This window comes from Bufo bufo, chromosome 5 (genome assembly GCF_905171765.1).
Source record: "Bufo bufo chromosome 5, aBufBuf1.1, whole genome shotgun sequence".
NCBI classification, from domain to species: Eukaryota; Metazoa; Chordata; class Amphibia; order Anura; family Bufonidae; genus Bufo; species Bufo bufo.
Genome location: NC_053393.1, coordinates 391160141 through 391232229, shown reverse-complemented (window position 1 = coordinate 391232229; position 72089 = coordinate 391160141). Strand labels below are relative to the sequence as shown.

Below are 72089 nucleotides of genomic sequence, written 5' to 3'. Positions count from 1 at the left end.
GTAGACACGGAAATGCATCAGCCCATCCACGATCTCAGATCCACCTTGGTCATCCGATCAGCAAAGACAAATGATGGCAGCATCTCCAGAAGTGAATTTTATTCTCCCGGATTATTACTTATTACTCCCACATACGTCAAGCTACAAGGACACTGTATCATGTAGATCACATCTTGGATGACGTCTTGTAAGGATGATATTTTGACATACGGAATTGGATCTCCCACATGAGTGTTTGAGATCCTCCTCGGTAAGTTACGGATGGTCACCATAGTAAGGGTGACGCTCTGTGTGGTCAGGTGATCGGAAGTTGAATAGTTGTTCCGGTCACATGTCTGGTCAGATGATCGAGACCGGATGACGTGCACGATCATGTGATCAAGATTAGGTCACGTGACAGTGAGAAGATTTCGCGCGAATGTACTTGGGCATGCGCAGTAAAGTTTGGCGGACGCTGACCAACATGTGCATGATCTGGTGTCCCGCATGCTGCCATCCTCCGTCAGGTAATTGATTGCGGTTTTGGATTGGATAACTATGCTGACACTCACAAGAGATTGACGCCTTATTGGTGAGTTTTATTGACCACTGTTATGATTGGTGCATTCAGATTAGAGGAGGCACTATGTATGATTTATAAGGTGTTTTTAGCTCACTTCTGATTATGCTTGATAAAGGCTACTTGTTAGTCGAAACGTTGCACTTTTTGGTGTTATTTGCACATTTTTTCATGGACCCGCTGTGAATAAAATTCACTTCTGGAGATGCTGCCGTCATTTGTCTTTGTTTGCTATGCTCAGGGTAGGTCATTAATATTAAAAAGCCTGGAGAACCTCTTTAACTATACGCTGCAGATATACATACACCCCCACACACACACACTGCCAAATGCAGTATAAGCTGTCACACATTCACGCCTATAGTGTCTATATGGACATATATAATAAATCTTAGCAAACCCAAGTGTGAAATAGCCATTATATTAAGGAAATAAATGAAAGAGCTAACAGAGGGTAAACATTCCCGGCCATGGAGCGACAAACAATAAAATACTCGTTTGGCAATGTTCACATCTTTTGTGCGAGCTTAAAAATGATCATGTGTTGGCGGCACATAACCTCGTGTAAACAGGGAACCTGCTGCCTACAATATGTACAAACCCCTCATGATAACTGCAACATGATACAAGGAAACAAGAGCGAATAAGCTTACTATTTCATCATTCGGGGATCACAAGGGGCCATGTCTGCCCATGTAAAAGGAGCCTTAGGCTCTGTTCACATTACATTTACTTCCAACTAAAGGCTGCAATGTCTTGGGGCAGTGGCAGGCGCGGGCCTCTGACAGACAGTAACAATACTAAAATCTATCTGCATGTGTATTGTTCACATATTTTAAAAGATAAAAATACCAGAAGCATTTAAAGAGGACCTTTCATCTGTTTAACCCTAGTCTAATTAGGGTCTTACCTTATAGGGTGGCCCCCACTTTTTTCAAAGACCCCCCGTTCGTCCGCTGTTGTCCCCCGTTGATTTCGGCGCCTTATATTCTAATTAGCTGACTTGATTATACTAGGCGGAGACGGGAGCGGTTCTCTTCTCCCTGGCTGTGAGTGCATCCAATCAGAGCGTGATGACATCAGTGAGGGGCCGCCCTATAAGGTAAGAACCTAATTAGACTAGGGCTAAACAGATGAAAGGTCCTCTTTAATATGTGCAAACTCTCTGTGGCTTACTGTTGTGTCAAAATACAGCAGTAACCGCAACTCCTGCCGTCATACCACAGGGTTGATTTGGCATTTATGGGGCTCACTAATCTCCACCCCATTGCACTGTTAAGTCTGGCCCGGTAAACCCCACTCTCAGTTTAGCAGTGCCCTCCTTCCCCACATGTAGCTGAACCAGATGCACAGGTGTTATGTCCGCCCTTGGTCTTGTTGTTTATTCAGCCAACGGCTTGTGGCCAAGAGGGGGCTCCCTGATCTCTGGGGCCCAAAGCATTTCTGTCCTTTGCATGGTGGTAAAGTCCACCACTGGTCTAGGCAATAACACTAAGTCCTTATTCACTTGTTTTCAAGTATATTGTCCCTAATCACTTGTTTTCAAGACAAGTATAACAGACTACATATATTATCAAAGTATGTATCATTCAATTCAAATATATGTTCGCGTGTGCAGATCTAAAAGAAATAGAGAAACATAAGCATAGGTTCTGCTTTGCCATCTTAAAGCTTATTGCTACACTGAAAAAAATGAATTCATGCACAGTCTTGCTGTGTGTATGTCTCTACCTTTCTTACTGTGGAAATGTGCTTACTGTATTTTCCAACTAAATATTTCTCTCTTTATAAGACACACCTGATGATAAGATGCACCTAGGTTTAAGAGGAGTAAAATAAGAAAAAAATATTTTTTATCAGACCTCAGAACACCCCCCCCCCCCCAAATTAGACCCCAAATCTTCAGATCAGACCCCCATGTCAAACCTTAGATCAGTCCCCCATCCAGGGCCAGTGCAAGGATTTTTGCCATTTCTCCCCCTCCATGTCACATTTCACCCCCTCAATGTCACATTTCTCACCCCTCCATGTCACATTTCTCCCCCTCCATGTCAAATCACCTATGTCACATCAGCCCTCACATTTGTCCCCCTCCATCCATGTTGTCACATTTCTCCCCCTCAATCCATGTTGTCACATTTCTCTCCCTCCATCCATGTTGCCACATTTCTCCCCCTCCATCCATGCTGTCACATTTCTCTCCCTCCATCCATGTTGTCACATTTCTTTCCCTCCATCCATGTTGCCATATTTCTCCCCCTCCATCCATGTTGTCACATTTCTCCCCCTCCATCCATGTTGACACATTTCTCCCCCTCCATCCATGTTGTCATATTTCTCCCCCTCCATCCATGTTGTCATATTTCTCCCCCTCCATCTATGTTGTCACATTTCTCCCCCTCCATCCATGTTGTCATATTTCTCCCCCTCCATCCATGTTGTCATATTTCTCCCCCTCCATCTATGTTGTCACATTTCTCTCCCCTCCATCCATGTTGTCACATTTCTCTCCCCTCCATCCATGTTGTCACATTTCTCCCCCTCCATCCATATTGTCACATTTCTCCCTCTCAATCAATATTGTCACATTTCTCCCCCTCCATCCACGTTGTCACATTTCTCCCCCTCCATCATGTCCATTTCACCGTATGCAGTCAGGACAGTGCAACGCAGCATCCGAAATAAGACCAGGGAGCGGTGAGTTCAGCCAGCAGCAGGAGCACTGTTTTCACCATTCCCAGTCCTACTGTGTACAAGTGAGTATTTCAATAATGGAAGTGCTCACTAATATTCGCTTTATAAGACGCACTGCCATTTTTCCCTATACACACTTTTTGAGGTAAAAAGTGAATAAAAAGTGAAAAATACAGTATGTGATGCTTTCCTTGCATTTTACACATATTCAATTGAATCATAATAAAGGACTATAGAATTAGAGTAGTATTAGAAAACAAAATACAAAACATATAATCATATAATGCCAGATGCCTAACAAATGGCTACTTTCACACTAGCGTTTTAGTTTACCGGTATTGAGATCCATCATAGGGGCTCAATACCAGAAAAAAAAAGCTTCAGTTTTGTCCCCATTCATTATCAATGGGGACAAAACTGAACTGAACAGAACGGAGTTCTCTAAAATGCATTCTGTTCCATTTAGTTGCGTTCCCATACCGGAGAGCAAACCGCAACATGTTGTAGTTTGCTTTCCGTCCTGGGATGCGGAGCAAGACGGATCCGGCATGACCCCCAATGCAAGTCAATGGGGACGGATCAGTTTTCTCTGACACAATCCGCCACAATAGAAAACGGATCTGTCCCCCATTGACTTTCAGTGGAGTTCATGACGGATCCGTCTTGGCAATGTTAAAGATAATATAACCGGATCCGTTCATAACGGATGCAGATGGTTGTATTATCAGTAACGGAAGCGTTTTTGCTGAACCCTGCCGGATCCAGCAAAAATGCAAGTGTGAAAGTAGCCTTATTATGTCCAAGACACTGTTTTATGACTTGACATAAAGCACTACTGTTCCAGTTTTCCTTGCTGATAATACCGTATCCAGTGCATTTCAAATTGGGTGTGTCCAGAATAAAATAAGCTGACAACCAAGCTGTTGGTGAACAGTTTTCTGCACCCTGTGTGAGTTTTATATAGGTGTCTGTACGATTCAGCCCTCAGGACCAACCAGGAAACTTATAGCCTCTGGGGTCTTCTGGGACATTGGGCACCACCTAGTGTTAAGAGTCCATACTACCAGAGAATACTAATAACTGGACTGAGGCCCAGGATTTGGTGAAAGAACATCTGATTGATAAGGCAGGAGCTAAATGCTTTTTCAGGGCACAGAAATATTTTATGGAAGGTGAGAGTGCTGGCCACCTCTTGGCTACCATTGTAAAAGCACAGTTAGGTCCCTCCTATGTGACAGCTGTTAGAGATAGGAATGGTATCCTGGTTACCAAGGATGAGGATATAGTTGGGACATTTCATGCCCACTTTAAGGAAGTCTATAGGTCTAGGTTGACAGTTACCTCAAAAGACAGGGATTGTTATCTGAGTGAAATTGTAAGGCCTACCCTCTCTGTGGATCAAAGGGAACTTCTGGATGGAGATATTCAAATAGAAGAACTAGAGTTGGCACTGAGCTCTTTCCCAAATGAAAAGGCGCCGGGTGGGGATGGCTTTCCTGGGGAATTTTACAAGAAACATCAAGATTTATTACTCCCACACCTCTTGAATGTATATAAGGATTCCTATAGCACAGGTACTTTACCGAGCTCGATGAGAGAAGCAGTGGTTGTTGTAATCCCAAAGCCGTGTAAAGATCCTACCTTAGTTGACTCTTAAAGACCCATTTCACTACTGACCGCGGATATTAAAATACTCGCCAAAGTCTTAGCTAAAAGTCTTAGCTAACAGATTGCTAGGGGTTATCTCCGCTATTGCACATGAGGATCAATGTGGTTTTATGCCAGACAGATCCACCTCCCTTAATCGTAGGCTTCTTTTCCTTAATCTCCAGTTGGGAACGGAGGGGGGAGATTGTAGTGCTGTGGTCTCTCTTGATGCTGCCAAAGCTTTTGATAGCGTCGAGTGGGACTACCTGTGGGCTGTATTGTCAAAGTTGGGGTTTGGTCCTTGTTTCATTAAACTATTGTATGATCAGCCGAGAGCTAGGCTCAGAATAAATGGTGGAGTGTCCCAGGTGCTGGAACTGGAGAGAGGTACGAGGCAAGACTGTCCTCTATCCCCTCTGCTCTTTTCGCTGGCCATTGAACCGCTAGCATGTCTGTTTCAATCTACTCCATTGATACAAGGTATTAGGAGAGGGAGGATGGAAGAACGAGTATCGCTATATGCGGATGACATGTTGTTATATGTGGGAAAACTAACCTCCTCCATTAAACCCATAATATCGCTTATTTCGGATTTTGGTAACCAGTCTGGTCTACTTATTAACTGGGATAAATCTGTGGTTCTCCCATTATCCCCTCTTCCGCAATCTCTCTCTCTTGCCCATACTAACCTTAAAGTAGTGTCATCTTTCAGATATTTACCAATTGTTCATTATTTTATTCTCTTTGTGTAATAATTAGAATTGTTTATGTAATTGGACGACTAATTCCATATAGAGCAAATAGAATTAGCCTTATGTACAGATGGACATTTTTTTTTCCCTTTTCTGAATTATAGCAATGTGATATAGCTTACCTTTTTATTGGGCAACAAATACTAGCTGTGATACATATTATATGTGAAAAACGCACAAAATAAATCAGACCTCAGTAGCCAAAAAACGCAACAAAACCACATGCAAATCGCATACTATGAAAAAGAAGCCGAATCCTAAAATGATCAATCCCAACCAGTTCTTAGGTAAATCCAGGCGGTCTATAAATACATAGCTTAAAGAATGGGAGGAGAGCTGCCACTGAGGAAGGGGAAAGAGGTCCCCGAAACGCATCTGGCGTGAAAGCTCCTTACTCCCATTGAATCAACAGTAAGAAGAGGCCTCTTCACAGATGACTGCATAGTCCAACTAAATATTTGAACAACTAGAGCGCTCCAAATACCACAAATATTCTTAACAGACTTACGGCTTGAACTCCCGCGATACCCTGCTACGAGACACACGTTGAGATCCTCCTGCAAACCACGTGACACGCCGGCGTGCGTACCAGCGAGTGTGCTAGGATAACGAACACAGTAGCGGAATAGGGAATCAGCGTCGGGTATGTAATCAAGAAGAGAAGGTAAGAATTATCTACCTACCTACATCGTGTGATATCGCTTTTATATACCAAACATACAACTATCTGTTGAAACTGAGTCCGGACTTTATTAATTATATAATCTGGATTATATACAAACTGGGGACCCATCTCAAAAGGCATAACCACACAAGAAGATCGTTTGCTTACAATTGTGTGATAATAAGTGGATTCTTATTCACGGGAGACGTCCCCCCCGTCCCCCCCTTTTTCTAATACTGTGCAACACACAAGTCTAATATAGATCTTTGAACAGGCATGCTCAACCTGCGGCCCTCCAGCTGTTGCAAAACTACAACTCCCAGCATGCCCGAACAGCCTACAGCTATGAGCCTACAGCAGAGCATTGTGGGAGTTGTAGTTTTACAACAGCTGGAGGGCCGCAGGTTGAGCATCCCTGCCCTAGAGTATCTTCTCAAAGAACACTGAATGAACTTACTCTGGAGAGGATATATCTCTGGCTGGCTCTATCAGCTATCCTAGATGTCCATCCCTTTTCTGAGGAATAGGCTACTATATGTATGGTTTTATTTTTGATTGTGTTTTTAACTATTTTATAAATAAATGTTTATGACCATTTAATGCAATACACAGTGGTGATCTGCCTACCATTAATACAATCAAAACACACATTTAGAGTGCCAGTCCATATTCCAAACATTTTTATAAAACTTCTTTCCTGTAAGGGTGAAACAGTGTATGGGACTAGAGCACCTATCCCTTGATCACATAGGAGTGAGCTATTCCTATCAATTTCAACCATATTCCTGACAATATAATACCTATACTTGCCAAATTTAAACTTAAAGCGATATCATGGCATAAACTTCCCTTATCTCTAATTGGTAGGGGTAATCTGCTGAAAATGGTTTTGATTCCACAACTTTTATATTTACTCCACAACGCACCTGTTTGGGTTCCCACGTGCTACTTTTACAAGATTCAAAAAAAATTCCGGTTTGTGTTATGGAAAAAAGATAGAAGTAGGATCAAATATGAAAGTCTGCAGAGATGTAAGGAAATGGGTGGCCTAGCTTTACCTAATCCTTTTCTATACTTTGTAGCCGCCCAAGCGCAGAATTTTAAGAGCTGAGTGTAGTTGGAGGAGGTGGAAGGAGTGGGGCATATGGGTGTTCTCCTCCTGTTACATTCTTGGAGAGAGAGGCAGCTGTAAAATTGAAAATGATCCCGATTATTAGGCTCATGAGGAAGATATGGGATAAGATCAAAGAAGTGTTGAAAATCACAGGATTAATGGACATTTCACCTATATGGCGTCATATAGCCTTTGGGATGGCACTGTTAATGGGGGATCTGGGGATGGGACTGTTATGGGGTGGAGGATCTGTGGATGGCACTGTTATGGGGGATCTGTGGATGGCATCCACAGATCCCCCATCCTATAACAGTGCCATCCACAGACCCCCCCCCATCCTATAACAGTTCCATCCACAAACCCCCCCACCCCATAACAGTGCCATCCACAGACCCCCCCCCTTAACAGTGCCATCCACAGACCCCCCCACCCCATAACAGTGCCATCCACAGACCCCCCCACCCCATAACAGTGCCATCCACAGACCCCCCCACCCCATAACAGTGCCATCCACAGACCCCCCCCACCCCATAACAGTGCCATCCACAGACCCCCCCCACCCCATAACAGTGCCATCCACAGACCCCCCCCCCTTAACAGTGCCACCCACAGACCCCCTCACCCCATAACAGTGACATCCACAGACCCCCCCACCCCATAACAGTGCCATCCACAGACCCCCCCCCACCCCATAACAGTGCCATCCACAGACCCCCCCCCCCACCCCATAACAGTGCCATCCACAGACCCCCCCACCCCATAACAGTGCCATCCACAGACCCCCCACCCCATAACAGTGCCATCCACAGACCCCCCACCCCATAACAGTTCCATCCACAAACCCCCCCACCCCATAACAGTGCCATCCACAGACCCCCCCCCCTTAACAGTGCCATCCACAGACCCCCCCACCCCATAACAGTGCCATCCACAGACCCCCCCACCCCATAACAGTGCCATCCACAGACCCCCCCACCCCATAACAGTGCCATCCACAGACCCCCCCCACCCCATAACAGTGCCATCCACAGACCCCCCCCACCCCATAACAGTGCCATCCACAGACCCCCCCCCTTAACAGTGCCATCCACAGACCCCCTCACCCCATAACAGTGACATCCACAGACCCCCCCACCCCATAACAGTGCCATCCACAGACCCCCCCCACCCCATAACAGTGCCATCCACAGACCCCCCCCCACCCCATAACAGTGCCATCCACAGACCCCCCCCACCCCATAACAGTGCCATCCACAGACCCCCCACCCCATAACAGTGCCATCCACAGACCCCCCCACCCCATAACAGTGCCATCCACAGACCCCCCCACCCCTTAACAGTGTCATCCACAGACCCCCCATTGCCGCTCCAGTACAGTTATAAAATGTGTAATTCAATTAATAATGATTCATGCTGCCCCCTCTGTAGTATAACATTCAATATATCCTACTCACAGGGCTACTGTTATATCGTAATGCAGGCCGGCCGGGCAGACGAGCGGCAGCGTCACTGACTGACGTCACGTGCCTGCGCCGCCTACTTCATTCATAAAGTAGGCCGGGCAGACGAGCGGCAGAGTGACTGACTGAAGTCACGTGCCTGCCCGGCCTACTTTATGAATGAAGCAGGCGGCGCAGGCACGTGATGTCAGTCAGTCACTCTGCCCTTGTCTGCCCGGCCGGCCTGCATTACGATATAACCGTAGCCCTGTGAGTAGGATATATTGAATGTTATACTACAGAGGGGGCAGCATGAATCATTATTAATTGAATTACACATTTTATAACTGTACTGGAGCGGCGGGGCCGGAGCACAGTGAACGCACCGGCCCCCAGCTCCTCCTCCCAGTCCCTCCCCGCTGATACATCGCAGCCTGCGATGCTGGAGCATGGCAGGCTGCGATGTCAAAAGGTGGCGGAACGCCGTTCCGGTGCGTTCCGCCAGAAAAAAAGCCCTGCACTCAGGGTACTTTGAAATTGTTCCAGCAATTATGCTCAGAGTTTAATCTACCTACCGTGCATTTTTACAAATATTTGCAATTAAGACATGCCCTTGATACAGAGGCCAAAAGGATGTCACTGCAGTTTACCTCTAATCGAACACTTGGTAAGATAATTGAAGTGGGTTCGGTGAAAGGAGCTATTTCGACTATATATCTTGAGCTCCTAGGAGAGTATCTGAAAAAGTTTTCTCTGAAGGTAAAACTGCAATGGGAAAAGGATGTGGGAAATACTAGCCTTGACCCCAAAGTTGTCCCTCAGTGAAGCAGCTAGATTTATCACAACTATACATGGTCCACAGGACGTACAAATCCCCAGCTTTCCTATTTAAATTTGTTTATAGAGGCGATTCCACATGTCCGAAATGTCAGAGGGAAGAGGCTGGGTTATTCTATATGTTATGGCGCTGCAGTGCCCTGAAACGGCACTGGAGTGATGCAATAATGACTCTAGTTAAAATATATAGTGCAAAATATGTGCTGAATCCTAGAATGTGTCTGCTTGGTATCTTTGAAACTGATAACTTACAAGAATATATTGTCACTGGAATTAATAGAATATTATATCAAGCATGCAAAACACTGGCTGCCAAATGGATACAGCCTCTTCCTCCTACTATCGCTGAATTTATTGCAAGATTGAACATTGTAATAAGAATGGAGAGAGGGGTATACATTAAACGTAATTGCCTGTCCAACTTTAAAAGTATCTGGGGCCTTTGGATAGATAGATCAGTGGTGTGTAGTCCTTGGCTAGCTCTCGCTAGAGGGATAGGAGTCACATAAGGTGATGTGTATTGTGTGTATCATTAAACATGAGTGCATTTTTGTGATCGCTATGGATAGAATTTGCTCTAGATATCTGGATATGTATGATATTTCTCGGCTATTGGCACCATAATACGATTAGACAATCCTTTGTAATACTCTAAATCTGTCTCAAGGGGGGGCGGGGGGGTTTCGTGTTTGTTTATGTGTATTTAACTTTTATACTATTGTAACTATGTTATGTCATGACTTTGTATTATGACCTCTGACTCTGCTTGATTGTAAACTTCTGATCTGCACTTTGTATGGTCAATTTACTTGAACAAAACTAAATAAAAATTATCTGATTTAAAAATAAAAAATAAAAGTCCATACTGCAGACCTACACTGGAGAAGCAGGTGGTCTTTTTTCCTATGTCCTTAAAAACATAGATAAATGTTATATGCAGATGAAAGGAAAAATATTGACAGCACCAAATGGCAAAACCAAGAGCAGAGCTGGGAAATAAAAGAAGTGCCCACAATGCCAACTAATTGTTGTTAAAAAAGAAAGGACCAGCAGTATGGAAATCCAAACGTTTCAGCAGGCTGGACAGAACCTAGTGCTGAATGCAGATAGTTGGATGTCTGAACTGCTGGACTTGAGATGTGAATGGCCCACTATTACTTTCATGGGCACCATCTGCTTGGCACAATTACATTTGAGGGCAATATTACTGAATACCGAAATGCAGCAAGCACAGCAGCAGACAAAATGTTCCTGTGCTTGTTCAAGCAATTAGCTGTCTTTTATAGCCGTTTGGAAGTGTTCTGACAATCAGTAATTGGTGGGGAAATAATTACTTGTAAGCCATCAACAAAACACAAGACATTTCCCAACAGCAGGGAAATATCCCATTGCTAAAGACTTTACTGCTGGAAAAATCACTGTCACTGGATTAAATACCCCAAAAACATGTCATCAGACACAACACCAGCAAATGGCTGCAGAAGAACATGTGACCACAGACGAGATGCATTACTTCCAGTCCTTACCGGAGCCTCAGCAATGGAATGGAGTGGCGTTGAATACGTGAGTGCGTGTACATTTTTTTATTTTTCTGTTTCCCAGCCCTCGCTAATATTTGTCATGGGGTCAGACAACATGGACTTTATAAGGAATCCAATAACAGAAATCTATATTATATGCAGGGGCGGACACAGACAGCAGAGGGCGCCTGTGCAAAGAATGTGACTGGGCCCCCCCCCCAAGCCAAATTCTCAACATAACCTATTCTGTCCTAACATTACTTATAGCAATACAAAACATACAGGTTAAGGCTACTTTCACACCTGCAGCACTACGCTCCGGCCACCTGATCCGGCAGAGAATGCATGGAATTGGCCGGACACAAACTCAGGCATGCAGCGGTTTGTGTCCCACTGATTCTCTGCATTTTTGTGGCCGATCTCTGCCAGACCCCATTATAGTTAATGTGGCCGGGGGACATTCTGTCTGCATCCAGCAGTGCTGGAGCATTCCGGAAGGCTGTTCTCTGCTGGAAGAGGCTGCCAGAATCACTGATTCTTATATCACATACCTCTTACATCCAGGGACGTCTTAGTTGATGTTCTGTCCTCATCTTCTCCTTTCAGACCACACCGCCATGATGATTTCTTTCAGTCATCTCTTCTCTCTGCAGGGTTTGACAGACAGACATCTTAGTTTCCTAGTTTTCCATCATTCTCCCACCTAATCAACACCCTCTAATACTGTGCCTGCTGTGCTCCCTATACAAGTTACACACAGATAGTTCCCCTTAAATAATTACTGGCACACAGTGTCCTAAAAAATAACTGCACCCAAAAAATAGTGTAAACATAATGTTCCCCAAAAATAAGTGTGCTAAGCTGATACCGTTCCAGGGTGCCCACCAAAGTAACAGTGCTCCCCAAAATCCCACCAATAGAAATAATTATCTACCAGACAACACGTAGTAGTAATAGTGCCCCTACAGTAATAATGTCCCCACTGTGTCCCAGAAGTAATAATGCTCCCATAGTGCTCATACTAGTATTCAAGTGTCTCATAGTCCCTCAACTGTAATAAAGCCCACCATAATGACCCCAGTAGTAATAATTCTCTTTATAATGTGTAACAGTGGAAAAATGCTCCCTTATAATGTGCGCCAGTACATAAAAGTGCCCTGTTTGGTGGCAGTATAAAAAATACCTCCTCTTAGTGCCCCCTGTAGAGTCAATGTCCCCATAGTACCCTCATAATGTGTACCAATGCCCCCTACTGTTTGCCCAAAAAACCCTCTTAGTGCCCCCAGTTGAGCCAAGGTCCCCATAGTGCCCTATAATTTGTGCCAGTATAAAATACTCCTTTATCGTGTGCCTCCCCTTGTCCCCATAGTGCCTGACAATTTGCCAGTATAAAATGCCCCCATAATGTGTGCCAGTATTTAAGATAAGGTCACAAGTAGATGCCCCCATAGTGCCCCCCATGTGTGCTAGCATATAAGATAGGGCCCCCATAGTGCTACTTCCCCTCCATAGTGCCCCCCATGTCTGCCAATATATATAGAGCCCCAGAAGATGCCCCAATAGTGCTCCTCTCCCCCCTTCTCCATAGTGCCCCCCCATGTGTGCCAATATATAACATAAGGTCCCCATAGTGCTCCTCCCCCTCCATAGTACCCCCCATGTGTGCCAGTAACTAAGATAGGGCCCCTATAGTGTTCCTCCCCCTCCAGAGTGCCTCCCATGTGTGCCAGTATATAAAATAGGCCCCAAAAGTACTCCCCCCTCCATAGTGTCCCCTTGTGTGTCAGTATTTAAAATAGGGCCCCCCATAATGCTCCTCCCCTCCATAGTGCCCCCATGTGTGCCAGTAAATAAAATAGGGCCCCAATAGTACTCCCCCCTCCATAGTGCCCCCCATGTGTGTCAGTATTTAAAATAGGGCCCCCATAGTGCCCTCCATGTGTGCCAGTACATAAGATAGGGCCCCCAGTAGATGCCCCTATGAGTGCCAGATAGGGCCCCTAGTAAAGTGTAAATAAAAAAATATATAAACTCACATACTTACCTACTTGCAGCTTTCAGCGATGTGTTGCGATGCAGGCCTCTTCCGGCCTGTGTCCCACGCTGTATGGCTCAGGCGGCGTGATGACGTCATCGCGCCGCATGCGCCACCCTCTGATAGGCTGCAGGCCTAGTGCCTGTAGCCTATGAGAGGACTGGGGAAGGGAGACGCCTCGCCCCTGTCCCGCCGCAGCAACCATCCGTATCACCGTCTTAAGGACAGCGATACAGATGAATAGAGATGAGCGTTTCAAAAATGGAAGCGCTCATCTCCCCCTGCTGCCGGTAAGAAGGGGCCCCCTCCTGCTCTGGGCCCCTGTGCAGCCGCACCGGCTGCACAGATGGTATGTCTGCTCTGATTATATGAACAGAAGTATTACATCTACAGGTGCTTTTATGATAGAGTTGGTACCTACTTTGCACTCTTCTGGGAAAGCCTTTTACAAGATTTTGTGTGTGTGGCCCTTAGAATTGCGTACATACATGTTGGACAAGAGGGCCTGCTTTACAATCTTCATTCTCGATCTTCCCAAAAGGTGTTTGAAGGGGATGAGGTCTGGGATCTGAGAGGGCTAGTCAAGTTCTTCCCCATCAAACTCACCCAACCGTGGACCTTGCTTTTTTGCACTGGATGACAGACATACTTGAACAGTAACCGACCTTTCCCAAACTGTTCCCATAAAGTTGGAAGCATGCTATTCTCCAAAATGTCTCTGTGTGCTGAAGCATAAAGATTTCACTTCGCTGGAACTAAGGGGCCCAGGCCAAGCCCTGAAAAACAACCCTACAGCATTATCCCTCCTCCACCAAACTTCACAGTTGGCACAATTCACTCAGGTAGGTAATATTTTTTGGCATTCAAAGCCAGACTCCATCAGACTGCCAGATAGAGAAGCATGATTCGTCACTCCATAGAACATGTTTCCGCTGCTCCAAGGACAGGTGGTGGCATGCTTGCACCGCTCCATCTGACGCTTGGCACTGTGCTTGATGATGTAAGAGTGGCATGTAGCTGCTCAGCCATTGAAACCCAAGCTATGAAGCTCCCGGCGTACAGTTTTTGTGCTGATGTTAATGCCAGAGGAAGTTTGAAATTCATTTATCTTCTATGAGTCTCAGTAGAAATGAGCGAAGTTATGAAAAATTTGATTTGGCTGCTTTGCCAAATTTCACAAAGAAATGTGATTTGTGACAAATTACTTTGTCATGAAGTACATTCCTTTGTACATAGCGGGCGTAATGATGAGGAACGGCGATCGTGCTGCCCCTGTCATTGAACCCCTCAGATGCTGTGTTTATCACTGATCACGGCATCTGATGCTACAATTGAGGCCTTTCAGGGGTTAATCAGGTTAAAAAAAAACATACTCACCTTATCCATCCATTACTAACGTCACCGTGCCTGGCCATAGTGGGGATGTCACATATCACCCCATGTGACATTTTGCGCAGTATCTTCAATCAAGATGGTCGCGACAGCCTCTTCGTTACCACGGATTTGTGGTGAATCGAATTTTCCTGAAATTCGGAACAAAGTCAATTTGTTTGGCTTCGATTCGCTCAACACTAAGTCTCAGCACTCGGTGACCCTGCTCTGTAGCTTTACATGGTCTACCACTTCATGGCTGACTTGCTTCTACTTTACAGTACAATAATACTAATCACAGTTGATAGAGGAATATCTAGGAGGGAAGAAATTTCTCAAACTGACTTGTTACAACGGCATTGGGGCAATCACCCCGAAACAGCTCTCTGCAGATGAGACGCTGGCTTATTTAATATCCGAGTCATGTCTCAAGGCCTATTTAAAGGGTCGAACATTGACTTATAGGATAGCTGCCTTACATCTGGTGACATTAGAGGCTAAGCTTGTTAAGAGCTCATTACCATCCCTTACTACACAGAATTCCAGAAGAGCATGTATGGCCGAAAAGGCTCCTCACGCAGATTAAGGCACTCTCATCTTTTTGTGGATGATGTTCTGAAATGGGAGGCCAAGCCTCCTTACTACCTCTTTCACCAGATCGCCTGCGCATGTCTAAATGATCCCCACATACTTGCTCGTTAGAAGATGAAACACTAGAGAGGGATTGCGCCACTGTTCTAGAGTGTCCCCTGACGTGGTACGGCTAGGGGGGCGACTTGTGCACCCTTACATGCCAATTTGTTTCTGGGGCTGATGAAGAGAGAGACAGTGATGAATATGGAGGGTCATGACGCTGTGGTTTCGTGGTCTAGATATATAGATGATGTTTTGTTCATCTGGCAAGTCTCAGCGTTGCGTTTGGAACAATTTTGGACTGAACTGAATAATAAATATCAGGTTAATGTGGCAGTTTAGCTCTGAAAGTGTTGAATTTCTTGGCCTTGTGATTTCAGGGGATGAGGGAGGTTTCCTGTGGACAGATCTGTTCAGGAAGCCAACCTCTACCAATTCCCACCATCCACAGGTTATTAAAGACATACCTACTGGCCAATTTTACAGAATAAGACAGATTTGCTCAAGTGACTTTTGTTTTTAACAACAAGCAGTGGACCTTTCTAGACGTTTTGAAGAAAGGGGATACAGCAAAAGACTTATAAAACAGGGTTATAACAGAGCCAAGAACTCCTCAAGGGAATCACTATTGGTGAGTGGTCATAAACATAAGAAATGTGAGAACTATCCTAGATTCATTACTTGCTTTAATACCCAGTGGAGGCAGGTATACTCCATATTGGATAGACATTGTCAAGTTTTGTTGACAGATTGGGACTTGAGAGGACAGATTTCGAAGGGCCCTTTGATTACCTGGAAAATCTAAGAGACATAGTGACTAGAAGCCACTATGTGGCTCCCAGTAGTGGCGGATTGTTTGGAGACAGGGACCCTAAGTGGGGTTCCTTTCCATGTGGTAGTTGTACTGCCTGCGGCTACATGATACGATCTGAGACTTTTGTGAATTCGGGGTGGAGTAGGGAGTTCAAATTTGTGCATCACATCTCCTGTAACACAGAGGCAGTGGTTTATTATGCCCAATGCCCGTGTGGTCTTATTTATTTAGGGATGACAACAAAGGCCTTGAAGGTGAGAATTTTGGAGCATCAAGCGGCAGGTGATGTTAATGATCAAGAAAATCTTTAAAAAACTTAAACCCATTGCAGAACACTTTAGAGAGGTCCGTAGAAGCAACCCGAATGGGATATGCTTCAAGGGGATTGATAGAGTGAGATTAGGGATTAGGGAAGGGGATATTAAATGTCTCCTCCAAAAAGAGGCGAGATAGATGGTACTGCTAAATACAGTGATTCCTTTAGGGCTAAATGAGTCCCTCAGCTTCGAATCCTTTTTATGATGCATTTTTTATTATGTGTCTTTGATAGTTATGTCATATTAGTGTCTAATATTGTGTTTATGTTTTGATACTTTGATCTCTGATGTCATTTTGGGATGGGAATATGCCGGGTCAGAGCACGTCTGTTTGGAATACATGATCCTGTTATACTAGATATGTAGGATATTGATGAATGGTGGATTTTTAACTTGGGGCCCAGTGGAGACTTTTTGGAACTATATATTAGACATGTGACTGGACCAGTGGACCAATGAAAACAGTGGTCTGAGGACAATATCTGCGATTTGGATTATATGGCACTTTATGCACCTTTATATGTGAATTGGTATTGTATTTTTTTGAATTGATATACATTATCGCACCTTGCACTTTCTTTATAATTTTATTCAGTACTGATATATGATTCGTATTAGTAATGATGTTGTGTCAAAATGCTAATGTATTTAGTGATGCACTGTCACTTTAATTTGATAGTAGTAGGCTAGCGCTATCACTTTAATTGTCATGTTAGCGAATAATACATTCGGATTTTATTTTTGCCCATATTCATTGTATCACAGATTAGAGATATTATATAGTTTTGTTCAGTACCATGTAATGGGCCCCTATGATTTCCGGGTTCTGATGTCTCCTTTATTTTGGTGATTCGGTGGGTTTTTTAATCCCCAGTTTACCTGTTCCTAGGCAACGGGATCAAATGCTCCTGATAGGTTGGTGGAGCGCATCACTGGGGTGCGCAGCGTAGCGGGCCTTGGGGGGCGGGCTGGATCACTGGCAGTTGCCCTGGGCTGTGGTCCTCCCCCTGACACTGTCGGCACTGCCTCGATGACACAGAACCTATCACCCGGTGGAACGTGCCATATACTTACCACCTATGTGTTGGTTTTGGCGTATAAAATGACGTCGTTGTCAGAAAATCTTTAACCTCCTGACGAAGTGAAACGCGCATTGAGGCGTTCTGTGGACATTTTTGGGTTCCCTTCCCCTGACCATGTCTACAGGTGGGTCCTGTTGGTTTGAGTTCTAATGTGATTGTTTATTTATCTAGCCTGATAATATCCTATTCCAGGGAAAATCCTTGTGTGGAACCCTGTGTGGATGGTCTATGTGGATACCAGCGCTCACTCCTTGTGTCGGGTAGAGTTTGCTGTTTGATGAGCGTTGTCCCCCACCTAGAGCATCAACCCAATAGCGTCCACAAAAGATTGTAACAATCGATTATAAAGTATAGCACAAATAGATAAAGCAAAAATATATATATATAAATAAAAGTAGTGAAAAAATAGAAAATAAAAAATTGAAAATAAATATTAATGTAAATATAGTGCAAATTTGTGGATTGGAGAACGCTGCAGGAAAAGATATGAATGTCTATTCCAGATTTTTCCCGATAATCACATGGATAACCAGTCCTGCTATATTGCAATATGGTAATTCTGCCAGAATGTCGGTAAACTGCAAGGTACGGTAAATTAAAATTCAAAGTATAGAATCCTCCTATGATCCATTACATCAATCGCCCTCAGTGGAATTCAACCAACAGCACCATAGTTCACTGTATTGTCAGGGGTATAAATATCAGGGGTGTATATACTGTATATGTGTATACACTGTCCAGACACCTCTGCAGTCCCCCAGTAAATAAAGCCGTGCTGGTATAATCATTCATCGGCATATATTACCCCTTGAAGCATTAGGTTTATAGATCTGTATATTTGCCACAAGGGCTACGTTACCCTCCAATGGACTTAGTAGGATGTTGCCGGCTTGCGTGTATCCTGCGATGCTTGCGATGATATGCGCTCCAGTCGGCGTCCCACGTGTGCTGGGATCACCGTTCTCTTTTCTACAGCGCTTTGTCTGATTCAGCGATACTCGTCCTCAATTATGGTCAGGTAGCTACCCTAGTGTATTCCAATGTTTCAAATTAGCAATCAGTCCATCTGATATGTACTGGCTTGAGTTCGTATACTGTCTTTTGACACCAAACGCGTTTTGGGACTACGGTCCCTTCCTTAGTGGCAGACGGTATACTAATGTTCGTACCTTTTTATAGCATTCCGGGGGAGGAGAGGGCTCAGAGAGATATAATATATGGAATGGATTCCAATAGATCGGCCGGTAATTAAACTGCAGACTCATTTCATAAGGACTATGCATCTCTCATGCGGTTATAATGCACTATGGATTTCATATAGGTGAATATATAGGACATAAATGGGAAAGGTACTGGCCATATATTCTATTTAGTCCATATATTGCATCCAGAGGTTAATCAAAAATTGATATGCAGAAGTTGATCAGAAAAAAAAAAAATAATAATGATAATATGTGTTACATCCAGAGGTTAATCCAAAAATATAGTGCCAAACATATATGAGTATATGTATGAAATATATATATATATATATATATATATATATATATATATATAAAATCATAGTACATATACACTCACCTAAAGAATTATTAGGAACACCTGTTCTATTTCTCATTAATGCAATTATCTAGTCAACCAATCACATGGCAGTTGCTTCAATGCATTTAGGGGTGTGGTCCTGGTCAAGACAATCTCCTGAACTCCAAACTGAATGTCAGAATGGGAAAGAAAGGTGGTTTAAGCAATTTTGAGCGTGGCATGGTTGTTGGTGCCAGACGGGCCGGTCTGAGTATATCACAATCTGCTCAGTTACTGGGATTTTCACGCACAACCATTTCTAGGGTTTACAAAGAATGGTGTGAAAAGGGAAAAACATCCAGTATGCGGCAGTCCTGTGGGCAAAAATGCCTTGTGGATGCTAGAGGTCAGAGGAGAATGGTCCGACTGATTCAAGCTGATAGAAGAGCAACGTTGACTGAAATGACCACTTGTTACAACCGAGGTATTCAGCAAAGCATTTGTGAAGCCACAACACGCACAACCTTGAGGCGGATGGGCTACAACAGCAGAAGACCCCACCGGGTACCACTCATCTCCACTACAAATAGGAAAAAGAGGCTACAATTTGCACGAGCTCACCAAAATTGGACTGTTGAAGACTGGAAAAATGTTGCCTGGTCTGATGAGTCTCGATTTCTGTTGAGACATTCAAATGGTAGAGTCCGAATTTGGCGTAAACAGAATGAGAACATGTATCCATCCTCTGATGGCTACTTCCAGCAGGATAATGCACCATGTCACAAAGCTCGAATCATTTCAAATTGGTTTCTTGAACATGACAATGAGTTCACTGTACTAAAATGGCCCCCACAGTCACCAGATCTCAACCCAATAGAGGATCTTTGGGGTGGGGTGGAACGGGAGCTTCGTGCCCTGGATGTGCATCCCTCAAATCTCCATCAACTGCAAGATGCTATCCTATCAATATGGGCCAACATTTCTAAAGAATGCTATCAGCACCTTGTGGAATCAATGCCACGTAGAATTAAGGCAGTTATGAAGGCAAAAGGGGGTCCAACACCGTATTAGTATGGCGTTTCTAATAATTCTTTAGGTGAGTGTATATACATACAAAAATAGTAAAAATTGACTGGTGATGCAAAATGTATTGTATATTAAAAACAAATAATTGTGAATGTGTCATGTCTATTACAGTGTTAACTGCAAGAACCAATACCTTTAGGGATATTACATCCCTGATGTGAATAATTAATTGATTGATATGCATAAACTGGTCGTATCTGTCATACAGCCTTACTGTTCCTAGCTTTCTCATATCTCAATAATGTTATAAAACCCATAAAAATGGTGAATAAAGAAAGATAAAATAGAACACTTGAAAATTCATTAAAACAATTCATAAAACATTCATAAAACATTCATAGAGTAGTAGTAGTTATATACCATACTAAATATATAAAATAATTTATATATTTTTTTTTATACATATAAGGGAACAATGTGAATATGGAAGTGTCGCGGGACGCCGAGGCATACAATGAGCAATTTGAGATGGAAGCCACACAGTTAACAGAGCAATTCATGATTAAAGAATATCCAGAGAAGTTAATAGAGACATCACTCTAAAAAGTGAGAGGTTTGGATAGAGCAGATTTTTTTTTAATTAAGGAAAGAGATACTACACAAGATAGCAATTTGAGAATTATACTTCCATTTCATGCACAAGACAGGACAATAGAGAGGATTATAAACAAACAATGGTACCATTTACTGAGGGACAAAGTTATAGGCCCCCTACTGACCCCTAAACCAATAATAACATACACCAGGGCACCAAATTTGGGTCTATTGGTTGCACCATCTATTAAGAAAAGGACGATATTGGGGGCCAATACAAATTGCATGTTGTCAAAAGGTTTTCACAGATGTGGATTTTGCAATAATTGCAGAATCACCAATTTTCCAAAAAAGACTACGGAAATTCATGCATCCCAAAACTCTTTCTATTTTAAAATCAGGGATAGTCTGTCATGCAATTCTACGGAAGTGATATACATTTTTGAATGCCCATGTAGAAAACAGAACATTGGACGGACGAAAAGAACATTGAAAAAAACGTATAGCCGAACACATTAACAATATAAAAAAATGATTTGAAAACCATTCAGTCTGACACCATTATAAATTGTTCCATAATCAAGACCCAAGCACCCTTAAAGGGCTTCTGTCACCCCACAAAACTCATTATTTTTTTTTTGGGATAGTTAGATTCCTTATAGCGCGATATAGGAGAATATAATAGTCTTACTTACTTTCATGCGGCCGTTTCTTTAGAAAACGAAGTTTTATAATATGTAAATCCGGTCTCTACCAGCAAGTAGGGCGTCTACTTGCTGGTAGCCGCAGCAGAAAACCGCCCCCTCGCCGTGTTGATTGACAGGGCCAGCCGTGATCTCCTCCTCCGGCCAGCCCTGTCAGTATTTCAAAAATCGCGCGCCTCTGTTCATTCGGCGCAGGCGCTCTGAGATGAGGAGGCTCGTCTCCTCAGAACTCCCTTAGTGCGCCTGCGCCGATGACATCACCGAAAGAGAAGACGTCATCGGCGCAGGTGCACTGAGGGAGTTCTGAGGAGACGAGCCTCCTCATCTCAGAGCGCCTGCGCCGAATGAACAGAGGCGCGCGATTTTTGAAATACTGACAGGGCCGGCCGGAGGAGGAGATCACGGCTGGCCCTGTCAATCAACACGGCGAGGGGGCGGTTTTCTGCTGCGGCTACCAGCAAGTAGACGCCCTACTTGCTGGTAGAGACCGGATTTACATATTATAAAACTTCGTTTTCTAAAGAAACGGCCGCATGAAAGTAAGTGATAAGATTATATTCTCCTATATCGCGCTATAAGGAATGTAACTATCCAAAAAAAAAAAAAAGAGTTTTGTGGGGTGACAGAAGCCCTTTAAGTTCGCAGCCTTAGAAAAAAATAGGGGGTCATGGCGAGGGCGTAACTCTGTTGCAAAAATGTCCAGAGCAGAGGCAAGAAAGATCTATGAATTTGATACATTGGCCCCCACGGGACTTAATGCAGAGATGGAATTGTTTGGCTTTTTATGAATTAAATTATAATTGACGGGGCGGATGCCGATGGAGGGATGGGAGGTCGGGGCCAGGGTGTTTACCAGCGTCCTGACCTCTCCTTCCACGTCGGCCTTCGTCCCTATACGACCATCAACCTTCCATATTCACATTGTTTCCTTATATGTATGAATTTTTTTATAAATTCTTTTACATATTTAGTATTTTTTATATATTTAGTGTGGGATATAACTACTACTACTCTATGAATTTTTTATGAATTTTCAAGTGTTATATTTTATCTTTCTCTATTCACCATTTTTATGGGTTTTATAACATTATTGAGATATGAGAAAGCTAGGAACAGTAAGGCTGTATGACAGATACGACCAGTTTATGCATATCACCAATTAATTATTCACATCAGGAATGTAATATCCCTAAAGGTATTGGTTCTTGCAGTTAACACTGTAATAGACATGACACAGTCATAAATATTTGTTTTTAATATACAATACATTTTGCATCACCAGTCAATTTTTACTATTTTTGCATGTATATATATGTACTATGAAAAAATGTTTTTCTTTTTATATATATGTATATATATATATATATATATATATATATTTATTTATTTATATTTCATACATATACTCATATATGTTTGGCACTATATTTTTGGATTAACCTCTGGATGTAACACATATTATCATTATTATTATTTTTTCTGATCAACTTCTGCATGTCAATTTTTGATTAACCTCTGGATGCAATATATGGACTAAATAGAATATATGGCCAGTACCTTTCCCATTTATGCCCTATATATTCACCTGTATGAAATCCATAGTGCATTATAACTGCATGAGAGATGCATAGTCCTTATGAAATGAGTCTGCAGTTTAATTACCGGCTGATCTATTGGAATCCATTCCATATATTATATCTCTCTGAGCCCTCTCCTCCCCCGGAATGCTATAAAAAGGTACGAACATTAGTATACTGTCTGCCACTGAGGAAGGGACCGTAGTCCCGAAACGCGTTTGGCGTCAAAAGACAGTATACGAACTCAAGCCAGTACATATCAGATGGACCGATTGCTAATTTGAAACATTGGAATACACTAGGGTAGCTACCTGACCATAATTGAGGACGAGTATCCCTGAATCAAACAAAGCGCTGTAGAAAATAGAACGGTGATCACAGCACACGTGGGACGCCGACTGGAGCGCATATCATCGCAAGCATCGCAGGATACACGCAAGCTGGCAACATCCTACTAAGTCCATTGGAGGGTAACGTAGCCCTTTTGGCAAATATCCAGATCTATAAACCTAATGCTTCAAGGGGTAATATATGCCGATGAATGATTATACCAGCACGGCTTTATTTACTGGGGGACTGCAGAGATGTCTGGACAGTGTATACACATATACAGTATATACACCCCTGATATTTATACCCTTGACAATACAGTGAACTATGGTGCTGTTGGTTGAATTCAATTGAGGGCGATTGATGTAATGGATCATAGGAGGATTCTATACTTTGAATTTTAATTTACCGTACCTTGCAGTTTACCGACATTCTGGCAGAATTACCATATTGCAATATAGCGGGACTGGTTATCCATGTGATTATCGGGAAAAATCTGGAATAGACATTCATATCTTTTCCTGCAGCGTTCTCCAATCCACAAATATGCACTATATTTACATTCATATTTATTTTATCACTACTTTTATATATACATATATTTTTGCTTTATCTATTTGTGCTATACTTTATAATCGATTGTTACAATCTTTTGTGGACGCTATTGGGTTGATGCTCTAGGTGGGGGACAACGCTCATCAAACAGCAAACTCTACCCGACACAAGGAGTGAGCGCTGGTATCCACATAGACCATCCACACAGGGTTCCACACAAGGATTTTCCCTGGAATAGGATATTAGTACCATGTAGACTACAGACTGGTGTTTTGCTAAGAACACTCAGTATCTATCGCTATTGCCATTTTTATATATATTATATTTTATTATATATCAATAAATAAGGTTTTTATCTGAATGAAAGTGCCAATCTCCATTTGACCTCCTGGTAATTGAGTGCCCTCCAACTTTCAATTCTAACTACTTTTGTCTACTTTTTTGGGCTTGGGGTGTTGCCTTTGGAGTGAGCACCATGTCACAGTTGTGCATGCAGGTGAGCCACTGACATTCACAGAAATTTCAAGCCTCAGCTATACAGGAGTAGCCAAGGATTTAGTGGCTGTGCAAAAACTCCACCTGAGGAGGAAGCCAGGCAAGGGAAGTCACACTGTATTGCTAGCCCTATACCCCAGCAGAGGAGGGGCCACCCGCAGAGGCCACCGAATGCAGTGCTAGAAGAATCCACCACCTGACGAAGGAGCTGTGCAGTAAGAACCCTAGTATGTAGTGGTAATGCAAATACCACTCCCCCAGTAGTAGCCAGCGCTTGCCCGTCAGCGCAAAACTTAGGGGTAGGCCTGAGACTATTCCGTAGAAGCCATGTACCATACTGCTCCAGTGAAGTAGAGCTACCATAAAAACTCTACCTGGAAGGGCGCTGAACAGGAGCAACTGCCAAAGCTAGCGCCAGGGTAGGACCCCTACCTGAGGGGGACGCCCCACTGCAGTGACCACGAACTCGAGCATTAGCGTAAAAGCTGCAACTGTGGAGGAGAACACTCTGTAGTAGCTAAACCAGAGTGCCAGCATAACCACCTTCCCAGAGAAGGAGGAGTGGTGGATAGAGAATACAGTCAGTGAAAACACTTGACTCGCTGGAACGTACTCACCATATTATGTGCAATGGTGTACGTACTACGTATTGATGCGGACAATATCATGACCGACTGGAACAGAGGAGGTCCACGGAGATGGGGGGTCCCATAGGACACATAAGTGATGCTAGGTAACCCCCTGAGAAGGCAGAGGATGATATAATCATGCCCAAAACCAGCACCAAAGAAAAGAAGGATACAATGTGGAATAGCCAACGTATTCACTCGGAGCACTCATATACCACTAGATGAAGAGTATCGGGCAACCGTGGATAGCGACTGTTGCTATGTCCCACTTGTGAAATAAGCTAAGGCATCTTAAGATGTTTAATTATTCCCCCTCTAGTGGATCACTTGTGGAAGAGGGTAATGTAACAGGAAGCACGGTGATGTGCAATACTCCGCCTATGGAAAGGGATAGCGCGACAGTCGGGACCGTACCCAATAGTAGTGCAATTACCCCACCTATGGAAGGTGGTGCATACGGCAAGTACTTAAGCCAGTGGCAGGGAAAATACTCCACCTATGAAGGGGGATCCTCCTTTTGCTTCTGTGGGGAGGTCGAGCGGTGAGGGACTCCGACACCGGCCTTACTCCCCTGGGATAACAGAGAGACTGGGTGACTTTGTTTCCCAAACCTAAAAGGGAAAAAGGAAAAAGAAAGAATTGGCAAAGTAAGCCGCCCTGCATAAGGCAGGGAGGTCTTGCCTCCTATTGACACTAGAAAAAACTGGAGCTCAGGGGGTATAGCTGCCGTGGGAGGAGCTAACAGCTTCTGCCTAGTGTCAACGCCTCCTAGAGGACATAGCTATACCACGGTTCCTGTGTCTCCCAATGAATATGGGCGAGAAATCAGGTCATCGATCACTTTGGGGCCAAATTTTTGGAGGCCTATGTACCTGGAAGGAAGGTTGCTGTTGATGAGTCTCTCATTGCTTTCAAGGGGAGACTCATTTTCCACCAGTATGTTCCCTCTAAGCGGGCGAGGTATGGCGTGAAGCTGTACAAACTTTGTGAGAGTACTTCAGGGTACACTTACAAGTTTCGTGTGTACGAGGGGCGAGATTCTCGTATTGAACCCCCAGAATGTCCCCCCACTCTGGGTGTTAGCGGGAAACTTGTGTGGGACCTTATGCACCCACTGCTAGATAAGGGATACCACCTGCACGTGCAGGACCTGCGACCAGTGTGACGTCATCGCAGGTCCTGCAGCCCCAGGAGGTGAGATCTGCAGGACAAGAGAGCTGAACATCCCTGACGAAGGAGCCCTCAGGCCCCGAAACGCGTTGGATGAGAATTGCCCCACGGAGGCACCAGTAGGAGTAAGTGTGACGTCACATGCTTCCCAAGTACACAGCGGCTCCTGTGCGCGTGTCTGCCACCGGGCGGGGGCGGCACGTGAAGTAGAAGTTGAGCTGAAGACAGAAAGACTCCACAACAAGCTCCCGGCGCATATTTGCAAGAAGCAATCATAGAGAACAACAGTGTAAGGTAGGAAACCTGTGTGACTCTTTATGCGAATTATAGGGAATTTAGAAGGAAAAGATACACACTGTCTGCATGTATTATCACCACTAGTCTGCGCGGATATACTAACACTTACCGGTATAGAGTACTAAATTTATAATCTCCTTCCCCAATTTTAATTCTATTTGGCCACAGACAATCGCCCAAAAGAAAAAAAAAAAAACTATGGCTCTCGTGACCTAACCCCTCAGATGAACAGTCAAAAAAATAAAATAAAAATGGTGTAAAAAATGGCTTTTTTTACACCTTTTAAATTTAATTTTTTTGACTTTGTTCATCTAAGGAGTTAGGTCATGTGTTATTTTTATAGAGCAGATTCTTATGGACTTGGCAATACCTAATATGTCTACTTTTTAAAATGTATTTAGGTTTTACACTGTAATATCCTTTTTTAAACAAAAAAAACAAAAACATTTTAGTCTCTCCATAGTCTGAGTTTTTTTTTTAGCCTTACATCACAAAAAGCGTAATAGCAAACGATCAAAAAGTCATATGCACCGCAAAATATTGCCAATAAAACCGTCCTTTCATCCCACAAAAAATGAGCCCCTACCTAAGACAATCAGCTAAAAACTAAAAGAAAAACTCTGACTATTGAGATACTAAAATGTTTTCTTTTTGTTTAAAAAAGGATATTATAGTGTAAAACCTAAATAAATTTAAAAAAGTAGACATATTAGGTATTGCCACTTCCGTAAGAATCTGCTCTATAAAAATAACATATGACCTAACCCCTCAAATGAACACAGTCCAAAAAAAAAAAAACTGTGCCAAAACAGCTATTTTTTGCCATATTTTTCATTTTAATCCATTTTTTCTGTTAACAAAGCAAGGGTTAAAAGTCAAACAAAACTCTATATATATTGCCCTGATTCTGTAGTTTTCAGAAACACCCCATATGTGGTCGTAAAATGCTGTATGGCCAAACGGCAGGGCGTACAAGGAAAGGAGCGCCATATGGTTTTGGGAAGGCGGATTTTGCTGGACTGGTTTTTTGACACCATGTCCCATTTGAAGCCCCCCTGATGCACCCCTAGAGTAGAAACTCCATAAAAGTGACCCCATCTAAGAAACTACACCCTTCAAGGTATTCAAAACTGATTTTACAAACTTTGTTAACCCTTTAGGTGTTCCACAAGTTATTGGCAAATGGAGATAAAATTTCAGAATTTCAATTTTTTGTAACCTTGCCTCACAAAAATATAATATAGAGCAACCAAAAATCATATGTACCCTAAAAATAGTCCCAACAAAACTGCCACCTTATCCTGTAGTTTCCAAAATGGGGTCACTTTTTTGGAGTTTCTACTCTAGGGGTGCATCAGGGGGGCTTCAAATGGGACATGGTGTAAATAAATCAGTCCAGCAAAATCTGCCATCCAGAAACCATATGGTGTTCCTTTCCTTCTGCACCCTGCCGTGTGCCCGTACAGTAGTTTACAACCACATATGGGGTGTTTCTATAAACTACAGAATCAGGGCAATAAATATTGAGTTTTGTTTGGCTGTTATACCTTGCTTTGTTACTGGAAAAAATGGATTAAAATGGAAAATTTGCCAAAAAATTTAAATTCGGACATTTCATCTCCATTTACCAATAACTCTTGTGGAACACCTAAAGGGTTAACAAAGTTAGTAAAATCAGTTTTGAATACCTTGAGGTGTGTGGTTTCCAAAATGATGTCATTTTTCGGTAGTTTCTTTTCTATTATGTAAGCCTCACAAAGTGACTTTAGACCTGAACTGGTCCTTAAAAAGTGGGTTTTGGAAAATTTCTGAAAAATTTTAAGATTTGCTTCTAAACTTCTAAGCCTTGTAACGTCCCGAAAAAATAAAATGGCATTCCCAAAATGATCCAAACATAAAGTAGACATATGGGTAATGTAAATTAATAACTATTTTTGGAGGTATTACTATGTATTATAGAAGTAGAGAAATTGAAACTTGGAAATTTGCTAATTTTTCTAAATTTTTGGTAAATTTGGTATTTTTTTATAAATAAAAATTTATTTTTTTGTAATCTTCTACATTACAGCCAAGAATCTTAACCACTACACTATGTAGTGGTTAAGATTCTTGGCTGTAATGTAGAAGGTTGTGAGTTCAAATCCCGCCAGAAACTTTTCAGAAATAGAGGTTAAATAAGATTTAGTGTAGAGGTTAAGATTCTTGGCTGTAACGTAGAAGGTGGTGAAACTTTTCAGAAATAGAGGTTAAATTAGATTTAAATACACTGACTCGACCACACGCGATATTTGGCCAAGCGTAGCGATGCTCGAGCAGAATTGGTGTTCGGCCGAGGCGGGGCTGGGGGCCGGCATCTAGTTTTGAATGGCAGCGGGGCCCGGTGCAGTCACTGTTTTCTATTGCACCGGGCCCTGCTCACTGTAGTAATCCTATCTATAACTGTAGGCATTGTTTAACTATAATCTTCAATACAATCCATTAATCTTCACTTACTAACGTCCGTATCAGGCAGGAGGCCGGGCGGGCAGTCCACTTTATGAATTTCTCTCTGCTCCGTCAGCCAGCTAATCTGCTCTCTGACATTATAAACACTCATTAGGCCGGGTTCACATCTGCGTTGGTAGATCCGTTACAATGGATCAGTCTAAACGGAAGCAAATTTGCTGTCTTTTTATACGGATCCGGAACAAAGTGTTATTTACACATCCGTTTTGATCTTGTTTTACCGCATCCATTTTTGTTCTCATGAGTGAAAAGAGAAACGGATCCGTTGAGCGGAATAAATGACGGATGCCATTGGAGGTATCCGTCATGCCATTGACTTTAATGTAAAACAAAATGGAACCGTCATCCTGACATATATTTTGTTCTATTCTTTTGAATAGGCATAATACTGGAAAGGTTTTTTTTCTTCTGTTTTTCTATCCCTGAGACGGAACAGAAGAACTGAAATTCAAACGCAGACGTGAACTGCCCCTTATAGCCCAGTCCTTAACTTACTGATAAGAATGTGGCTTAAATAAGTGTTATGACCGCTTAGTGGTTTAGAGATAAGGCGCACAAAGTGAAAGTACCAGTCACACAGTTCGAAAAACAGTTAACCCTTTGTGACAGAATGGCTCAATATTTTTAATAAAGACCAATTAAAAAAAGATTTTTAGCCCAAAATGATTAAAATGCAATCGTAAAAAAATGGCCTCCGAAGGTGCACATAGCCTTTAAGAACTACATTAAAGTGTACCTAAACCTTCAAGTAAAATTTTTTTTAAGTGTTAGAAATACTCAAAAAATTATTTTCACAATATACTTTATTTCTTTTCTAATTTTAACACCAAAAGGGGCCCCTTGAAGTTTGGTCCTCCTGAAGTGCTATTCACTACAGCGCACACGGAATCAGTACACCGCAGCCATGTAGGCGGTGTACGGATTCTGAACTGTACAAGATGCGCTGAAGCGAGTGCCGTCCTGGCAGGGGTATCCTAGCTGTACCCTCACCTGAAAGCTCTGCCATAGAACATCTGTGCAGGCGAATCACAGCACAATCTCCTCTACACCGGGAGATATAGAGAGCTATTAGAATTCAGCCAGGAGTGATAGCAGCTGAAAGGGAATGGTCTCGGCTGCTTTCACTCCCGATCCGATAACAGCTATAAGTCCTGATGTAGAGGAGATAATGCTGCCATTCTGGTCTAGAACGAGCCTCCCTAACACTGCGGGCTCGCCCCCGCCTGCCATTAGCTGCTCCCTCCCCCCGACACCGGATATTTTCATCTGTGTAAGAGAAGCAGCAGCGGGGTAAGTATATTACCTGTGAGGGGCCCGGCACATGGGGGTCTGTTTCAGAAATTGGATAACCCCTTTAAAGCAGGCCACCACTTGTCCTGTGCTGAAAATAGTTGGGGCTAACACAAACTGCGCCCATAGGTGGGCATTCCCAGGACTTAAGCGCCCCAATCTGACCAGGTGAGAGGTTGGTAAGTATGAGTGAAGTGCTGCACTGTGGTAGTCAGTTCTGCTGGGGCGGTGTTTTGTGCTGCACTATGACTATGGTATTGCTGAACCCCCCCCCCCCCTTCTTGTGTGGGTCCGACATACTTGTGTTCTATGGATTTGCACCCACCTATAACACGGGGCAACTTTTAGGGGTTTTTTCCAGGGCCACTTTGTAAAGTTGCTAGTCTGCCCCTGTATAGACCCCAAAATAATTCCTAAAAAAAAAAATACAATTCATCCTGCAAAATTCAAGGTCTCATGCTGAAAAAACAATGCTATAAAAAAAAAGCTAGATTTTTTGGAGTTTTATAGACTGTTGAAGAGTTACAGACACATCCTATTGAGAAGGGCAGTGGCCATTTGTCAGTTCACTAATACACTTTTAAGAGTAATAACTGAGGAACTACTTCACAAGCCCGAGTTTCTCCAGAACTGCTATTGCAGCCGGCACTAGACAGAGGCCATTAGGGCTCTCCTCAGCACGTCACTGCCGCCATTGCACGGAGCCTGGCTCTTCCTCCTGTCACACAGGCTTACATAAGGCTGCTGTGACATCAGTGGTGTCCCCTTCCGGAGCTCCCTCCGCCCAGTCCCAGGCGGCCATGCTCCCGCTCCTCCTCTCCTCTCGTGGTTGGTCGTCGCTTTCCCGCTTCGCTCTTACACCGCCATTTTAAATAAAAATAAATAAATAAGCTCGGCGCCGTCTAGCAGTTCTCCCGCGGACACCGCGTCTGGACTCGGTTTACCGGAGCCGCACGTAGCTCGGGCTTAAGCCTCAGGACTGGCGGGATATTCCAGGGGTCTGTGGTCATCTTCGCGCTGCGCCATCGGCCCGAGCACAGGGTGAGTGCCCGGGACATTGCTGCCGCCAGTATGGTGCGGACTGTAATGTCCCTGTGCCCCAGGCGGGTATAGACACACATATAGATAGATGACATTTATTATCATCTCCCCAAAGGAACAGAGTGATGGTAATGAAATTAGGAGGAGAGAGCACAGTCCCTGTGGTAATGACAGCCTCCTGAGGCGGGAAGTGCCAGCCTGGCTGCACCTGCTGCTGACAGCTCCTCCACCCCACAGGCACCCCGTGCCATGTATGTGGGCACCCCGAGGCTTTTATATATATATATATATATATATAAGACTCGGGGTGCCCACATACATGGCACGGGGTGCCTGTGGGGTGGAGGAGCTGTCTATATATCCATGCGGGCCCCTTGCTAGGGTATATATATAAGCCTCGGGGTGCCCACATACATGGCACGGGGTGCCTGTGGGGTGGAGGAGCTGTCCGCAGCAGGTGCAGCCAGGCTGGCACTTCCTGCCTCAGGAGGCTGTCATTACCACAGGGACTGTGCTCTCTCCTCCTAATTTCATTATCATCACTTGGTTCCTTTGGGGAGATGATGATAGGTGTGTGTGCTCCATGGCAGCAGCTTACAGCTATACTCGCCATCCATCCCCTGCTATAATTCATACAGTGTTTATACCTAAAGTTAGGCCACTTTCACACCAGCATTGACAATGAATGGGGACAGAACTGAAACGTTTTCCTCCGATATTGAGACCCTATGACGGATCTCAATACAGGAAAGGAAAAACGCTGATGTGAAAGTAACCTAATTAAGGGCTCTTTCACACTTGTTGTCTGGATCCGGCGTGTACTCAATTTGCCGGAATTACACGCCGGATCCGGAAAAACGCAAGTGAACTGAAAGCATTTGAACATGCGTTCAGTGTTACTATGGCAGCCAGGACGCTATTAAAGTCCTGGTTGCCATAGTAGTAGTGGGGAGCGGGGGAGCAGTATACTTACCGTCCGTGCGGCTCCCGGGGCGCTCCAGAATGATGTCAGAGCGCCCCATGCGCATGGATGACGTGATCCATGCGACACGTCATCCATGCACGTGGGGCGCCCTGACGTCACTCTGAAGCGCCCCGGGAGCCGCACGGACGGTAAGTATACTGCTCCCCCGCTCCCCACTACACTTTACCATGGCAAACAGGACTTTAGCGTCTTGGCAGCCATGGTAACCATTCAGAAAAAGCTAAACGTCGGATCCGGTAATGCGCCGAAACGACGTTTAGCTTAAGGCCGGATCCGGATTAATGCCTTTCAATGGGCATTAATTCCGGATCCGGCCTTGCGGCAAGTGTTCATGATTTTTGGCCGGAGCAAAAAGCGCAGCATGCTGCGGTATTTTCTCCGGCCAAAAAACGTTCCGGAACTGAAGACATCCTGATGCATCCTGAACGGATTTCTCTCCATTCAGAATGCATTGGGATAATCCTGATCAGGATTCTTCCGGCATAGAGCCCCGACGACGGAACTCTATGCCGGAAGACAAGAACGCAAGTGTGAAAGGGCCCTAAAGGGGCTGTCTCACCTCAGAAAATGGTATTTATCATGTAGAAAAATACAAGGTACTTACTAATGTATTGTGATTGTCCATATTACCTCCTTTGCTGGCTGGATTTATTTTTCCATCACATTATACACTGCACGTATCCATGGTTACGACCACCCTGCAAACCAGCAGAGGTGGACGTCCTTGCACAACCCGACCAGGGTTGCCAACCAGAATTTTATTTTATTTTTTCTGGACAACTTAACCCAAAATTATGGACAAATTAGAAAACCACAATGAATGACAAAGATTATGGGATTGGGGGGGGGGGGGGGGGGGGCATTTATTAAACTGGTGTAAAGTAGAACTAGCTTAGTTGGCTATAGCAACCAATCAGATTCAGCCTTTCAAGGAGTTGTCAAAAATGAAAGGTGGAATCTGATTGGTTGCTATGGGCAACTAAGCCAGTTCTACTTTACACCAGTTTGATAAATGACCGTAAAATCCATGTCTATAGGGCAGTATACAGATAAGAACTCATTACCAGTGTTTACCATGAGCTGTCAAATAATTACCACCCGCCTCCAAAAAATCAGACAGAAGAAAACCGTTGCTTATTTTTATGGGGGAAAAAAGCCAAGGAGCACTGATTGCTAATTTAATCTGGTTTACGTCACTCTTTGATTAGGAAGGGGAAGGGGGGGGGGGGCGTTATTTTATAGCCAGTGTGCTCACTGCCTCCTTAGAAGTCTGGTCAGATATATGTGGAATACCGACTCGTTTTACTTTACCTTTTTCAGGTAAAAATGTCTTCAGCTGGTACATCAGACACTCCGAAGGAGGAATCCGAGACTGTAGAGCAGGCCGAAGAAGAGAACGTGAAAGATGAAACTGCAAATGGAAGTGAGGGAGGAGAAAATGATGAAGAGGAGGAGGAAGACGATGACGAGGATGACGATGAAAAAAAAGGTCCGTAAGGCTGTCTACTTATCTGCATCAGAGGCTCCGTTTGGGGCCCCTGTCACAGATTCTGTAAAGAGAGCTGATATACAGTAAGTCCTGCACGCAGGACTTTTTTGCCACTGTCCCAAATTCCGCACATTATAGTCCAGGGGGTCTGTTTTGGCGATGTTTGGCTCCAATGTGTGCTGCGTACGGCAATTATCGCCTCTTGTAAGATGACACAGTGTAGATTGTCAAGCGTGAGCTGGAATGGAATATACTGGCGATGGAAATGAGAGTCCTCCGTCATTGGAAATCGGGTTCGGAAAAAAGACTGGTCTGTTCATGGCAACTAGGAAATCTGCCCGTATAAGTTTTGCAAAAAAAAGCCATACCTAGAGCAAGCTGCACTTAAAAAATGCACATCAGGAGATCAAAACATACAAAATGCATTGAAAATTGCATTGTGTGTAGGGGAGAGAGATGCCGGGAACAGCTGGAGGGGCGCCGCCTAGTGGTCACTTCTTCCTGTGCCAAGGGCATCTGTCAGCAGATTTGTCCTGTTGCCTTTGCTCTTGGCAGCTGAAGGCATCTGTGTTGGTCTCATGTTCATATGTGCCAGCACTGCTGAGAGAAATGATGTGGCTAATATATACAAATGCGCAACGGGGGCGTAGCTGTTAGGGTCCATTCACACGTCCGCATCCGTTCTGCATCATCAGGAACGGGTGCGGACCCATTCATTCTCTATGGGGCCGGAAGAGATGCAGAGAGCACACTATGTGCTCTCCGCATTTCAGGAGCGCGGCCCCGAACTACTGGGCTTCGGCCCCAAACCTCCGGGCCGCGGCTCTGCAAAAAAATAGAACATGACCTATTTTTGTCTGCAATTGCGGACAAGAATAGGCAGTTTTATGGGCGGTGCCGGCCGGGTGTATTGCGGATCCGCAATATACTACGGACGTGTGAATGGACCCTTACTCCTAGAGCCTCGGCTCTCTGCAACTGCCGCCCCCTATCCACTTTGACAGGGCCAGGTGTGGTGACTTTTTCGCTGCCTGGCCTTGTCAAAGTGCAGAGGGTGTGACCGTTGCAGAGAGAGCAGAGCCTCTAGGAGTAACGGTAACACCCCCATTGCTCCTAGAAGCTCATTTGGAGGATCACCCTAAGGCCTGTTTCACACGAACGATACGGATTGGCTCTGGATGGGTTCAGGGTGCGTTCAGTGAAACTCGCACCATTTTTTGCAAGCAAGTTCCGGCAGTTTTGTCTGCAATTGCATTCAGTTGTTCAGTTTTTTTCCGCGCGGGTACAATGTGTTTTGATGCGTTTTTCACGCGCGTGATAAAAAACTGAAGGTTTACAAACAACATCTCTTAGCAACCATCTGTGAAAAACGCATTGTATTCGCACTTGCTTTCGGATGCAATGCGTTTTTCACTGAAGCCCCATTCACTTCTATGGGGCCAGGGCTGCGTGAAAAACAACGCTCATGTGCACAGACCCATTGGAATGAATGGGTCAGGATTCAGTGCGGGTGCGATGCGTTCACGTCACGTATTTCACCTGCGCGGAAAACTCGATCGTGTGAAAGGGGCCTAATGCGGACACCTATGAACATGCAGATGCCATTGGTTGCCAAGCTCACATGTAACAGGTCAGCCAGTGTCATAAGGACAAAACTGACAGATGCCGTTTAAGCTTGTGAGCCTGTAATGTCCATTGCACATAAACATGGAAATGTGCAGGTCACAAGGGAATCTGTTACCATGACGGCCAAACAGCCATATACTTTAATGGACCATCTGTACAAAAGAATCAGCAGAAGTTCAGGCGCTGGTCCAATCTGTCATGGAGGTTACTGCGGGCAGACACCTCCAGATCTTTGTACATTCATATGTCTGTCTAGGTCAATATCCACTTTTACTTTATAAGAAACAAACAGCATAATCAAATATCTTAAGAAATAATATGTTGACTTTTTATGTTACTCAGAAAAGAGCCTTATTGTAGAGGGGAAAAGGGAAAAGAAGAAGGTGGAGAGATTGTGCCTCGAGATGTCAGTTGTGAAAAAAGAACCGGTCTTAACTGAAGGTAATGACTTGACTTCAGCTGCTTGGCTCATACATGGGTGGGCAACCTGCAGCACTCTAGCTGGTGTGAAACTACAACTCCCAGCATGTGTACTTGCTGTGCTCTTCTCATAGCAAAAATGGAGCATTCTGGGAATTGTAGTTACACAACAGCTGGAGTTCTGCATGTTTCCTGCCCATGGCCGCTAGTTACATATCTTGTATTCTGTCTTGTTCAGTTGTGTCCCTGAGCATGTAAAGCAGGGATGCTCAACATGTGGCCCTTCATCTGTTGTAAAACTACAACTCCCAGCATGCCCAGACAGCCTACAGCAGGGCATGGTGGGAGTTGTAGTTTTACAAAAGATGGAGGGCCACAGGTTGAGCGTCCCTGATGTAAGGTAGGATCTGCAAAGTGCTCATATCCAGTAGGACGACACACCGCCTTTCTGCCATCAACCTGTGCACCAGGGAACAAGCACATTGTTTCACCCAAGCTGCCCCAGGGAGGGGCTGGCCACAGAAATGAATGAAGCTTGGGTGCAGCAAGAGCAATTGTGACGCCCTCATTGCACCAAAGGCCTAATTTACATATTAAGAAAGTGTGAGGGGCGTGGCCTAACCGCCGATGTAGAAAGACGCATGGCGCTGAGCTCCTGGATAGTATCCTGTATATAATCGCTCACCCGCTTCCTATCTGACCTCAGAGGAGACCGATCGTGACTGGAAGCCTCCCTGAACGCTGGGGTTTACTCCGGACTCGATATGACCCGCCAAAAGCAGAGGGAGAAGGAGAGTAAGGACGGCAGCACAGACACGCCGGCTAAACAAAATGGCGCCGGGCAGAATGCTAAGATCTCTGATGTGGCGGCGAAGCTGGGGAAGTTTGCCCGTACCCCAGCAGCTGCAGTAGCTGATCCGGAGCCTGATGCTCAGATGTCCGATGAGGCTGGAGGAGAGGAGTTCGTGGATCAGGCCTCATATGCATCGGTGACAAAGCTGAAGGTGGGTCCTGAGTTGCCGCCAGAAGCGGAGCCCATTTCTGAACCCACTATAGCGGACGTATATAAAATGGTGGCACAATGCAGCACAGCCCTCACGTCCCTAAATACCAATATGGGAGGCCTAAAGGAGGAAGTTTTGCTGATAAGGCAAGATATGCGGCAGTTTAAAGAAAGAGTGGGAGAGTTGGAGGGTCGCGTTAGCGACATGGAGGACCAGCTACCGCCTGTTAAAAGGGACTTGCAACGAGTTATACATAACGTATCCCTACTCATATCCAAATCTGACGATATGGAAAACCGTCTAAGACGGAATAATGTGCGGTTAATTGGAATACCGGAGCGTACTGAGGGCTCAGACCCTGTCTCATTTATGGAAAAGTGGCTGGTGGACATAATTGGGAAAGAAAAGTTATCCCCACTCTTTGCAATAGAACGTGCACATCGAGTGCCATTTCGCCCGCCGCCTCCGGGGGCGCCTCCAAGACCTCTCCTGATTAAAGTCCTACATTATAGAGACCGGGATGCCATACTTAAAGCAGCCAGGGATATCCCTGATATTCAAATTGGCGATAGCCGAGTTCTAATGTTCCCGGACTTTTCTGCAGAAATACAGAAGAGGAGAGCGAAATTTTTGGCAGTAAAGAAGAGATTGAGATCATTGCAGTGGCCTTATTCCATGTTGTATCCGGCAAAGCTTCGGGTGGTGGCGAATGGATCCACACATATGTTTGAGGATCCGCTAGAGGCAAGCCAGTGGCTGGACACTCATGAAAATGATCGGCGTGACAACAATACCTGATGAGATGGTGATATCTGCAATGGAACTGTTTTTGTTTTTTCTTGTGTCCTTTATTTGACACACAGTAATGCTAGAAATAGTATTGAGTTATCTAATGCTTTTCTAAAAAGGAAGGTTTTATATGTTGGTTTTTCACTGGTTTGGTTCTACACTGTATGGGTTAATATGTGGTCGGGGGGGAAGTTGGGTGAGCCAACACACTGGCGCATCCAGGGTGTAGCGCTGGTATAAGCTAAGCACTTATTTTTTTTCATCTGTGCCTTTAGTGTTAACCCATGACGGTTAGGTTCACTTTCAATGTCTATGGTGTACCCCTGTTTATTGGGTTCATGACTGACAGAATGTTTAGGGTAGTTTGGGGACAGTTGGGAGGGGGGAGGGTTAAGGTAGGATATATTTTCAGTATTACTACTAGGGGCAGGTTTGCTTGGGGTTGTCGGCACCACACTCTGCATTTGCTTATGAGATACCATGATGTCTTCCGTTAATATTTGTGCATGGAATGTGAGAGGAATGTCTTTGGCATCTAAACGTTCAGCTATTTTCCATGCTATAAAAGATATACAGCCAGCTATTGTATGTTTATCTGAGACCCACTTGACTGCCGATAAGACACACCTAGCACATAAAGCATGGGTGGGGTGTGAATTTCACTCTACATACTCCACACATGCTAGAGGGGTTAGCATTTTGGTGCATAAAGCTATTCCGTTTAATGCTCAGGAATCGTACGTTGATGATGATGGAAGATTTATATGCATAGACTGCTGTATTTTTCAGTTTAGGATTATCTTAGTGGCGGTGTATGTTCCCCCTCCATATTCGGCTGAAATTATGAAGATGGTTATTACCTTTACTTCTAAATTTCCGTTAGTTCCTACATTAATTGTAGGTGACTTTAACACCTATCTCAATGGTTTTTTGGATAAATTTCACAATGGGTCGGGAACATACACTGCTGCCCCTACCTCTCTGGCGAAACTGATGGGGGAGATAGACCTGTGTGATATATGGAGAACCAAATATCCTGATCGGCGTCAATATTCATGTTACTCAGCATCACATGGCTCCCTGTCCAGAATAGATTTGGCAATAGGATCCTCATCATTGGTAGCCCTAACAAAAGAGATTTTATATCTGCCACGTAGCCTTTCTGATCATTCTCCACTGTTGATTACACTGGAGGTGGGGAGGCACATATGTGCTCCTAGACCCATCTGGCGATTAAACCCATTCTGGCTATCAATAGTGGATACAGGAACTGATATATCTAAAGCTATCATTGACTTTTTAACTATTAATATAGGCTCGACTTCAGGGGCGGTGGTTTGGGACACCCTGAAGGCGTTTGTGAGAGGTTTATACATTAAGCGCATTAGTGTTAGGAAAACTAAAAGTCGTCTTCTGGACAGGGAGCTATCAGATAGAGTTACGCAACTGGAAACAACGTATATAACACAACCCACGTTGTCTAATGAAGCACAATGGAAGGAAGCTCAGAAGCTTTTGAGGGAACATATACAGAATAGAGCAGATGATAAACGTTTATTTATGGCCCAGAGGTATTTTGCTGAAGGGGAAAGTGTGGGGCATCTGTTGGCTACAATAACTAAAGCACAGAATGGTCCCTCCTGCATAGCCTCGCTCAGAGGAATAGATGGACAACTAATAACAGGAGATGAGAATATCCTGGGAGAATTTTATACCCACTTTGGAGAGGTGTATAGGTCCAGACTGGTCACCACTACTTCTGATAGAGCTGGTTATCTTGAAAGAATTAGTGTCCCTACCTTATCTATGGAGAATAGCTCACTTCTTGAGGAGGATATAACCCTGGAGGAACTGGAGATGGCCCTGAATTCTATGCCTAATGAAAAAGCACCTGGTGCCGATGGTCTTCCTGGGGAATTTTATAAAAGGCATGGGGAGATATTACTTCCACATTTATTAACGGTTTTTAAAGATGCATACGGTGAAGGTAAATTGCCATGTTCCATGAGAGAAGCCATAGTTGTAGTGATACCCAAGCCGGGAAAAGACCCTTCGCTCGTAGATTCATATAGGCCTATCTCACTCCTAACGGTGGATGTGAAAATTCTGGCCAAAGTCTTGGCTAATCGTTTGTCTAGGGTCATTCAATCTATTATTCATGATGATCAATCTGGGTTCATGCCTGGAAAATCCACGGCATTGAATCTTAGGCGCTTGTTTATAAACCTGCAGTTGGAGGGGAGGAAAGGTCAGGATAGTGAAGCTGCTGTGATCTCACTTGACGCTGCCAAAGCTTTTGACAGCGTTGAGTGGGAGTATTTGTGGGCGGTCATGACTAGGATGGGCTTTGGAATAAGTTTTCTAAAATGGGTCAAGCTTCTGTACAGTGAGCCCAGAGCCAGAATTAGAGTAAACGGACAATTATCACCCTCGGTTGCATTGGAGAGGGGGACGAGACAGGGCTGCCCGTTGTCTCCCTTGCTATTTGCAATAGCAATTGAGCCATTGGCGTGCCTTTTACGATCTACTCCACTGATGAGAGGGCTAGGGAGGGGCTCTAGTGAGGAGCGCGTATCTTTATATGCAGATGACATGCTAATCTATGTAGGTAATCTGGTGGATTCCATAGACTCCATAATCTCTATAATATCGCAGTTTGGTGATCAGTCTGGACTTCGTATAAACTGGGATAAGTCAGTAATTCTCCCGGTATCGTCTCGAATGCATACCACTCATGCTACTTTCTCTGAACTCAAGGTGGTGCAATCTTTTAAATATCTTGGAGTGACTGTGTCAATGAACCCTGCAGATTATATTCCTAGTAATTTAATACCCTTGTTAGGGAGGTTTAGAAGCAAGGTTGCTGTTTGGCATAAATTGCCTCTCTCTATGATCGGTAGGGGCAATTTGCTTAAAATGATATTCATGCCTCAGTTGCTTTATATTTTGCATAATTCCCCCATATGGATCCCAGTGCACTTCTTCCATAAAATACAGCAGCTGTTCCGATTTTTTATTTGGAAAAATAATAGAGGAAGAATAAAATATGAAATTCTGCAGAGGAATAAAGAAGCCGGTGGTCTGGCCTTGCCTAATCCTATGCTCTATTTTCTGTCGGCTCAACTCCAACATTTTAAAGGGTGGGGGGTAATAGATGACATGGGAGGGAAGAGTGGTCAGCTGATAAAGTGGGCTGCAAATAGGTCTCCCCCGTTGGTAGCCATTGAAGGAGAAATAAAAGGAGAAATGGGAAATATTCCGACCTTGATTCTTATGAGGAAAGTATGGAATAAGGCAAAGAGTATTTTAGGGATGACAGGATTGATGAACATCTCGCCCTTATGGCATAACCCCGCACTTCAGGAATTGGAAAATCTGAATGGATTCTCCCAGTGGAATAAAAAAGGGGTATGGAATCTGAGCCATATTTATTTTAAAGGAACTTTAAAACAATACCAACAATTGTGCTCTGAATATGGGCTGCCCTCTTCACAGTTCTATCGATACTTACAACTTAGACATGCTTTAGAAGCTCAATCTAAGATAGCCCCAGTGACATTTATGTCAAGCCAGACATTGAATATGGTGGTTGCAGCTGGTTCAGTGAAGGGAGCAATCTCCAGGGTGTATCAGGCCCTATTAGAGGACTTTCTTAAAGGGTATCCATTAACAAGTAGACGTCAGTGGGAAAAAGATCTAGGGGTACTCACGGATGAGCAGTGGACTGAGGCGGTGGAACTTACCCCTACTTTATCCCTTAGTGAGGCAGCACGGTTATCCCATCTATATTTAATACATAGGGTATATAAGACCCCAGTGTTCTTGCATAAAATAGGCTACAGAAATAGTCCAGCCTGTCCGAAGTGTGGAAGTGATGAAGCTGACCTTCTACACATGATGTGGTCATGTTCATCACTGTCATCTTATTGGAAAGCAATACTACATCTGGTGAACAAAGTATATAGTGCTAGTTTTAAGTTGGATCCCAAACTGTGTGTATTAGGCCTGGTACCAGATAATAATTTACAGTCTGTTATAACTACTGGAATAGGTAGAATGTTATATCAAGCTAGGAAAACATTGGCAGCAAAGTGGATCCAGCCCATACCTCCTGATATATCAGAATATGTTGCTAGATTAAATATTGTGATTCGTCTAGAAAGAGGAGTATATCAAAAAAGGAAGTGTCTGTCCAAATTCGAAGCAATCTGGGGCAGCTGGATTGATAATTCTGGGTGCTGTAGCTCCTGGCTGGCACTTACAAGGACTTTTTCTATGACAAGGTGAATGCAGTGAGAATGGATGATATATATAGAATATTGGATGGTGGCAGGTGTGTGGGGCATTTATAGAAGCCTGATAGTGAGGGGGTTACCTGGAACTAGAATGTGGCTGTATGGGAAGATTGATGATGGACTAGGATGTTATATGGAACATCGCTGATTGGAATTAGATGATGGTAGATGGCTTATTTAAGAGTAATGTGGTGCCGACACCCCGAGAGTGATGACTAAGGAAGATGTTTTAGGAGTGTGTCCTGCCTTAAAGGGATTAGGGAGGGGGGGGGGGGGGAGGTTTGGGTTTATTTGTTTAGGATGGATAATTGTACTCACATTGAAGATACTTTTGATACCAGAGGCTATATGTGGATTTATGCCATGTCCTATGTAGATATGTGTAATAGAATGTATATATTATATACTATATATGACAGATAATGTATACATCTGTGGTCTACAAAATATCATGTTAATGTGATAAAATAAGACTGGAAAATGTTAATAAAGAAATATCTGATTTAAAAAAAAAGAAAGTGTGAACTTGAGAATGGCGTCTCGGATCAACAAAAGAAAAACGGCCTGTAATCGGGTGACCCCCAGCTATGTGTCTGGGCAGACAGCTGGACCGTGGATAGTGCTGCATCAGCAATTTGTTGGACAGAAGGGTTTTCATTCTTATAATAATTTTATTTTATTTTTTTAAGGAAAGGGGAAAAAACTGTATGATATTGAAAGAGTACAGTACTTTTTAAAGAAAAAGAAATGTGAAGAATTGAGGCTGTTACATCGACTGCTGTTCAATCGTCAGGGCACAGTAAGTGTGATGTTCTTCTACTTCAGCGAATTGGCTAGACTGTCTTGCCTAACTCTTACTTTCTACTTTCACTGAAAGATTTGCAAAATTAGCTTGTTTAACTCCTTAATGACAACCTACAGTATATTGAAAGCGAATGGTGCAAGTCCCCAGTCTACAGCAACGTCTTTTGGCGTTGCTGCAGATCAGGGAGGTTAAATGGCTGTTGGAGCGCTCCAGTTACTAACAGCCTGTGTTCCTAGCGTGGTCTCGTGCCTAAAAGCCGGCGTCTGAAGATCCGACCTCGACTGTTAATCATGCCGCATTCCTTACTGCGGTATGATCAAAGAGGAACCTTCCCTTCCTGCGATCGGGTCAGTGGGTTTCCTAGTGACCTGATCATAGTTGTGGGAGCGATACTGCTGTTAGGGCACATTGGTGTTATCCTATGTTGTATTGACACAGTATAATGTGGTAGCATACAGGAGTATGCCTAATAAAGTTATAAAACAGTAATCCCATAATGCCATTTAAAAATGTTAAAATAATGTAATAAGAAATAAAAACACCCTAAGTCCGCCCCCCCCCCCCCCCCCCCTCAAAAATAAATAAAAATTCTCCATTATTTACTGCCAAATACATTTTATTGTGCACATATTAAATAAAAAAAATGCACACTGGGTATCCATGCAACTGTAATATCCTGAAGAATGGTTTATCCAATATTATAAACAGCCCCCACATGGGCCGGGCCCCTCAGAGGGAATATACTTGCGCTACTCCTGAACCCCGCACCGCCGCTGCTACTTCACCTTGTACTAAGATGAAAACATCCGGTGTTGAGCAGCCAATGGCAGGTGGGGACGAGCCTCCGTATAGTCACCCGCGATGCTAGGGAGGCTCGTCCCCGCCTGCCATTGGCTGCTCCGCCCTGACACCGGATGTTTTCATCCGTGTACAGGGAGAAGCAGCGGTGCAGGGATCAGGAGGGGAGCTGGGTAAGTATATTCCCTCTGGGGGACCCGGCACATGGGGAGGCTGTTGTATGATATTGGATAACCCCTTTAATTCTCAAGTTACTTAGTGTGAAATGTGAACAGTGTAAAAAAAATAAAAATAAGCAAAAAAAAGTGCCAAAAGAAAATGTATATGTATTTTTGAACAACGCAAAAAAAAAATTCTGTGGCATAAAACAAGACCTCAGACGCCTACATGAATGAAAAAATCGTTTCAGGTGCCGTAATGCAGAGGGGTAAAAAGGTTTCTGGTCATTAAGGGTTTCATTCAACAATGCTTTTATATAAAACCTACTTTTTTTTTTTTTGGCCGAACTTTCTGCTCATGACGGCCCCTTTTCTAAATATGGAGCGGTCACTCTCCCTGCCTTGTCAGGAGCCTGGCAGGATTTGCCTAATGGGGTTGTCCGAGGGAACTAGTCTCTTGTGGCCAGCGATTGGCTGAGTGGGGATCTGATTGTGTAACCCATCCTGCACCTTTATAGAAAAATGATGTTCCACTGGACAACCCCTTTAACTGTTGGCTTTACAGTGGAAATATTATATATACCTTGTCACGTTTTAGTCTTTTGAGACTATTCACACTCTGTAGGTTTGCATGATTGAAGTCTGCAGTCGGTCTACATTGTGTGGATTTATTTAGCAATGTGTGAATTTTTTATTTTTTATTTTTCAAAATGCAGACTTGAGACTTTGGTTGAGCATTCTGTTATCATGAAGTACGTTAGATGTCAGTCACACACAAAACATAACTTGCGTCTGGAAACTTTATTGGATGCAGCAGAAGGAACCATATTTGGTATGAGGACGCTGTGGTACTTATTATCACTTGTTTCTTTCTAGGTGAACATGATAAAGAAAAACATTGGTCAGTTCAATGGCTTTCCGTTTGAAAAAGGCAGTGACCAGTACAAAAAGAAAGAGGACATGCTTAAGAAGTGAGTGTTTGTGCTGATGTGTGTGTGTGTGTGTGTGTGTGTATATGTGTGTATATATATATATATATTAGGGGTGCACCGAAATGAAAATTCTGGTCCGAAACCGAAAATTCAGGATGCCCTTGACCGAAAACCGAAACTGCCTTTTTGCCCAAATACTTTTAAAATACTTTTTTTTTAATGATTTTATTAATAATTATTTTTCATGAATGAAATTCATCTGTGGGTGGCGCTGTTATGGAGAGGGGGATCTGTGGGTGGCGCTGTTATGGAGAGGGGGATCTGTGGGTGGCGCTGTTATGGAGAGGGGGATCTGTGGGTGGCGCTGTTATGGAGAGGGGGATCTGTGGGTGGCGCTGTTATGGAGAGGGGGATCTGTGGGTGGCGCTGTTATGGAGAGGGGGATCTGTGGGTGGCGCTGTTATGGAGAGGGGGATCTGTGGGTGGCGCTGTTATGGAGAGGGGGATCTGTGGGTGGCGCTGTTATGGAGAGGGGATATGTGCACTGTTATGGGCATAACAGTGCACAGATCCCTTTCCCCATAGCAGTGCACAGATCCCTTTCCCCATAGCAGTGCACAGATCCCTTTCCCCATAGCAGTGCACAGATCCCTTTCCCCATAGCAGTGCACAGATCCCCCCTCCCCATAGCAGTGCACAGATCCCCCCTCCCCATAGCAGTGCACAGATCCCCCCCTCCCCATAGCAGTGCACAGATCCCCCCCCTCCCCATAGCAGTGCACAGATCCCCCCTCCCCATAGCAGTGCCATAGACCGATCCCCCTACCCATAACAGCCCCGGCCCTGCTGCTCACAGCATCACTCACTGCATCTTTATTTTACCTTACAATCGTGACGCTCCGGTAACAACTCTGCAGGCAGAGCGGAGGGCGGCGTAACGTCACTTACTCACGTGACGCACCTGCTCCGCCCACTTTATGAATGAAGGAGGCGGAGCAGGCGCGTCACGTGAGTAAGTGACGTTACGCCGGCCTCCGCTCTGCCTGCAGAGTTGTTAGTTACTGGAGCCTCACGATTGTAAGGTAAAATAAAGATGCAGTGACAAAGTAAACCGCCCGCCCGGCGCCCGCCCGCAGATGGTGGGTGACAAATCCCACACCCCATATTTTCGGCCGATATGTAACAATATCGGCCGAAGTGGATTAGGTGCATTTTCGGCCGATATTTTCGGCTGCCGAAATTTCGGTGCACCCCTAATATATATATATATATATATATATATATATATATATATATATATATATATATATATATATATATATATATATATATATATTTATAAAAAATTCTCATTGTGTCCACAATTTTCTTCGTAGGTTTAAGAAAGATGACTTGAAAAAGATCTGTGGTGTTCTTGATCTGGAAAAATCTGGTGTGAACAGCGAATTGATTTCTAGAATTATGATGTTTCTGATGGAACCAAAGTCTACAGGAAAAGTAAGACTTTGATCATTTGAGAAGTTTAAAAATCCATCAGGACTAGTGGACCTGTAATGGTGTACTTTCCAGGGACAGAATTATTTGTATCTTGAAATACTGTCCATAGATTATTATTATTTTTTTTTTTTTGTGTGCCATTTTACCCTGCACGTTTAGGTATCTGTATGAAATCTTCAATGACTTACATGGGACATTTTCACTATGGGTCATTAATAGGTGCTACAGAGATCTGACTGGAGGGAGTTTTGTTACATCCACTTTATTGCTAATTCAAACCCTGTTTATTGTTCGGGTACAGCACTGAGTCACAAAGGGGCAAACTGCTGGGAGGTGGGTGTCCATCAGACATACAGTATATTGAGGGCATGTCCTCTTCATACGCCATAAATATTACAGGCTTGGAAACCACCTTTGAACCAGTAGGCATTGAGTGCTGTTGGCTGCATCAGCCATTTTGCAGAATAGGAAATGCTGGGCAGGGCAGCTGACTGAGTGCCTTGTCTGTCAATGGTTCTCATCCAGTCTCACAGAGCATGTCCCATAAGCTTGATTTCAATGGATGCAAACAGTCCTCCAAATCAGATTACAGCACTAGCTAGTGGCTGGGGAGAGCAGTGCAAGCATATTTATTGTGGTGCTTTTAGAAGTATAGAAGGAGTATGCCCTTTTATTCTGCTCCTGCAAGTGCCTGGGGCGGAGCGTCACTGAAGTGCTCTCTGCATTGAGCGGCTTCACAGCTCCTCATATCTGAGTGACGGCTGTAATGTCTTCTGGTTGGATGCTACAGCTGATAGAGAGAGGGGCTGAGAAGCAGCTCCATGCAGAGTGTTCTTCACAGTGAAGCCCCGCCCTGGGCACTTGCAGGAGCAGAATAAAAGTTCATATTCGCTCTACTTATAGTAAAGGCTCCACAAAAGATGAGTTTGTGCTGCTGTCACCAGTCACTGCTTAATGTTGTCAGCTGTGTAGCATGGTCCAAACTGTTGAAAAAAAATCTCTGCGACATAAAAATTCAAATCTTTATGCTTTTCATCATATCTAATCTAGAAATAAGTAGAAGAGGAAAATGGATTTTAAGATGAAAATTATACCAACTAGGAATACTAACTAGTCAGAAAATGAATTTGCTATAACTTGTATTAAAGGTTCAAGAAAAACTCTAGGTACCAGAATGTAAAATGTGCTTTTTCTTTAACTCTTTCAGCCCCGAAAGTTTTTGCATATACATTTTTCACTCCCTGCCTTTCTGGGACCATAACATTTTTTTTATTTTTGCATCAGCATTGGAGTTCCATAGAGACTAATGTACAGCAGCCTCCTGTTACCGGAGGACAGGGTATGCTGCACACACTCCGGCTCCCCCAATCCCTGCCAGGGGGAGCCGGTGCACGCCTGGAGTGTGTGCTTCCGGGTTTTAGCTTATACTGATGCTGTGTTCATGTTTGAGCAAGCACCATACATGTACGGTGCTGATTGGTAAGGGGTTTAAATATACCTTTTAAAAAAAAGTTATTTGTAAACTAATAACTGTGAAGGAACAGTTATGTTTGGGCTTCCTAAAGTCTCAGCCTTATTATATATTTCAGCTGCACAGCTAAATGCATTTCACCCAGAAGCAGTGGGCATCTCCCTTCTGTCAGTACTGTATGAAGTGACCTTACTTCCCACTATGTTTTCTTCTAGGGAGCTCGGAAAGCTGATAAGGAGGGAGAAATCACACTTAGGGCTCACTCACACGACCGTAGGCCGCCCTTGCTGCAGACCATGAACTTGACTGGGTCTGCGATCCATGTCCTATCTTTTCCGGTGCAGAGGCACGAACCCAAAAGCCCACAGAAGCACGTCTTAGGCTACTTTCACACTGGCGTTTTGGCTTTCCGTTTGTGAGATCCGTTCAGGGCTCTCGCAAGCGGTTCAAAACGGATCAGTTTTGCCCTAATTCATTCTGAATGGATAAGGATCCGCACAGAATGCATCAGTTTGCCTCCGTTCCGTCTCCATTGCGCTTTGGAGGCGGACACTAAAACGCTGCTTGCAAAACTGAGCCAAACGGATCCATTCTGAAACACAATGTAAGTCAGTGGGGATGGATCAGTTTTCTATGACACAATCTGGCACAATAGAAAACTGATCCACCCTCCATTGACTTTCAATGGTGTTCAAGACGGATCCGTTTTGGTTATGTTAAAGATAATAGAAAACTGATCCGTTCAGAATGGATGCAGACGGTTGTATTATCTGAACGGATCTGTCTGTGCAGATCCATGACTGATCCGCACCAAACGTGAGTGTGAAAGTAGCCTTAGTCCACAATACGAGCACGGACGGCCTACGGTCATGTGACAGCCCTTAGTGAAAGGCAGGAGGCTCGTGATCTGTAGAAGTAAGGTAGTTCTTTAATCAGGATCTCAGCGAGCTCCGACGTGCCCCCATTTCCTGTGAACCTTCTTTTGTTACCAGGGATAGATCTTGCCTGACAACAATGGACTGCAACTTAGGTGGAAGTGAGACCCCTAGTGGCTATCACTTTTTTTTTCAGGCATATTTTTTAAATGATGTGATTTAGAAATTTGCTTGTTACACCATTCTCTAATAAATGAAATTGTGTAAAAGTACAGTGACTAAGATTATTTTATATTTTTTTCCCCCCTTAGAAAATGTGTTTTTGATAGAAACAATTTGTAATTCTCTTTCAGCCTTTGCCAAAATCCAAATCAAAGCCTCCGAAAGGTGGTAAAAAGGAACGTAGCAGCTCTGGATCTGCTCGAAAATCAAAGTCTCGTAAATCCAATGTAATTTTGACTGATGAGTCTAGTAGTGAGGAGGAGAAAAAGGATAAGGAGGAGTCTTCAGCTGATGAAAAAGAAAGTGAGGAGGAGGTAGAAGATGAAGAACAGGAGGAGGAAGAGGTACAAATGAGAAATGCAGTAGTACACATGATATTTTAGGAAGAGAAAATGCTAATAAGCTAGACCGCTGATTCTCTAACCCCTTCACGCAAAATCACGTACATGTACGTGGGCGAATGTGGTGCCTTACCGCATCCTCGCTTGCATGTATGTGATGTGATCTGCACCCGCCCGATCCGCAGCATGGGCCCGGCTGTTATTGATAGCCGGGCCCCTACTGCATCTGCCGGCATCGCTGTATGCGGTGATGCCGGTGGGTTAACCCTTTCACATGCCGCGATCAGCGCTGACTGTGGCATGTGCGGGGTTTACAGACGGAGGGGGCTCCATCTGACTCCATCGCCCCCCCGCGCTAACAGGGGGGGCCAATGGTTGCCATGGAAGACCCAATACCTGTGTAAGCTAGCCAGCTACGGAAGCCTGAGGGCTGGGTCTCCTAGGCAACTGTCAGCGTCTTACTATGTATTACGCTGACAGTTCAATTATTGTACTGAATTGAAACCGGGATCAAACCCTGAAAAGGTATAGTCCCAAAGTGCGACAAATATAACGGGTGTGGTTACCGTGTTTTGAAGCAAGGAGGCTGCTGCTTCCTTGACTTCAAGCATGTGTGGAGAATTCCGCCGGGCAGGGGATAAAACAACGTTTTCAGGACTTTTTCTGCATCTGCCTTCAGGAAGAAAGGAATCGGAAACGCACTGCTGGCTACACGCAGATACTGCTGGCGGCTTAGGATGGTTTGGGGAGGTGACAGGTTCCCTTTAAATAAATAAAAGAAAGTATACATATTAGGTATTGCCACGTCCGTAAGAACCTGCTGTATAAAAATATCACATGACCTAACCCCTCAGGTGAACACCGTAAAAAGTAAAAAAAGCCTTTTTTTTTTTTTTTTTTTTTTTTTTTTTTTTGTTATCTTGCATCACAAAAAGTGTAAGGCTACTTTCACACTTGCGTTCGGAGCGGATCCGTCTGGTGTCTGTACAGACGGATCCGCTCCTATAATACAAACGCTTGCATCCGTTCAGAACGGATCCGTCTGCATAACTGTTTTTTTCAGATCTGATTTTTCACTTCGTGAAAACTCAGATCCGACAGTATATTCTAACACAGAGGCGTTCCCATGGTGATGGGGACGCTTCAAGTCAGAATATACTAAAATAACTGTGTACAGACCCCCTCCCTCCCCTGTATTTAACTCATTGGTGGCCAGTGCGGCCGGCCCCGCCTCCCTCCCCCCCTGTTTTTAACTCATTGGTGGCCAGTGCAGCCGGCTCCCTCCCCCCTAATTAAAATAACCGACCTCCCATCATTGGTGGCAGCAGGGAGTTCCGATCGGAGTCGCAGTTTAATCGCTGGGACTCCGATCGGTAACCATGGCAACCAGGACGCTACTGCAGTCCTGGCTGGCATGGTTACTTAGCAATTTTAGAAGCATTATACTTACCTGCGATGTCTGTGACCGGCCGGGCGTTCCTCCTACTGGTAAGTGAAAGGTCTGTGCTATAAGCAATGCGCCACACAGACCTTTCACTTACCAGTAGGAGCAGCGCCGGGCCGGTCACAGACATCGCAGAATGCACACACAAACAAACACACACACACACACACACAATCTCTCTACATATTTAACTTGGTTCTGATCCCCACAGTCACGGACTGTACAGACCGCCCCCATTGGTACCAGGCCGGTTAGCTGAGATCCCAAGCAGCATTTTGGTGTCCACCTCCAAAGCGGAATGGAGACGGAACGGAGGCAAACTGATGCATTCTGAGCAGATCCTTTTCCATTCACAAAGGGAGAATATAGCAGTGCTTTAGCGTCTGTTACAGTGGAAGGAAGATGGTGTTGTAAAATATTCAGATAATTCTACCTTCTAATATGTGCATGCTGGAAATCTCCTGCTGTAATTAGTAACTTGCATATATAAGGTTTCTGTAGGGACTGTTTGTCTCTGAGTAGATGCAAAAAAGGAGGGACATGTATATCCTTTCCTGCACGTTGGAGCTATGTTGCGTTAAATATTAGTATTTATCTGCTTTGTAGCCTCCAAAAAAAGTTGCCAAGAAGGAGAAAGCCAGACCCAAAGCGGCATCCAAGGGTAAGAAAGCTGCAAAGTCTTCAAACGTAAAAAAAGCAGACAGCAGTACTACTAAGAGTACCAGTAGTTCAAAGAAAGGTAAGTATGAGATTTTGCTGAATATACTGTATGTAAATGAATTTAAAGGGGTTGGGATGGGTTTTAAAATGATCTCCTGTCCACAGGAACAGGACCCCAGTTCTTTGCATAAGCGGAGTCCCAGCTGTCGTACACCCACTGATCAGATAGATCACCATCTGAAAGTGGAAGCTTTCAGAACGCCACAGTGCTATTGGCTCTACAAGTGCAGTCTCTTGTGGGATTTCACATTCATCCCTATTGATATTAAGACCCAGCCTGTTGAAGGTCCATCGGCCAAAAGGTGGCTACAGGCTATGTTATATTTATAGGACAGTGGAAGGCTTATTTCCTCTTTATTCACTTATCTAGCTCTGACATCTTCTGCAGCACTTTACAGACATTATCATCACTTCTATCACCAGTGGAGCTCACAATCTAAGGAACCTAGGACCCCAGCACTGCAAGGTGCCAGGACTAACCACTAAGCCAGGCATGCTCAACCTGCGGCCCTCCAGCTGTTGCAAAACTACTACTCCCAGCATGCCTGAACAACCTACAGCAGGGCATTGTGGGAGTTGTAGTTTTAGAACAGCTGGAGGGCCGCATGTTGAGCATGCCTGCACTAAGCCACCATGCTGCTTTTTGTCAGCATATTCATTTTTCACATTTCACACTGCTTGTTTCCAGGGGTTACAGGCACCCTGAAATCCAGCAGCGATGGGCAAGTTTGCACAGTATATGAAAAAGCACCAGCCTAGGCGTGCTCCCGGGCAAGTGGTCATAACCCCTGGATACGGGCAGTGTATAATGTGATGGAAAAATGAGTCCAGCCAGCAAAGGAGGCAATATGGACAATCCCAATACATTAGGAAGTGCCTTGTATTAGCTTTGTCTACATGATGAATGCCATTTGCAGAAGTGAGACAACACTTTTAAGGTGAGGGTCAGATCATTTTAATTGTTTCATTGTTCTTAGCAGTATTTTTTAACAGTGCTGAGTTAGGCTACTTTCACACTTGCGGCAGAGTGATCCGGCAAGCAGTTCCGTCGCCGGAACTGCCTGCCGGATCCGGCAATCTGCATGCAAATGGACAGCAGTCTTAGGCCCCTTTCACACGGGCGAGTATTTCGCGCGGATGCGATGCGTGAGTTGAACGCATTGCACCCGCACTGAATACCGACCCATTCATTTCTATGGGGCTGTTCAGATGAGCGGTGATTTTCACGCATCACTTATGCGTTGCGTGAAAATCGTAGCATGCTCTATATTCTGCGTTTTTCACGCAACGCAGGCCCCATAGAAGTGAATGGGGTTGCGTGAAAATCGCAAGCATCCGCGGATGCGGTGCGATTTTCACGCACAGTTGCTAGGAGACTATCGGGATGGAGACCCGATCATTATTATTTTCCCTTATAACATGGTTATAAGGGGAAATAATAGCATTCTAAATACAGAATGCATAGTAAACTAGCGCTGGAGGGGTTAAAAATAAAAATAAAATAAATTTTACTCGCCTTCCACTTGCTCGCGTAGCCCGGCATCTCCTTGTGTCTCCTTTTGTTGAATAGGACCTGTGGTGGTGAGCATTAAATACAGTTACAGGACCTTTGATGACGTCACTCCGGTCATCACATGGTACGTCACATGATCTTTTACCATGGTGATGGATCATGTGATGACCGGAGTGATGTCATCAAAGGTCCTTTACCCAGGTCCTAAAGAAGGAGATGGATTAAGGTGAGTTAAATAATTTTTTATTTTTTTTCAACCCCTCCAGCGCTATTTTACTTTGCATTCTGTATTCAGAATGCTATTATTTTCCCTTTATAACCATGTTATAAGGGGAAATAATACAATCTACAGAACATCCATCCCAAGCCCGAACTTCTGTGAAAAAGTTTGGGTTTGGGTACCAAACATGCGTGATTTTTCTCACGCGAGTGCAAAACACATTACAGTGTTTTGCACTCGCGTGGAAAAATCGCGGGTGTTCCTGCAACGCACCCGCACATTTTCCCGCAATGCCCGTGTGAAAGAGGCCTTACAAATGCATTGCAAGAACAGATCCATCTCTCCGGATTTCATCCAGAGAAACTGAATCCGTTTCTCAGATTTTTTTTTTTTTCCACATTTTTACCGGTCTGCGGATCTGGCATTTCCTCTGTCCAAAACGCTGTTCAGTGACTGAACTGAAGACATCCTGATGCATCCTGAACGGATTGCTCTCCATTCAGAATGCATTAGGATAAAACTGATCAGTTCTTTTTCGGTATTGAGCCCCTAGGACGGAACTTGATGCCGGAAAAGAATAACGCTAGTGTGAAGTACTCTTAGCTGCTCACTCTTTGATTTACTTTTGAACATATGACATCTCAATGTGACCACCGCTCTGTGGCTGTGTTAATGGTGTCATTCTTAAAGAGGACCTTTCACTAGAATAAAAAAATCTAAACTAAGTATACAGACATGGAGAGCGGCGCCCAGGGATCTCCCTGCACTTACTATTATCCCTGGGCGCCGCTCCGTTCTCCCGGTATAGGCTCCGGTAGCTTCATATGTTCGGTTCAACTGGGTGGAGCCTGCCGGCGTCTCCTTCTCCCAGGCTGTAGCGCTGGCCAATCGCAGCACTCTGCTCATAGCCTGAGCTGAACATATGAAGATACCGGAGCCTATACCGGGAGAACGGAGAGGCGCCCAGGGATAATAGTAAGTGCAGGGAGATCCCTGGGCGCCGCTCTCCATGTCTGTATGCTTAGTTTAGATTTTTTATTCTAGTTAAAGGTCCTCTTTAATCCCTTAACAGACAGGCCTGTTTGGCACTTAAAAGGGTTGTCTGAAGACACGAAGTGTCATTTATACACGCTACCGCTTAAGAACGAGGGTACCATATTCCCCACTTGTCATGCCTGTGCTCTGCTGCTTCATTCAACTCTATGGGACTGCTGGAGATCAGAGCAATGTACTCTATGTCCAGCAGCCCTCTAGAGTGCACATGCTTCACTGCCACTTCATTCAAATTCGCTTGCACCCAGCAGTTGGAGCACTGCCGATCAGACACTTATCCCCTAAATACTACTTCATAGTTTATTAATTAGCTTTTTTAAATTGAACATTTTTCCCACTAGTGGACTTAAAGCAGCGATCCTTTGGTTTCAAAGCATTTTTACTTATCAGTGTACCAGTAACAGGCATTGCAAGCTGGCCTGGGTGCCTTTTTGTGAGCCAGAGGCTGCCATGGTAATTCATTAGTACAATTGCATTGCAAGGTGTTGATGGCTAAACAGGGGGAAGTGCGCTTCCTCTCCCAGCCACTTAGATGCCATGGTTAATAGCAAGTGTTGTATCTAAGAGATTCTAATGCAGAGATTGGAATGCACATGGAGTCATTTCTGTTTTTTTGCGGCCCATTGAAGTTAATGGTTCTGCATATGGGCCGCAAAGGAAACTGAACGGGCACTGAAAAATAAATAAATAAATACGTTTTACTTGGTCTGCGTCATATGCATGATTTGCTTTCTCGGTGTCCTGGTAAATGATCCGGTAAAGATTACCAAATGTATTTACAGAGAAGCCAGTTCAGTCAGAGAGTGAAGATGACAGTTCGGATGATGAACCACTGATCAAAAAGGTGAATAAACCACCTACTGATGACGACCTACGTGAAACCATAAAGAAGCTTTTGGCTGAAGCAGATCTGGAAGAAGTCACAATGAAACAAATTTGCAAAAAGGTACTTGTCTGAATGAACAGCAGGGTGAAGCCTTTTCTTCCACTTCTGTTGGCTTCAGTGTTTTCATGGATTTATTTATTTATATTTTTTTTTGTTACTTGTGCAGCCAGCATTTGACAAGTTTGTGAATATAACAAAAAAAATATATTTTTTTCTTTTTCAGGTGAATGAAAGCTATCCGAACTGTGACTTGTTCTCAAGAAAGAAGTTCATTAAAACCACAGTTAAAGAAGTACGTGTTTGCCTACTATTCACCAGCATGCTTGGCTCCTCCTATTTATATATTTTTTCTCACCTATAATGTGCAGGATGGTGGCAGTGATGTGACTTTCCCCCATGTCACAGCTTTCTGTGCTGTCTCTGGATGGATCCTCTTCTTTCTGTGCTTGCACTGAGGAGTAAACATGTTTGTCGTAAGCGCAGAAGGGGTTCTGTCCAGGGGTAAATTATGATGTCACATCCAGGTATGTCATACAAAAATTAGATTAGGGGCTATTGGAAAGTATTTTTAGAAATTGGCCAGACCCTTTTAGGTAAAAATACTAGCTAAAACCTCTGAAGATGGGGAAACTTTACATTTCATAGTGTGGGCAATAAATATACTTAATTGCTAAGGACTAATACAATATAGCATATATTTGTTCTAAACGTTCTCATCTTAATAATTTTTTTTATTTTTTTTTTCCTCCAGTTAATCTCCTGATGTGGTAAATTACTATTTTATTCATGGAGAACACATGGACTGTTGGGAAATGCTTATTTGGATCACAAGCTTCAAGAAATCAGACACCAGCAAAAATGTGTTGTTTTTACAACTTTGGGTACAGTGTATTTTAAGCAGACTTTGCTGTTTTGATTTGAAATGTTTGTAAATTGTTTAATTAAAACTTTTTTACCATATTATTTTTAATTGTTGCTTTTTTAGGTTTCCATTATTATGTTTCCTACGTTATATTCAAAACCTTTTATTCGTGTCAGTGCTGCTTAAAAGGGAACCTGTCATGTTGAGCTGCAGAAAACATGTTATAGAGCAGGAGGAGCTGAGCAGATTCATATATAGTTTTATGGGAAAACCTTCAGCAAAACTTGTATTTATTTAAAGGGGCTATCCAGGAAAAGATATTTATGGCTTCTCAGGATAGTTCATCAGTATCCGATCTGCAGGGGTTGAGCGCTGAAGTCTCTTCCTAGGCCAGAGACATTGGTCACATGGCCTAGTTGCAGCTCAGCCCCATTCAAGTCAATGGGGCTGAGCTGCAATACCAAGCACTGCCACTATACAATGTATGGTGCTGTCCTTGGAAAGCTGCTGGGAGCCTGCATCGCTCACCAGAGCTCCAGCGAGAGCAGCAGCTCCCTGCAACAGCGGGAGACACTTGGCCCCCCCACTGATGTGATATGATGACCTTTCTTGAGGAGAAGTAATTTACCTTTTCCAAGATACCCCTTTAAATTCCTGCTCTTTTTGGGCTTTAAAGTCAAGGTGGTGGTTCTATCAGCGATTGAAAGCCTCTTAGGCCTCCTGCACACGGCCGTTATTTTTTCCCGTTTACTGGCCGTTTTTTGCGTTCCGTATACGGAACCATTCATTTCAATGGTTCCGCAAAAAAAAAAACTGAATGTACTCCGTATTCATTCCGTTTCCGTATTTCCGTTGTTCTTTTTTAACATAGAACATGTCCTATTATTGCCCGCAAATCACGGTCCGTGGCTCCATTCAAGTGAATGGGTCCGCAAAAAAAACGGAACACATACGGAAATGCATCCGTATGTCTTCCGTTTCCGTTCCGTTTTTTGCTGAACCATCTATTGAAAATGGTATGCCCAGCCCAATTTTATCTATGTAATTACTGTATATGCCAAACGGAACAGAAACTGAAACAAAAAACGGAACAACTGATCCGTGAAAAACGGACCGCAAAACACTGAAAAAGCCATACGGTCGTGTGCAATAGGCCTTACTGTGTATACAGAGATGACTGTCAATCACTGATGGGACCCCCTTGTTGATTTCAAGCTCAGAAAGAGCAGGAATTTAAATGAATGAAATCCGAGTTAGGCTACATGCACAGGAATGTTGTTTGTTTCCGTGTCCGTTCCGTTTTTTGTTTGTTTTTTGCAGATAGGATGCGGACCCATTCATTTCAATGGGTCCGCAAAAAAAAAAAAATGCGGACAGCACATTGTCATCAGTATGTCCGTTACGTAGCCCCACAAAAAAAATAGAACATGTACTATTCTTGTCAGTTTTAGGCCTTGTTGGATCCGCAAATTTTTTTATTTTTTTTTGCAGACCGCAAAGCACATACGGTCGTGTGCATGTAGCCTTATACTAAATCTTTTCCCACAAAAATATATATCAATCTGCTCAGCAAATCCTGCCTGCAGATTACGTTGCATTTTCATGGTGACAGATTCCCTTTAAATGGGAGCCCATTTGTACAGGGATTTATATTGTGAAACTGCACTGCATCATATTGTGCTTTAAATGCTGTTATTCAAGAAAATCAGTAGAATAAAAAAAAGTATAATAATAAAAGGCACATCGGAAATTAAAAAAAGGCCATATCCTCTGGTTTCAGCACTGAAAATCTTATCTTATTTTATTTTTGCTTACTTTTATATATTTAATGAATAACGGATATAATCATTTCACTGTTAAGGTGTTAAAGGGACACTTCCAGCAAACCTTTTAATTACTTTTCTAAAACCTGGATGGATGGCTTTCTGGATATGAATTTTTAATTTTGCTCCATCCTGTGTCCTCTCCTACAGACCGCAGCAGTGATGTCCCATATTCTGCTGTAGTCCATTGCATTGTCCTCAGCAGTCGCATGCTGTCCGCTGCCGATGCCAGTGATTGGCTGAAGAGGAAGTCCCTGCAGCAACCAAAAGGTCACTGCTGCAATCTGGTGGAGGGACCAAATGAAAACCTTTTAAACTTCCACTCTGTCTAGAATTTTAGCACAGCAGTCTCCCTTTAAAGGGTAACAAAACCTTTGTTAAAAGAAACAAACTTTTGTCGGCCCTGCTCACCTTTTCAGGCGTGTAAAGTACGGATCCACAAAGTTTTTGGGATGTGTAATCCACACGCTCGTAAAGCCAAGCAGAACCAATGAAAAGCCAAAGGGGCAGAGTGGTCGTTGCAACACTTCTGCCTTTTTTTTTTTTTTTTTTTTTTTTTTTATAACAAAGGTTTGTACCCTTTAACGCTCAATTTAGTGCTCAGGCCAGGGATCAGTTGGGGTGGTTACTCATTTAGAGCACCATACCTCTCCCTTATGTTGTCTCAGCCATGTAGCTGGTCAGGGCTCTCATATTACACTTTTCAATGCACTGTTCCTCATTGTTTCTCTAATACTTTTTCCCCTCCGCCTTGTACAAAGTTAGTCAAACCATAACACAACCGTATTTTGCATCCGTGTCTGATTGCATAACGGACCCATTAATTTTGATGGGTCCTCAAAAAAAAAACAAAAAAAAAAACACCACTCGGATATCATCTGTATGCCTATTCTGCAAATTTTAGAACCTGTCCTGTTCTTGTCTGTATCCCGGACAAGAATAGTTCTTTCTAGTGATGGGAGCAAGAAAAAGGTGGAGTGCACATGAAGGTATCCGTATTTTGCGGACCGCAATATGGACACAGTCGTGTACATGAGGCCCAATGCAAATAAAACAGAGTATACTGACACAACTGAATAAGAATATGTGCAAGATACTATAAATGTGGGGAAAACACCCCAGAGGAAGTGCATGGAAAATGTGAGCGTGAAGAGGAGGGCTTTTCAGGTGATCTACAGATCATTTTTGGTACAATATTAACTTTGGCTTCATACTATAAAAGTATAAACTGCTGGTCTAGAAGTTCTATTCGTTTATCCTAGGCATATCAACCAAACAGTAAAGCAGTTATTTCTAATCCCCCACCTACTGTATTAATGAGACTACCTTAGAGGTCTATTTCCTGTGCAGCAGTTATATAAATTTATAAGATGATTCCTCTATACCCTTGATGGCTTATCTATGAGAACCGCTAGAGGAGGACAGTGTTATTTTATAATTAATGGCCTATTTTTTAAAAATCTGGAAGAATATATTTTCTATGAATATTGAATAAAAATAACCCTTTTCTGATGGAAGTGTCCCTTTTAGGGCTAAGCTGTTAAAGATTTAAAGCCTACCTAACCTTTGAAAGAACTTTGCATAAATCAATAGTACAGTGTGTGTGTTACATGAGGAATAACACTATTTCTGGCTATTATATGACTTGTATCTGAAAATGTTTAGCAGTATTCCCTTCTGCAGGCTATATCTGTAGTTTGCCATTTTGCCTGATCTGATGGATGATGCTGTTATAATGGCTTCGCTAGATTACCCACAGAAAGTAGAACATAATCTGCTTCTCGTTTAGAAACAACCCAAAGATCATGGAGGACATTATAGAGAAAATACTGGCCTATATTGATTTGCATAAAGCACTTGGGCAGAGATAGAAACTTCCTATTTAGCTGATGCAGTCTCTGCCATTACTCACTCCTCCGCTTTCTTCTGTGGCTGATTTAGAGCCGCACCTGATTTTGGCTCAAAATCACTGACCGAACACGGACGTGTGAATGAGACTTAACTCTAGCTCTGGGATCAGCAACCTCTCATACTAGTTGTGTTGAAACATAGACTCCCAGCATGCACACTTGCTTGGCTGTTCTTAAAAGTCCAGTAGAAGTAAATGGAGCCTGCTGGGAATTGTAGTTTAACAAAAACTGGAGTGCCGGAGGTTTCTGACCCCTTCTCTAGATTATCCTTGTAGGGTTATAGGTTTATTTTTAACATATATGTTGTTTTATCAGCTTTACAAGCTGTTACTATGTAAGAGAGATTACAAAGTTCAACTGTACTATCGATTTTATGCAAAGTTGTATAAAAAGCTAGTGACCATTTAAAGGGGTTCTGCAGTTCTTTTTTAAACTGATCTATCCTTTGGATAGATCAGCATCTGATCGGCGGGGGTCCAACACCCGGGACCCCTGCCGATCAGTTGTTTGAAAAGGTAGCCGCGGCCTTCTCGCTGTTTACCGCAGGCCCAGTGACGTCACGACTAGTATCAATGGCCTGGGCGGGGCTAAGCTCCATTGAGCTTATCCAGAGTATAGATCATCAGTTTAAAAAAAAAATGCAAAACCCCTTTAAGCTATCATTGTCACCTCTTATTTCATTGCATGTGGATTTGTAGAATACATTGCATGTAGATGTCAATATTTTTGTATTCATTCATTTTGATGTTTACTTTTTTGTTTACCTTTTTATGGCTCTTGTCTAAATTAAGATTCGGAAATATACAACTATTAAAACATTTCTGACTTCTCAGTATATTTGTATATATTCGCCTATTGAATACATGTGTAAAAAATTTACGGGTAGTAGTGATTTGCCTGGGTGCGATACCATTTACCAGAAGCTTGAAAACTGTCTTAGGCTACTTTCACACTGGCGTTTCTGGGTCCGCCTGTGAGATCCGTTTCAGGGCTCTCACAAGCGGCCCAAAACTGATCCGTTTAGCCCCAATGCATTCTGAATGGATAAGGATCTGTTCAGAATGCATCAGTTTGCCTCCATTCCGCTCTGGAGGCGGACACAAACGCTGCTTGCAGCATTTTGATGTCCGCATGACGATGCAGAGCCAAACGGATCCGTCCTGACTTACAATGTAAGTCAATGGGGACGGATCTGTTTTCACTGACACAATATGGTGCAATTGAAAACGGATCCGCCTCCCATTGACTTTCAGTGTAAGTCAAAACGGATCAGTTTGCATTATCATGAACAAAAAAATAAATGTTTTATTTTTTTTTGCTTATGGTAATGCAAATGGATCTGTTCTAAACGGATACAAGCGTTTGCATTATAGGTGCGGATCCATCTGTGCAGATACCAGACGGATCCGCACCTAACGCAGGTGTGAAAGTAGCCTAAGGGCTCATCCAGACGGCCGTATGCTATCCGCAAAAATGCGGATCCGTTTTTTTGCGGATTAGATGCTGACCCATTCACTTCTATAGGGCCATTTTCTATTCTACGGTTCCGCAAAACAAATGAAACCGGTCCTATACTTGTCTGTGAAAATCGGGACATGGCCCCATTGAAGTCTATGGGTCCGCAAAAATACTGAATGCTATTAGTTTTTTCTCGCCCATTCCATTGGGGGACACAGACCATGGGTATAGTTTAGGCCATTACTAGGAGGAGACACTGCAAATAAGAAAAAACAGCTCCTCCTCCACTGGCTATACCCCCCATGCTCCAACAGGAGGACCTCAGTTTTAGCTTAGTGTCTGATAAGGAGGTGACACTCCTGCTCCTGCAGGGTTGTCCCTGTAGTTTTTTTCTTCTCCTGTTTGTTTTTTTTCTAAACAGAGGTCGCATGGTGCGTCCCTGGTCTCTCAGTGGAGCGAGCGCCGGGGTCGAATGGCCGTTCCCGGCTACCTCCCTTTCCCCCCAGAAGATAAGTGGAACCGGGCTCGACCTGCAGCTCCGGTGGCCCACCAGATCCGGGGTCACCTAGTCCTGCCCTCTATCCAGTGCACTGCCACTCCTTGTGCCAGATGACTGAAGAGGTGACCCCCTGCTGGTCCGGAACAGAGGGTGAAGGCTGCAGGACTCAGATAAGTACACCGGCTCTCCTGCAAGCTCCCCCTCCCCCCGTGCTCACACTGACACGGTTCTTTAGGGCTTACCTGGGGATCTGGGAGGGCCGGCTGGTTGAGAGGGAGGAGGTATTCCTTCTTGTCCCCTGCATTCTGGCGGTGGGCGCCATTTTCAGAGCCGGGGTCTGCCTTTTTTCATAGATCCCGCGTGCGTTTTTTTTTTTTCGCGCGATATGTGAAGTGACTGGGGGGGGGGGGGGGGGGGCGAAGCCTATCGCGTCAGCTCTGGCGCTTCCGCTTTGCCTCAGCGCCTCTCCACGCTTGACTGCTACTCCAGCTCCTCACAGGTCACAGTAGGACAGATAGTGTTTCGCAAAGCTGTAGGAGACCCTGACTCCGGGATTGCCGCCATCATGCCAAGACCTGGGGCCCCCCAAAAATCTAAAGCGACACCTCAGGTCCCACTGGGATCCTGTAAGGTCTGCTGCTTGCCACTATCTGTTACAGGCTCCTGTGACTCTTGCCTTGCCTCGGGACAGGATCATCCACCTCCCGCTCCACCAAACCAGCCCAGTCCCTCCTCCGCCCCTTCGGAGCCCTCCTGGGCCTCTGCCATAGCTAGGGCGGCCGCGGACTTGGCCCAAGTCTCGCGCGCGGCTATGGCCTTTATGGAACGCATGGCGGCCACTGATCCACTGCCTGTGGTTAGCACCGCTCCACCTCCTGGTGCCCCCCACAGAGGACGCTCGACCGTTAAGAGGCAGCGTACGCAGCAGCATCCCTCCTCGGATGACTCTGCTTCCCCCCCCCCCCTCGCCTGGAGGCGTGTTCAGCCTCTCCCTCTCGCAGGGATTACAGGTCTGAAGGGGAAAGGTCCGGCTCGGACGAGGACACAGAGCTGGAACCCTCACCTAAGCTCTCCACCATGGTGGCAGACTTGGTCACGGCGGTACGTGACACCTTTGACATCCAGGGGGAACCTCCTTCTACTAGTAGCCAGGAATTCCCCCTCTTCCACTCCAGAAAACCAGAGGCAGTCACATTCCCCATTCATGGCGAGTTCGCCAAGGTCCTTTCTAAGGCTTGGGAACGCCCTAATCACAGTTTTTCTGCTACAAGGCGTATGGATACTCTTTATCCTTTCCCGGCAGATAACGTGCAGCAGTGGTCTTCTCCTCCTAAGGTCGACCCGCCGATGGCCAGATTGGCTAAGAATACGGCAATACCAGTCCTGGACGGGTCCTCCCTACAGGACTCTGTTGACAAGCGTTTGGACTCTCTTTCCATCTTTAATCTGGTGGGCACAGGTCTGCGGCCCGCGTTTGCCTCGGCCTGGGTAGCCAGGGCGCTTTCGGTGTGGTTGCAGCGCCATCATCAGGACCTCGCGGAGCAGGATGCCTCTGGACACCCTAAACTTCATCCTCCAGATGTCCCAGGCGACAACATTCCTCTGTGAGGCCTCATTGGACGTCAGCACTCTCTTTGCGTGGATTTCGGCCTTCTCGGTCACGCAGTGCAGGGAGGTCTGGTTGAAGGTCTAGGACGCCGAGGCTTCCTCCAAGCGCTCCCTCACTAACCTCCCCTTTGCGGGCTCCAGGCTCTTCGGTGCTAAGCTGGATGAGATTATCTCTGACGCTACGGGGGGGGGCAAGAGTACACACCTGCCCCAATCTAGATCCAAGCGCGCCTTCAGAGCTCAACCCTCTGGCTCTAGAAACCAGTCCTTTCGGTGCTTCTCCTCCAGGTCTGCGACAGCCCCCTCCTCCGGCGGCTCTCAGGACTCCCGCAAGAAGCCTTCCTTTAAGCCTCAACCTTCCTGGCGCCTGCGGGCACAGTTCCAGGGGAGTTCTGCCCCCCATCCCCCCCCCCCCCCCCCCCGTGGTTCCCAAGCAGTCCCCCCCCTGTCTGGAGAGCTCACGTTCAAGACGCCTGGGCCCTGGAAATTGTAACTTCCGGTTACAAGATAGAATTAGTTTCCAGACCTCCGGAACGTTTCTTTCCTTCTCGTGTTCCGGGGGATCCGACCCGAGCCTCGGCCCTTTTACAATCTGTTTCTTCCCTTCTGGTCAGGGGAGTAGTTGTTCCAGTTCCTCTGGAGGAACAGGGTGCAGGTTTCTACTCAAATCTCTTTGTAGTGCTAAAGGAGGGATCAGTGCGCCCGGTCCTAGACCTGAAGCTGTTAAACAAGTCCCTGCGGGTGCGGAGGTTCCGGATGGAATCCCACCGCTCCGTTATTGCTTCTCCTCTTCCAGGGGAGTTGCTCGCGTCGGTGGACATCCGGGATGCCTATCTGCATGTCCCTATCGCAGAATCTCACCACAGGTTCCTGCGCTTCACCATTGGCTACCGTCATTATCAGTTCGTCGCCCTTCCCTTTGGGCTAGCGACAGCCCCGCGGGTATTCACAAAGATCATGGCGCTTCTCCGTGCCAGGGGCATATCTCTGCTGCCCTACCTGGACGACATTCTGATAAAGGCTCCCTCTCGTCCCCAGGCTGAAGACAGCGTCAGGATCACTGTTCAGACTCTGCAACAGTTCGGCTGGCTGATCAACTTCCCGAAGTCCTCTCTCCAACCTTCCCAGAGGGTGACCTTCCTTGGGAATATTATGGACACTACTGCAGCCCGGGTATTCCTCCCGGATTGCAAGTTCTCACGGATACGGGAGTCGGTGTCTCGCCTTCTGCATTCCCCGTGTCTCTCCATCCGGGAGTGCATGCAGGTTCTGGGGCTTATGGTGGCCTCCTTCGAGGCAGTCCCCTTTGCCCAGTTTCACACTCAGCCTCTGCAGCAGGCAATCCTGTCTTTCTGGGACAGGACATCGAGGGGTCTGGACTCTCGGATCCACCTTCCTCCTCGGGTTCGCATGGACCTCCCCTCAGAATCTGACTTCGGGGAAATCCTTCATCCCAATCTCCTGGACAGTCGTCACCACCGATGCCAGTCTCCTGGGTTGGGGCGGCGTTCTCCAGGCTCGGACAGTTCAGGGTGTGTGGTCAGAAGTGGAAGCCCGCCTTCCGATCAACATATTGGAGCTCAGAGCAATTTTCCTCTCTCTCTCATTGGACCCCCCTCCTAACGGGTCTCCCGGTAAGGATCCAGTCGGACAATGCCACAGCCGTGGCCTACATCAATCATCAGGGTGGAACCCGCAGCCAGCCGATGATGCAGGAGGTGAAGAGGATCCTCCAGTGGGCGGAGGCTCACGTTCCAATATTGTCTGCAGTGTACATCCCAGGGGTCGAAAACTGGACGGCGGACTTTCTCAGCCGCAAAAGGGTGGATCCGGGAGAGTGGTCTCTGCATCCGCACGTATTCGAGGACGTCTGTCGCCGTTGAGGCGGCACGGACGTGGACTTGATGGCGTCCAGGCTCAACAACAAGGTTCCCACGTTCCTGGCCCAAGCTCAGGATCCGGAGGCGTCTGGGGTGGACGCTCTGGTGTCTCTGTGGCAAGACTTCGCACTCCTCTGTCTTCCCACCACTGCCTCTACTCCCAAAGGTTCTTCGCAGGGTCGCGGCAGAAGGAATCCCGACCATCCTCATCACTTCCCCGCGCCTGGTTCTCGGAGGTCACTCTGATGCTGGCGGACGTTCCGTGGCCTCTCCCTCTCAGGGAGGACCTGCTGTCTCAAGTACCTCTCTTCCACCAGAATTTACAACCACTTTTTTAACGGCATGGCTGTTGAGACCACCATCTTGAAGAAGAGGGTCTTCTCGGACTCTGTCGTGAAGACTATGATCAAAGCCAGGAAACCGGCTCCCTCACGGATATACTATCGTACCTGGAAGGCCTTTCTTGCCTTTTGTGAGAAGATAGGTGTTTTTCCCCTTCATTTCTCCGTTCCGGTGGTCCTCTCCTTTCTCCAGTCGGGTCTTGAGTTGGGAATGTCCCTGAGCTCTCTGAAGGGTCAGGTCTCCGCTCTGGCCATTTTATTTCAGCGCTCTCTGGCTCTGCTAGGTTCGGTGAGGACCTTCCTGCAGGGGGTGGCGCATTCGGCCCTCCGTATGTCCCTCCTCTGCCCCTCTGGGATCTGAACCTGGTTCTGTCTTCTCTCCAGGCGGCTCCTTTTGAGCCCCTGAGGAAATATTTCCCTGAGCTTTCTCACCTGGAAGGTGGTCTTTTTGGTGGCCATCACCTCTATCGGAGCTGGCCGCCCTTTCCTCTAAAGACCCCTTTTTGGTCTTCCACAATGACAAGGTGGTACTGCGCCCTGTCCCTTCCTTTTTGCCCAAGGTGGTTTCCGCCTTCCACCTTAATGAGGACATAGTCCTGCCATCCTTTTGCCCCGCTCCGGCGAAACCATTCGGTCGACTATTGCCATGGCCTATTGGTCCTGGGGTAGGGTTCCCCCAGCAGGGGTTACCGCGCCTCCTGGGCTAGGCGCAATCGAGCCTCTACATCACAACTTTGTAAGGAGGCCACCTGGTCGTCCTTACATACCTTTACAAAGTTCTACCAGCTGCACTCTTTGGCGTCTGCTGATGCTGCCCTAGGGCGCAAGGTATTGCAGGCTGTGGTTCCTGTTTAACCGTTGGACGTTTTCCCTCTGGAGGTGCTGGTCTTCCCACCCCATGGACTGCTCTAGGACGTCCCATGGTCTGTGTCCCCCAATGGAATGGGCGAGAAAAGGAGATTTTTTTTTTTGTGAAACTCACCTGTAAAATATTTTTCTCGTCTTTTCCATTGGGGGACACAGCTCCCACCCATTCTTGTCTGTTGCAGGAGGGGTTGGTTCTATTCTAGTGGGACCTTATGGTTAACGGCCTGACGGCAGTATTCCTGGGTTCTGTTATTCTTTGTTAATATTTGGTCTTTGGTCTCCTTCTCCTACTGCTTTTGCACGCACTGAGGTCCTCCTGTTGGAGCATGGGGGTATAGCCAGTGGAGGAGGAGCTGTTTTCTTATTTGCATAGTGTCTCCGACCAAGTAATGGCCTAAGCTATACCCATGGTCTCTGTCCCCCAATGGAAAAGACGAGAAAAAGATTTTACAAGTGAGTTTCACAAAAAATCTCCTTTTTGCGGATCCGCAAAAAACGGATAGCATTCAGTATTTTTGCGGACCGCACACGGCCGTCTGAATGAGCCCTAAGGGTGAGTATACTTTGCTTTAATTTACAATTTTACATGTTGGCCCAACCAATTTCTTAACCCCTTAAGGACCCAGCCATTTTTAGCAAATCTGACATGTGCCACTTGATGTGGTAATAACTTTAAAACGCTTTTACTTATCCAGGCCATTCTGAGATTGTACTTCATGACAGTGGTAAAATTGAGTCAAAAAAATTCATTTTTATTTATAAAGCAAAATACCACATTTACCAAAAATTTTGAAAAATTAGCAAATTTTAATTTCTCTACTTTTTATAATAAATAGTAATCACTCCAAAACTATTTATTACTTTACATTCCCCATATGTCTACTACATGTTTGGATTATTTTGTGAATGCCATTTTATTTTTTGGGGACGTTAGAAGGCTCAGAAGTTTAGAAGCAAATCTTGAAATTTTTCCAAAACCCACTTTTTAAGGACCAGTTCAGGTCACTTTGTGAGGCATACATAATAGAAACCACCCAAAAAATGACCCCCTTTTAGAAACTACACCCCTCAAGGTATTCAAAACTGATTTTACAAACTTTGTTAACCCTTTAGGTGTTCCACAAGAATTAATGGAAAATGGAGATAAAATTTCAGAATTTCACTTTTTGGGCAGATTTTTCAATTTTGAACCTTCCCCCCCCCCCCCCTTGCCATGTCACATTTGAAGACCCCCTGATGCACCCCTAGAGTAGAAACTCCCAAAAAGTGACCCCATTTTGGAAACTACGGGATAAGGTGGCAGTTTTGTTGGTACTATTTTAGGGTACATATGATTTTTGGTTGCTCTCTATTACACTTTTTGTGAGGCAAGGTAACAAAAAATAGCTGTTTTGGCACTGTTTATTTTTTGTCATTTACAATGTTTATCTGACAGGTTAGATCATGTGGTATTTTTATAGAGCAGGTTGTTATGGACGCGACAATACCAAATATGACTACTTTTTTGGTTGTTTGTTTCAGTTTTACATAAAGCATTTTTGAAAAAAAAATAGATTTTACTGTCTCCATATTCTGAAAGCCATAGTTTTTATTTTTTGGGCGACTGTCTTATGTAGGGGCTAATTTTTTTCGGTATGAGATGACTGGTGCTATTTTAGGGTGCATATGACTTTTTGATCGCTTGCTATTACACTTTTTGTGATGTAAGGTGACAAAAAATGGCTTGACACTTTTTTTTTTTTTACGGTGTTCACCTGAGGGGTTAGGTCATGTGGCGATTGTTTTAGGTAAGGATTCATTTTTGCGGGATGAGGTGATGGTTAGATTGGTACTATTTTGAGGGGCATACGCCTTTTTGATCGCTTGGTGTTGCACTTTTAGTGATGTAAGGTGACATAATTATTATTTTTTTTTTAGCACAGATTTTATTTTACTTTGTTTGACTGTTCATCTGAGGGGTTATGTCATGCGATTTTTTTTTTTTTTTTTTTTTTTTTTTTTTTTTTTTTTTAGAGCGGTCGATACCCAATATGTCTAGACATTTGTCTTTTTTCCCTATTTTTTACTTTATTTTGGGAAAAGCGCCCTTTTTTTTTTTTTTTACTTGAAATTTTCTTTTTTTAACTTCTTTTTTAACTTTATTTTTTGTCCCACTATGGGACAGGGTCTGATCCCTGTTTCAATACAGCACAATACATCTGTATTGTGCTGTATTGAACTGTCAGTGTCTTACACTGTAAGACGCTAACAGTTGCCTAGGAGACCCAGCCCTGGGGCTGGATCTCCTGGGCTTACGTAGCTGGCAGTCCTGATGCCTGTTCAAGGCATCGTGACTGCCATAGAAACCCTCGGTTCCCCGTCACCGCAGCACAGGGACCCGATGGGGATGTACAAGATGCCGCAAACCCCCTGTATGCTGGCAGATACAGCAGGGGCCCGGCTGTCAGTATCAGCCGGGCCCCTGCTGCTGATCGGGGCAGCAATTGTGGGGCAGTGCGTTAACGAGAATGCTCGTCCTAGTGCGTTAAGTACCTGCAAGTTAGGACGAGCATTCTCGTCCAAGGTCCTGAACGTGTTAAGGCTCGTTTGCATGGCCCGATGGAAGCATTCCTTCCTGACAACTGCCGGCTCATTAGTGGAGTACAGAAAAACGTATTTACATGCAGCAATCCCCTCCACTGTATGGGGACGAATAATAGGTGTTGCCATTACTTGTCCTCATACAGAATCATTGCTTCTGGGCAGCAGAGTCCTGTTTAGACAGAACGATCTGCTGCCCAAAAATGATGTGGTGTCTGCATGAATGATTGTTTCACCCAATGAATGAACGTTTTGCACGTACATCGAGTGATTAGCTGCACCTTTACATAGGCCTTCACAACTAATGAAGGCTCCAATAAACCTGAGACCGTTTTTCCCCCCACAAACATTTAGAAACAAATGCATTTAAAGGCTATGTACACCTTCAGGGGCATTTTTTTCATGATAGCATTTTACAAATTTTAGACTAAAAATCATTTTACTCAAATATTAAAATTAAAAATATTGAGCCGTTCTGTCACAAAGGATCCTGTTTATCTGTGTGAATCCTACTTTCATTTTGTATAGGTCATCTAATAAACCTTGGGGGGTCTTTCATTAAGATAGGTGGTTAAGACGCCGGCCTTAATGACCCCTATAGCTGTCGGTGGATCCGCCAAAGTTATGAAGAGGTGCAGGCCTCTAAATAACGTCGGCGTACCCAGTGAGAGTCTAAATGTAAGACTTTTTTTTAGACTTGGCATGAGTGGGGAGAAGTTGCAGATTGCGGCCAATAACCTTTGCACTGCAATCTGGGGCAGAAATATGCCTAATATAGGTGTATTTCTGGATAGTAAATTACCCCTCCCCCATCTCTAAATTACTAAAAGGTTATAAATAGAGATGAGCGAATTTCATATTTTGAAATTTGTTCACGCTTCATTTGGTGGTTAAAGCAGAATTGCGTTATGGATTCCGTTACCGCGGACCATAACGCAATTCTATGACAGAATGTATAGAAGTCTATGGGCTGCAAAACGGATCTGTCCCGTTTCCGTTATCCAGGGGAGTCCTCGCCTGAATAACAGGACTGATCTGTTATGCAGGCCATAGACTTCTATTATGATAGAATGAATAATGGACTGCCTCTAAAGCAGGGATGCTCAACCTGCAGCCCTCCAGCTGTTGTAAAACTCCCACCATACCCTGCTGTAGGCTGTCCAGGAATGATGGGAGTTGTAGTTCTGCAACTGCTAGAGGGCTGCATGCCTGCTCTAAAGGCATTCCGTCATAGAATTGCGTTATGGTCCGTGGTAATGGAATCCATAACGCAATTCTGCTTTTACCACCAAACGAAGCGTGAACAAATTTCATAACCGGAAATTTGCTCATCTCTAGTTATAAACACTTATTTAACCACCTCAGCTCCCCTAGCTTAAACCCCCTTAATGACCAGATCACTTTTTACAATTCTGCACTTCACTACTTTCACGGTTTATTGCTCGGTCATACAACTTACCACCCAAATGAATTTTACCTCCTTTTCTTCTCACTAATAGAGCTTTCATTTGGTGGTATTTCATTGCTGCTGCCATTTTTACATTTTTTTATATTAATCGAAATTTACCGAAATTTTTGCAAAAAAAATTCATTTTTCACTTTTGGTTGTAAAAACAAAACTACATTTCTATATAAATTTTTCTCAAAATTTATTGTTCTACATGTCTTTGATAAAAAAAAAAAAAATGCAATAAGTGTATATTTATTGGTTTGGGTAAAAGTTATAGCGTTTACAAACTATGGTACAAAAATGTGAATTTCCGCATTTTGAAGCAGCACTGACTTTCTGAGCACCTGTCATGTTTCCTGAGGTTCTACAATGCCCAGAAAGTAGAAAAACCTCACAAATGACCCAATTTCGGAAAGTAGACACACTAAGGTATTCGCTGATGGGCATAGGGAGTTCATAGAACTTTTTATTTTTTGTCACAAGTTAGCGGAAAATGATGATTTTTATTTTATTTTTTTCTTACAAAGTCTCATATTCCACTAACTTGTGACAAAAAATAAAAACTTCCATGAACTCACTATGCCCTTCACGAAATACCTTGGAGTGTCTTCTTTCCAAAATGGGGTAACTTGTGGGGTAGTTATACTGCCCTGGCATTTTAGGGGCCCTAATGCGTGAGAAGTAGTTTGAAATCCAAATGGGTAAAAAATGCCCTGTGAAATCCTAAAGGTGCTCTTTAGAATGTGGGCCCCTTTGCCCACCTAGGCTGCAAAAAAGTGTCACACATGTGGTATCGCCGTACTCAGGAGAAGTTAGGCAATGTGTTTTGGGGTGTCTTTTTACACATGCCCATGCTGGGTGAGATAAATATCTCTGTCAAATGCCAACTTTGTATAAAAAAAAAAGTGAAAAGTTGTCTTTTAGAGAGAGATTTCTCTCACCCAGCATGGGTATATGTAAAAAGACACCCCAAAACACATTGCCCAACTTCTCCTGAGTACGGCGATACCACGTGTGACACCTTTTTGCAGCCTAGGTGGGCAAAGTTACCCACATTCTAAAGAGCACCTTTAGGATTTCACAGGTCATTTTTTACACATTTTGATTTCAAACTACTTCCCACACATTAGGGCCCCTAAATTGCCAGGGCAGTATAACTACCCCACAAGTGACCCCATTTTGGAAAGAAGACACCCCAAGGTATTCCGTGAGGGGCATGGCGAGTTCCTAGAATTTAGTATTTTTTGTCACAAGTTAGCGGAAAATGATGATTTTTTTTTTTTCTTACAAAGTCTCATATTCCACTAACTTGTGACAAAAAATAAAAACTTCCATGAACTCACTATGCCCATCACGAAATACCTTGGGGTGTCTTCTTTCCAAAATGGGGTCACTTGTCGGGTAGTTATACTGCCCTGGCAATTTAGGGGCCCTAATGTGTGGGAAGTAGTTTGAAATCAAAATGTGTAAAAAATGACCTGTGAAATCCTAAAGGTGCTCTTTGGAATGTGGGCCCCTTTGTCCACCTAGGCTGCAAAAAAGTGTCACACATCTGGTATCGCCGTACTCAGGAGAAGTTGGGCAATGTGTTTTGGGGTGTCATTTTACATATACCCATGCTGGGTGAGATAAATATCTCGGCAAAAGACAACTTTTCCCATTTGTTTTATACAAAGTTGGCATTTGACCGAGATATCTCTCACCCAGCATGGGTATATGTAAAATGACACCCCAAAACACATTGCCCAACTTCTCCTGAGTACGGCGATACCAGATGTGTGACACTTTTTTGCAGCCTAGGTGGACAAAGGGGCCCACATTCCAAAGAGCACCTTTAGGATTTCACAGGTCATTTTTTACACATTTTGATTTCAAACTACTTCCCACACATTAGGGCCCCTAAATTGCCAGGGCAGTATAACTATCCCACAAGTTACCCCATTTTGGAAAGAAGACACCCCAAGGTATTTCGTGATGGGCATAGTGAGTTCATGGAAGTTTTTATTTTTTGTCACAAGTTAGTGGAATATGAGTCTGTAAGAAAAAAGAAATAAAT

At 44.3% G+C, this 72089-nt stretch overlaps 1 protein-coding gene and 1 long non-coding RNA gene across 3 annotated transcripts; both read left to right on the top strand.

Annotated features, from left to right (window-relative positions):
* The first annotated feature begins 30958 nt into the window (after positions 1-30958).
* DEK (DEK proto-oncogene) lies at positions 30959-55715 on the top strand. 2 transcript variants are annotated; one of them, XM_040432734.1, is made up of 11 exons: positions 30959-31245; positions 33518-33686; positions 35655-35753; positions 42510-42619; positions 44458-44552; positions 45890-46010; positions 48710-48922; positions 50970-51102; positions 54652-54815; positions 54979-55047; positions 55507-55715. In XM_040432734.1, the coding sequence occupies exons 1-11, from the start codon at positions 31243-31245 to the stop codon at positions 55516-55518; spliced, it is 1188 nt and encodes a 395-aa protein (XP_040288668.1). In that variant the 5' UTR covers positions 30959-31242; the 3' UTR covers positions 55519-55715. The 2 variants fall into 2 exon arrangements, with proteins under 2 accessions (XP_040288668.1, XP_040288669.1); XM_040432735.1 differs by having other exon boundaries at positions 30961-31212.
* A 201-nt stretch (positions 55716-55916) lies between these two features.
* Positions 55917-70386, top strand: LOC121001580. The gene is made up of 3 exons (XR_005779093.1): positions 55917-56292; positions 61455-61457; positions 70375-70386. It is a non-coding gene; the product is annotated as an uncharacterized LOC121001580 (long non-coding RNA).
* Positions 70387-72089: the final 1703 nt, after the last annotated feature.

Excerpts from the sequence above, each read along its gene's own strand:
- DEK (XM_040432734.1), top strand. Across the intron at positions 35,754-42,509 it reads AGAACCGGTCTTAACTGAAG|GAAAGGGGAAAAAACTGTAT; the intron begins GTAATGACTTGA and ends TATTTTTTTAAG. Across the intron at positions 54,816-54,978 it reads TGAAACAAATTTGCAAAAAG|GTGAATGAAAGCTATCCGAA; the intron begins GTACTTGTCTGA and ends TTTCTTTTTCAG.